General features: G+C 42.9%; 3 protein-coding genes across 4 annotated transcripts; 1 reads left to right on the forward strand and 2 right to left on the reverse strand.

The window, feature by feature from the left end:
* Positions 1–10,831: 10,831 nt before the first annotated feature.
* On the reverse strand, positions 10,832–14,326 carry LOC149274450 (dephospho-CoA kinase domain-containing protein-like). Its single transcript, XM_089505480.1, has 4 exons — positions 14,215–14,326; positions 13,893–14,096; positions 12,672–12,759; positions 10,832–11,117 (listed from the first exon to the last, which is right to left on the reverse strand). Exons 1-4 carry the CDS (start codon positions 14,324–14,326, stop codon positions 10,832–10,834), a joined length of 690 nt encoding a protein of 229 aa, XP_089361606.1.
* Positions 14,327–17,781: 3,455 nt separating this feature from the next.
* Positions 17,782–24,256, forward strand: LOC149274451 (glycylpeptide N-tetradecanoyltransferase 1-like). Of its 2 annotated transcripts, XM_089505469.1 has the most exons (13): positions 17,782–17,891; positions 18,009–18,020; positions 19,959–20,049; positions 20,860–21,004; positions 21,321–21,439; positions 21,588–21,679; positions 21,810–21,926; positions 22,064–22,234; positions 22,652–22,760; positions 23,392–23,562; positions 23,657–23,824; positions 23,976–24,113; positions 24,214–24,256. In XM_089505469.1, the coding sequence occupies exons 1-13, from the start codon at positions 17,782–17,784 to the stop codon at positions 24,232–24,234; spliced, it is 1,464 nt and encodes a 487-aa protein (XP_089361595.1). In that variant the 3' UTR covers positions 24,235–24,256. The 2 variants fall into 2 exon arrangements, with proteins under 2 accessions (XP_089361595.1, XP_089361594.1); XM_089505468.1 differs by lacking the exon at positions 18,009–18,020.
* Positions 24,257–25,900: 1,644 nt separating this feature from the next.
* Positions 25,901–45,827, reverse strand: LOC149274452 (1-phosphatidylinositol 4,5-bisphosphate phosphodiesterase delta-3-like). Its single transcript, XM_089505482.1, is given in 15 exon segments — positions 25,901–25,989; positions 26,270–26,419; positions 26,560–26,715; positions 27,002–27,142; positions 27,788–27,904; positions 28,186–28,315; positions 28,879–28,962; positions 29,343–29,495; positions 29,925–30,069; positions 31,592–31,793; positions 33,844–34,069; positions 34,253–34,382; positions 35,211–35,439; positions 35,731–35,889; positions 45,725–45,827. Coding segments are annotated over 15 exon segments (2,214 nt in total).
* Between the last annotated feature and the right edge of the window lie 11,255 nt (positions 45,828–57,082).

Genomic DNA, 57,082 nt, shown 5'->3' on the forward strand with positions numbered 1-57,082 from the left:
GCGCTCCCATACGGGTATTTCCTCGCTGGCCCACCGATTCAATAGAACAATTTGGCCGGTGGGAAGTTGTTGACTCTGGCAACTACCAAATAAGTTTCTTTTGAAAAATACTTTACCTTCAGAATGAAATGGGTTTTAGGGGACTATTCCAATGAATAATGGGAGCTGGGAGCCAAAATCTCGGTCAGAGGACCCTTTCTTGGAAACAGAGACAGCTGTGGTCAACCTACCTTGCAATACGTATTACCCACATCTGGGCTATTATAATCGAGGAGGTGACAGTAAGTAAGTACTGTCTGGAGATCTGGTCAGTTGGTAACATTTAATTAAATTGTTAAATAATTCTAATTAGGTAGAAAGGCAGAAGCGGCACATAGTTGGATGGATAGATGATAGCTAGATAGATAGATAGATAGCGTTGTCTGATTCATTGTATGTAAATTATTCTTCTTTACTTATTTTCCGTCCTCTGAGAATAATTTATTTGGCTCTTCGTAAAAATCTCCCTCTCCAGCTAACAAATCCTACTGATCGATCCATCTTGGGCTATGTGTACCTTCGCGTCAATCAGACAGGAAATTGGCCTTACTAATTTCACACCTCATCCCCTGGGGACAATCTGGGTGATCCGACTGCCCTCCTCTAACACACGGACAACACCATATAGCAAGGTTACTTGTAATCCTACCGCACACACTGCTCTCTCCTGCACATATATTAAACTCCCAGATTGATCTGTCTCTCCGCTCCTCCCCCCTCATCTATCTTTTTCCCAAAAGAAAATAAAATGATATGGGAATTTTTTTTTTATTAGGGATATTAATGCTTATAGGATTTGTCTCCCTTCCTCTTGTTTTTTTCATGCACAACCCTTATAGCCAGACAAAAAAATAATAATAATAATAAAATAAGAATAAAAAGAATTGAAAATATTTAATAACATTAATATAATTTAAAAAAATAATATTATTAATATATAATTATAATATTATAATTATTTTAATTCACAATAAAAAAACATTATATGAATTTTTTTTATTAGGGGTATTAATGCTTATAGGATTCATCTCCCCTCCCATTGTTTTTCATGCATACCCTGTAGCCAGGCAAATATATATATATATATATATATATATATATATATATATATATATATTTTATTTTTTTCCTTATTTTCAGCCATCTATGGAGAGGGTTAATGAAACTGCACTACATTTTAAAGAATATAAAAATTCCAGGGTGACGTGGACAAGGATGGAAATTTCGGGGGAAGAGTACATAGATTAGTAACATTAGCTGGTTATTGTTTTTAGCTATGCATATATTAACTGTGGTTTGGATAATAGATAAACATGTTCATTTTGAGCCCACTTTAGCAACCCAATGAAACATGTCCCTAATATAATGTAAAGCCATGTATATATAATAATAAAGTAAAGTCTTATTTATGCAGTAAATTGTTATATTGCGAAAAAGTCCTTTCCAGAGCATTATATGATTTTGTCATTTTTGTTGGTGTTACTATACAAATCAAATGATGGGGGTACAGAAGGTAAGACGGGAAAGGGGGGTGCGGTTCAACATGCCATTACAGAATTTCCTCTAGACTCTTCTCGATTTTCTCATTTTTTCTAATGGTTTTACAAGATCATAAACAGACACCAATTAGTTTTACGTGAGGCGTCACCACGGCAGTAGAGGACTTGTTTCCATGGGCTCCAGGGAATCGTAATGATGCACTATAGTGTCCTCTGGCTGCTTGATTTGAAGACCAATATGACCAACCAAAGGGCCCCAGATATACCAATGTATGGATATTCCTTCTGTATTCATTAAGCCCTCTGACGATCATGGAGGCTTCCCCCTCAGGACTTTTTACAGCCTTTTAATTTTAACGACTTGTAGCTATAATAAGAAAAATGCTTTATACCTAAAGAAACAGGCAATGCCTTTATGGACCAGAAATCGTAATGAAAGACGATAGTTCTAATTACAGCAGTGCTGACTTGTGTCCTGTAGGCCTCTACCTGTACAATAACATAGGTCCTGTAGGGTCACATTTCCATTTCAGGTGCCCCTGGGAACAGTTTCATGGCCATACCTCGTCAACTGAGCAGCATAAATCGGGTCTTACCTGCTGTATATTTCCCTATTTATGGTGGCAGCCATTTCTTCCAATGATGGGTCTAGACCAAGCAAAATAGCGATTGAGGAGTTAACTTTGGCCCGTCAGTCTGATTTTCCAGCTGATAAATTTTCTTTCTGCGTCTCTCAAAGAATTTCATTACACAGAGTACACAGACCGAGCGTAGAGGATTCTACAGGTGACAGTCAGGCTACACCTCTCCTCTCTCCATCCATTACCTAGTCACATGACTAAGGGCACCTGGGACTCTTCCGCTAGCGACCTATGACCATTAGATAATAAAGACTGGTGCTTGGTCCATCCTAGCCATTCATTATCCTGGCTGAGGGATATGTATTTGCACAATCGCTGCTCATAAAAATGGTTCCTACAAAATCAGCAAGGAAACATATTGGGTTTTCATGACTGGAATTCAATGAAATATTTCTGTGGATAAATATTTATTTCTAGATGATACCCAGATGCTTGGCTTGGTGAGAACGATTATCGCCAGAGCCGAGCTGGAAATGTCTCCCTCAGCACTCCCTCAGCTTCTGGCAGCGGATTTCATGAGTGTCGTTCTGGACACTTATGAAGGCCTGTGTCTAGACAAGTGAGTCACCTTATTCTACTGCAGATCCATAAGGTGGTTGAGAAGTTGAGTTGTGTCCTTCCCGGTTCTTTAGATTCTAAGGGACAGAACCGTGCTGTGTACGGTAGCTTGTGGGGCAGATACACTTAGACCAGGGGTTGCTCTAAATATTGTTTGACTCTCTTGGAATGTCACAGTGTGACAGTGTTCTACTGAAAGCATGGTAGATACCATCCAATACCAAGAAGATTTGGATATGTACATGTAAACTACTACCTTGCCTTGAGTGAGGTGTATCATTGGCTCCCTTCCATTTGTTCATACATCCCATGTACTTTAAGGCCCCATTTTACATGCAAAGGTCAGCCATACGTCAAAAATTATACGTGTCCTGGAAAAACATGGTTAATGTGGTCCCCCTACTCCCTCTCCAGAGTCAGGTGAACACGCACATCCTGCCAACTAACTATAGGGAAATGCCTACAAATCTCTGATTATCCTAGTTACTATTATTACACAATTACATTTTAGCACTAGCCTCCCAGGGGCCAGTATAGATAGGGGAGGAAGGTTCTGCAGCATGTAGGCGAAGGAGTTAAGAGGAGTGTATTTCTTTGCGTAAATGCTTCCTATTTATTTGACTGTACAGACCTCTCATAACCTTGTAATCCGTGAGCAGATAATTAAGGCGTTTGAGAGAAAAGTGCTTTATCAGCAGGAGCATGAAGAGAAAAGTGTCAGATCATACACAAGAATGATTAAGGAGAGGCTTTCTACTGGTGTTTAACCCACTTTGGATCCAAGTAGCCTCCTATGCTCAGTGCGCATCTCCCAGCCCCGAAGAGGGGCACTTTAATGTTTCAGGGCGAGGCTTAAAGCATGGATGGAGGTTAAGGCTTTACCAATACATTTTGTGTGACCTAACAATGACTATTTATGCAAAAGAGTGCAGTATTAAGAAGAAGAGTGCAATTCATACAAGTATTTTCTGCAGTTTCTATACATATAATTCTAATGGTTAGGGCTGTAGAGCTCTGTAATACACCCATACCCAAGAAGCATTCTTCTTGAAAAGAGGAGAAAAGAGGGACAAAGGAACTAAAAAGAGGGACTGTTCATCTTATACCTAGACACATAAGATGTATATTAGCGCGACATATCTCCAAACAGTATTATTTGTAGCCAGGAGAGTCCAGATTTTCGGGCACTGTCCCCCTGTCACAAGAAGCTGTCCTACTGTCTTTCTATTGAAGGTGGCAGGAAGCATTGGCTGGTTGGGTGGATATGATCTCCCGTGTCAGACCCAAGGAGGTGAAAACACAACAAAGAGACAACCTCCTTTGCAATTCCCACATGCCCCCTTGCATTGGTAGGTGGCTGTTTGCGTAAGGCGGGGGGGGGGGCATATGACCACTCCAGTCATGTGATGGCCCCCAGCCACCCAAGACAGGTTTCCCAGAAACGATGGGGGGTATGGTGTCATACCAGGGTTAGCAATCCATTTTTAAACATGATTTAATTTTAATATTAAAAATAATTTTTGCCGGTGCATCATGGTACCGCTCCCTATATCTCCTCTTATTACTGTTCTCCATACAACCTCTCCCCATTACTCCATATAACCCCTCTGTAATACTCTATATAACCTCTCTCCAAATACATGCATGCATTTATCTCAATCACATCCTATAACTCCATATACCGTTCTCTTATACCCTTTATTTTCAGCACTTGGGCAATTAGATTGCATGCTATGAGTTTGGATTATAATGCAAGATCCACTGAGTGCTTTTTTTTTTTTTTTTCCGAACCTGATGCATTTCGCTTGAGATCAATTCCTAATTTAATGTTTAAACTTTACCCACAATGTCCCAGCTCCCCTGAACACACGACTGTGTCTGAGCAGGAGGAGGGGGCGTCTGGTTTAGGTAAATGCCGCAGACTTCCTTTGGGGCGGCCAGCGGTGTCCTTTATGTGACAGATCTGGGGTCATATAGAAAAAGAGTGACTGCTCGCTCAAATTCCTAATTTGTCCGCTTTCACAGTCCGGAGCATTCTGTCGTACCGACGCTTCCCTCGCTCAAAAGATGATTAAGGAATGTAACCCTTGCCGTGCCCAACAGATGTGCCGATGTCGGCAGATGTTTGATGATAGGAAAGGTTTCCCACCTCCAAAACATGATGGCAAAGGAGATATCAGCGAGATTAATGTCATATTGATAAAACTGAAAACAGAGAAATGTCACCGTTTAGTCCTTAAAGAGGAGCCGTCGCTTTCCCCAAAGCGTGTGTTTTATAGTTATATACGCTAAATAAACCCACGGGATGGCGTCTACAGAATAAAATAGGATCTACATATGCATTAAACCCACAAACATTCCCAGGATTTGCATGGTTGTTCCCCCCTTAAGTTATCTCTCACCAGAAAGTTGCTGATAGCTGCTGATTGGTTGAGGGAGCTGAAGTGAGGAAAAGCAAGGAGTAAGGAATAGGAAGTTGATCAGATAATGCTGATTGTGCCACAGTCTACCACCTACCTCAATCTCCTTGAAGTTAACTTTTAAACTGCATATCGCCAAAGCTATACAGAATCTATAGGTAGTTCAAACAAAGGAATGTAGTTATACAGAAGGCTTTTTTTTATTAAATGGGTGTTTGTTGATTTCGATGAATTTGAAAATTGTCATGACATTTAAAATCATCACAAAATGAAAAGCAAGAATGCCCCACAAAAACATCTATCTAAGGCGTGAATGTTCCGTCACACTATACGGCCAAATAGTGCTTAGCCCCCCACTACATCACAGTACCCCATGTTTGGCGAGTCCTATCTAATTTAGGTAGGGTGGGTACTGTTTATGGATAGATAGATGGATAGATAGATAGATGGATAGAGATTTACAGAAGGAATGAAAGAAGGAAGGGAGAGAGAGGAGGGATGCGTGCAGATTATAGAGGAGAGATGAGGATGAATAGAGGGGAGTGTAAAAAGTTGAATGTGTTACACAGGGCCGGCCCGACATTGGAGCCAAGTGGGGCAACTGCTCCAGGCGGCACTTTTGAGCCCCAAGCCCTTTTTTTTTTTTAAAGCGAAAGAGAGAGAAAGGGGCGCCGAGTGGTTTTCGCTTACCAAGCTGTCAGTACCCGCTCGGCGCCCCTCTCTCTCTCCTCTGCGGCGAGTCTTCCTGTTCGGTCTCGGTGCCGGCTTGTAATGCTGAGTGCCGGAAGATTTCCGGCGCTCAGCATTACAAGCCGACACCGAGACCGAACAGGGAGACTCGCCGCAGGACTGCTAAAAGGTAAGTACAACGGGGGGGCGTCAGGGACGGAGGGAGAGGAAGGGTAGATAAGGGGGGGGGCATTTAAAAATTCGCCCTAGGTGGCATTTTGCCTTGGGCCAGCCCTGGTGTTACATAAAAAAAAGGAAATGGGAATTGGGGAGGGGAAGAGGTCAGTAAAATGGAAAGAGGGAAGATAAGATGGGTGTAGAGAATAAATCTGACACGTGGTCTCTGCACTTGTACAGAATACATGCGTGACAGATTGCAGGCACGCTAAGGGCCACCAAGCGTCTCTTTTAATGAGAGACGCATTTCTGTAGGAGCCAATTAGTCAAATTGAATGAATGACATGGAGTCTGTCCCTGAAAGGGTTCCTCACAGAGCCGAGACACTGGGACATGCCTACTCCTAATACACAGACACCGGGACATGCCTACTCCTAATACACAGACATCAGGACCCAGACCCCTCACTTCTCCTAATACACAGACATCTGGACACAGACCTCTCCTCTTAATACATGAGTATCGCCTGTTCACACACAAACATTTCACTCATTGTGCTAATGTTAAAATACTGGGCCACATATCGTACGCCCCTCTACACAGCTTGTTATTTCATATATATCTGATTTAGTGTTGTCTTGGAGAGAACAGCTCTAAGTTTGCCGATCGATGGTTGGAAAGTTTCGGCGTGAGAGCGAGGGCACTTCAGAGTCCCCCTCCTTTCAGCTCCCCCCACAGAGGTCCTGTAGTAATTACCCAGCCAGGGCGACTGAGCATGAATTCTCAATATCAGGAACAGAAAAGGCAGAGCCACTGGAAAAATATCACACAGACTGGCACACAAGTGACTGAGACAAATAGTGCACACACATACACACACTGATACACAGAGACACACTGATACACACGCTGAGACACACAGAAACACAGACACATGATACACACACAATCACACAGAAACGCACATGCACAGAGTCACACACACTTCGAGACACACAGAATCCAACACAAATACACACAGATACACACTGAATCACATACATGCACCTTGATACACACAGACACCACAATACACACAGCATCACACATAGACACATGCTGATACACAGAATCACACACACTGATACACACATAATCACACATAGGATCACATCCACACACTGACACACAATCACACAGATACACAAGGACTGGCACACAGTGGCTGAAAGTGATAGTACACACACACACACACACAGAATCACACACTGATATATAGATAAACAAATATACACATGTCGGAGCATACAGACAAGTGGCACAGAAGGACTGTATATACAAAGACTTACACAAACACACTGTGTAATCTGGCATGCGGTGGCTGAACGGTACACAGACACACACACAATCAAAGATGTACACAAAGAGCGACAAACACACAGAGAATGGGATATACAGATCCAATACACAGAAAATGGCCACCCATAGATAATGATGCAAAAAGAACACACCTCGACACACAAACACAAAGCAATACATTAGTGTAAGCACAGCACATACGTGCTAATACACAAAACATGGACAGACACATTAGATCAAAAACACAGACTGCCACTATATAAAGAGTATACACCGATCAGCCATAACATTATGACCACCTGCCTAATATTGTCTAAGCCCCCTTTTTGCCACCAAAACAGCCCTGACCCGTCAAGGCATGGACTCCACTAGACCTCTGAAGGTGTGCTGTTGTATTCGGCACCAAGATGTTAGCAGCTGATCCTTTAAGTCCTGTAAGTTGCGAGGTTCGGCCTCCATGAATCGAACTTGTTTGTCCAGCACATCCCACAGATGCTCGAGTGGATTAAGATCTGGGGAATTTGGAGGCCAAGTCAACACCTTATTGTGTTCCTCAAACCATTCCTGAACCATTTTTGCTCTGTGACAGGTCAGATTATCCTGCTGAAAGAGTCCAATGCCATCAGGGATACCGTGTCCATGAAAGGGTGTACATACTGTGCAACAATTCTTAGGTAGGTGGTACGTGTCAAAGTAACATCCACATGAATGGCAGGACCCAAGGTTTCCCAGCAGAACATTGCCCAAAGCATCACACTGCCTCCGCCGGCTTGCCTTCTTCCCATACTGCATCCTGGTGCCATGTGTTCTCTAGCTAAGTGACGCACCTGGCCTTCCACGTAATGTAAAAGAAAATGTGATTCATCAGCATACCTGGGAGCTCTCCGGTTCAACCGCCCACCAACGTCACGGGACTACCCACCAAGGTCAATGGGCAGTGCTGGCCACGTCCTGCAAGGGAAGGCTCCGGGTAGCCGGAGCTAAGACGTTCCCAGTCATGTTCATCAGACCAGGCCACCTTCAAACTTCACCAGGGGTAGAAGTTTGGAGGTATGCACTAGTGGTGGTAGAGGGTGGCACTGGAGTGGTGGGTGGGAATTCCAGGAACAAAATTATGGGGCCTATATTTTTAGAAGATTTAGTACGTCTTATTTCAAGTCCTCAGAGGTCAAATGACCAAAGAGTTTCACTTTTGTTTTAGAAGATATGTGAGGTGTGAAACTCAGAAGGACATTAGCACAGTTACTTTGATAATGGAGGCGTTGTTGATGCATTAAGCGTGGCAAAGCCCTGTATGTGTAACAGTGTCAGTCCTGGCACTACTGATGCCCAGTGTACAAGTGCAGTTAGCAGAGATTAATGTCCAGCAAGTGTAGGGTTACCCACTCTATAATCTCGTCACGTCCATGGACAAAGATGAGCGGTAACGGCCATAAGACTAGGTGGTCTCCCTCCTTTCTCCCGATCTGTGTTTGATCGGGAAAAGAACAATCTGATAAAATCCGCCCCCCTGCACCCTGTGCCTGGTCGATAAATGTCTCTCATCGCTAACAAGCACAAAATCAACACTATTAGACTGCCACCCACTGGCCAGAACTGGGACCTACATAGTCATTGAGTCATTCCATAATATGCATGACAGTTTAAATCCTTAAATATGTCTCTTATCAGTCACTCCCCTTTAATATTATTGGCTCAGATGTTTGGATTTAAATATATTTTCTTTTTTTTTTATGAACCATAACCACGGGCAGGGTACAAGCTACAGTAAAAGGCTTTAGAACCACACCCCCCAAGCCCAGGAGTCCTTGGAGTACAAATGGGCCCTTTAAAGCTGTTAGATTATAGATTATTTATTACCAGACATGGCTTAAAAAAACTGCACATGCAAAAAATAGAATCCAAGCCTTTTAAATCTAAAACAGGGTATTTGGCATACCCCGAACATTTCAGGAGTCCAAATCACACCTTCGTTGGGGCGGTTAAGAGGCCGGGTCAGGGTGTGGTTAGAGGCAGGTTGGGACTACCCTCCTACCTTAACCTTACCCCATCAGGGCATCCTTGTGGCATCTAGAGGAGGGCATGTGGGAGCCGAGATAGAGCTCTGTGCTGAAAGTCAGGGTAAAATGGTGTTATTCAGTTATTGAGTTAGAATTGTTTTTGTCCTCCTCAATATTTGGCTATGCTTTGGTATTGATCTGTGGTTTCTTTGGGTTTTGTTGACCAGCAGACTCCTTAAAAATGTGCAAAACCATTGCTTTTTGAAGCACTTGAACTGGTTATATGAGATGCAAAGTGCTGATTGTTCCGTGTGCAATATTCTATTATATGAACGATTTCCAGGAAATATTTTCGCGAGTTCTTGGGAAGTGGTCTTCACACTCGTCTGTTGTGTTCCACCACGGCCTTTGGTGATCAGAATGAAAGATTTCCAATGCTTCACACAGAATACTGTCTTAACCCAGACCGCTCAGAGAAAAACACTCGGTGTGCAAAGTATCCATAACAACTTCAATTATCCATCACAAAGCCATATCGGTGAAGAAAATCTGCCATCTGGATCTTCTGTACAAACCCAGCTTGACCAGCCGTCGAACTTCCCAGATGCAAACCTGCTAGTACTTACTAATTCAGAAGAGTAGATTTTACTCACGATCATGCCTGAACAACACCTCCAGTGCTAAGACCTCCTGTTTCTGTTCTTTTCTCCCCAAAACGGTTTCCAAGATGTGATAGGTATCTTACATAGGGTACTTACATAGGGTACTTTGTGGGTATGGTTGTCCATGAATGGGAATCAAATCTGGGTTTCAAATTCCCATCAGCCTCAGAAAAGTCATATAAATGCAGGTTAATAGAGATCTGAATCATCCACGTTGTCCCCACTTTCTAATTTCATTATTGAGTTATTTTTAAAGGACCATTTATAACGCCCAATTATTTTGCCTCATGGATTTTCTTTGGTCTGAATGTTCCTTTAAAAAACATTGATTTTATTCTGGCAAAGAACACTAAAATTCCTTTTAAAAATCCACCAAAGGCATTGTTAGCAATACATTTGGTTTGAAGACATAATGGTCTGTATTCTTTGCCGTCATTTTTCAGATGATCGATTTTTGACATGTTTTACATTAAAATTTCCCCTACTTTTACTGCCTGTACAAACCAGGCCATTCCCTATAATGCAGCATTGCTCCTCTAGCAGTCTATCACTTTAACTTTTAAGACTGGTCTACACCTGCTCAATTCGGTGGTCTGGATCTCCAACATGAGACAATAGAGCAATGCTTCTATTAAGTTATTGGGGGTTAAAATTGCATAGTTAATAAAATTACTATTTCTTTTTTTAAATTCTAAAACATGGCAAATGTAAAAAAATATTAATATATGTCATAGTCAGCCCGTCATTATGCTCCTATATGGACTGACCGTGACCCAATTAAAAAAAAGCAGGGTTATTATAAATTCCCTATATGATCCTCAGCTTCCTTCAGTGCCACAAACGCCGGAGCAGGATCCACACCAAGGCCACAAGCCCCGTGGCCATCGTCACAGCAGCCACCCGCATGGGAAGGTAACTCAGCGAGGCCTCCAGCCGGGCGTGGAGCTGCAGGACCTGCCGCCGCGTGCTGTCCCTGTCCCCTGAATTATTAATAACATGGTCGGCCAGCGGCAGCTTGCTGTCCAGAGGGAGCTGCGAGGCCAGACGCTTCATAACATCCTCTCGGGATAGACCGCTCCTCCGGATCAGGCGTTCCACCTGGGTCTGTGGGTCACTGCATAGGTGGACAAACAGAGTCATTTAGTGGTTTTGGGAAGTCCTGAGTACATAAAGAAACTATAAAATAATGCCAGGCTGCCGGTGCCGAGCAACTAGACATCAGTATTACAGATGGAAGCCTTTGTATTGCCCAAATCCTGACACATTCATGCGCAGGCCAATCTGAACCTGAAATACCCTCACTCTTTTCCATACTATATCAATGATTTAATAAGGTTTAGCCATGTCTTTGCCTCTAAATGAAATTATAAAGTTGATAACCCTACAAATATTGTATTTAGCAGCAGCAAGGAGCCATTTGACCCATCTAGTCATCCCACTTTTTGTACCTGCCGAGACCTCTTGATCCGCACCCAGCCTTGGTCTTGAATTAGGTTCAGAATAACCTAAAGCCTATACCGTTTTGTGCTTATATTCCTTTTATTGGATTAACCCTTACCACTACTGCTGGAAGGTTGTACCAATGACCACATTAAACCTAAATAGGGCAATAATGCAACCCCATCAAATGTTGCTATATCGTAATGCTTTGGTCCTGCTTCATGGTCTTCATGGTCTTCTACATTTCAGATAGTGCTGATCTTCAGGATTCCGAGGAACCAGCCAATGGGACTGAGAGGTTCCTCTCCCACGTTATTTTACTCGACTAAAATCAAAGTGATCAGAGCTGGCCATGTTTCGCATGGTAATTTCATTCACTGCCACCACTACGCCCACTGCTATGGCATGGCTGCCCAAAACATCACGATGATCTTTCCAAAATGTCAGGCTCAGCTAATATCGCAATCTGCCACCTTCCATTGTCTGGCATTATAACATGACAACACGCTCTGTGTAAAGGCTGCAGAATGAGCATGTTCACTTAGCAAAATTAGCACTGGATGGTATCATCAGCTATTTATTTATTGTGCCTTATTAGCCTAAAAAAACTCATTTTTATCTACAAGAAGGGCTGAGCTCACCCTGTACGATGCATAGTTTAATCATTATTAATACTAAATCAAATGCATAGCTAAATCACTATCAATATTAATATATTATAGTTAAATCTCCCCATATTAACTATGAATTATCCCTTCAGCCCTTCATGCACGAGAAGTACCATGACGTTGGCCTTTCTTAATGCATAGAAAAGTCCGCGAGCTGGAGGATCATCTCGCCGGAAGACTCTAGAATGAAGGTGAATAGGCAGGATTCTATCTGGAGATGACGTTCCTATCCATCTACACTGATTTCATGAGTTTGTATTTCCTGTTGACTAAAATATCTGCTTATTTTGGGGTATTTTTATTCAGGGTTCACTAGAACCAATATTACACAATGAGTAATACTGTGAAGGATCTCAGGGTCACCTCATTTAGGAATCCATATATAAGCAGAAACCAAGAAAAGGAAACATTCGAGTCGCGTCGTTGGAATATGTCCTACTAAAGCAATGGGATGGAGGTGGTGGACCCCCATGCTAACGTATAGAAGTGAACCGGAGGGGATAGGACATGATGCCTCCTTTGTAATCATCACAAAACTCCCCTTGGCTGAAGATTCTTACCAGTAGACAAGAACTGTGTGTTTCATGTAGCGTGTCAGGTGTCTTGACTCAAACAGCAATGGGATGTCAAGGATCACGTATCTATACCCTGTGGGATTATTGGAAATATCATTACTGCGTCTGTACCCTGGGATTATCACGTAATTATCATCCGGTGGCACCTATCATAAAATTGGGTCTAGAATCAACATAACAGATAGACCTTAAACTGTAATACTAACCCGGGCAATCAAGAAACTGGCTGGGATAAGGTGAAGAGCGGCAATGATCAGGGACCGCAAATCAAAGGGTGTGGGTTGAGGAACAAGCCTTAACGCATCTCAATACTTAAATACCTCCGGCCCCTATAGACTACTCCTTCACAACAGGCAGCGAGACTATCTGCCACCATTCAAGAATATCTGCATTTAAAGAAGATGTCTCCTTTTTTTCCACAGTCTCTCCTCTTTACACAAATCCCCTATTATTGTAAAGCCTGCCAACGCCTCCTGCTCTCCTACAGCCGGAGGATCTTATCGGCATAGGCTGACATATTATTTGTAACGGATGGCTTACGATCTCCAGGGGTGAGGGAAATATTCTGCCTGAGCTTCTTCAAACCCGCGATATCATCTGTCCAAAAACCCATAACGAGAGACTCGCTGTCCCAGATGACCGGGTGACATTTGTCACCTTATTGTTACTGTTACCAGTTTCTTGCAGAAAGCAAACCTCCAATGAACTGGCATTCTTGCTACTGTATCGGATGCCATTTAACGACTTGAAATATTCTAGCCTCAAACCCAGAGATAATGATTCTATAGAGCAAAGGCATCATTTACCAGATGTAATGGTTCTCCGCCTTACTCTTTGGTTCCAGCATCCTTTATTTGGTCTCAAAGTTACAATTCTTATATACATGTTCTCGTGAAGCATGATTGATTCGGGACTTTGGAATTACTGAAGTACGCTCCCATGGTGATAGCCATACAAGTTGTTATTCCTCATGTACTGGTTTGGGAACCAATATGTGGAACCCATGCAGCTCCACCAACAAAGAGTGCGTATTAAAGTTTGTTGTAAGGCAATCAGAACTGGTATTGACACATATTCACTTTGCTTTGGTACACGAAAGGTTAGGGGCTTTCTTATTTTGCCTTAATAAATAAATGAACGCAGAAATATTCAAAGCTTCCACTCGGCTGTTGCTATTACTTTCTAGTATTCCTACAGTCCACTTACCCATGACGAAATACCAGAGTGTCTGTTTCAGCATAGCTCTTCTGATCGGCGGGTGAGTGATGGAGTTCAGCAGGGCTCGCTTCTCGGGGTCAGAAAATATAATTGATCCCAACTTTTCCCGATCCAGCTCCCCATTTCTCAGTAGCACCTGCTCTCCAAAGTGATGTACAATCTGGTTGTATGCAGGGGTCCCCAGCTGAACCACTTAAACAGCAAAACATGGCTAATATTAGCTAATACCCCAAAAGACATTTTCTTCCAAGATAGGGGCATGGAGCGGAATGACAATACCCTGTAGCTTGCATCTTTTGAGGGTACTTACCCTGCCTTGCAAGGACATCGGCGTCGATGATAGCACAACCCAATTCACGAAGTATATTGACCACGGTGCTTTTACCAGAAGCAATGCCACCAGACAACCCCACCAGGAACATCGCTGGAGAAAAATGTGGGGCAAGTAGAAATATTGGCACCTACAAGAAGAACGAGGCTATGGTGAAGAGCCCACGCTTAACCCGTCTATCACTATTACCCTGAAATAAAGGTCACCCCGTTTTACGTTATACATTTTTTCCCCGTTAAACCAGAGGAAGGAAACCATGCAGGCGATATTCTATAAATTACCAGATAGTTTCATCTCCTATTTTGGGTTTCAAAAATGTTAGGTTCATCTCCAGTACTTCTTAGGTTGCAAATGTATCTTAGCATTAACGTGCGGTCATCTTTTGGTGTGACAGCACCTATTGCAATATATTTCTGTCGTGGCAACAAAAGTAGAGCCTTGACAGCTGATAAGGGCCATTTAAAAAAAAAAATAATAATAATTTCCTGGATCCTATATCACGTCATTATTCGATGAGTGTCCAACAGACAGGTAAAATGCACCAGAAGCATGCCCACCTATGAAATGTATTATTTTAAAATTGTTTTTCTAATAAGTTTTCCTGCAGTTTTTTTTTAATCTGCTATTAAATAGAAACATAGAATCTGACAGCAGATCCTTTGACATTCGATCCTCTGTCTCATCTTAGATCCATGAGCCATACGCCTATCCTATATCACTTCAAAGTTGTTTATTGCCCTGAAGATTCCCGAACCATAGAAACCGACATCTGCGTGGAGTAATATAGAGATAAACTAGAACCATTGCGGTGTATAAGAAATGGGCCAAATGATCAGTTTTTTTTCTTGGAAACAATATGATGAGTAAACAACCGAACACATTTAGTCACGTCAATGTTTAATAATACAATAAATGTTCGTCTTCTCCCAAAACCCAATCACTTTCACTGTTTGAGACGTTTTCCTGTAGCTTCATAACAAAATGTAACGTTATTGACTTCAAGGGGTTAATAACAGACTTTAGCAATGTGCTTGAGACCTGTTTGTTCAATAAAATACTTCGGAAGACCAGCAATGGTATTTTATTATTTTTTCATCATAAAACTTCATTGTTACTACCCTGCAGTTGCAGATATTGTTTACGCTTTATATATTGCTACTATTATTAAATATTGTTTACTCTTTATATATTGTTACTATTATTAAATATTGTTTACTCTTTACATATTATTAAATACTGATTAGTTTTTATATATTATTATTATTAAATATTACCTGTTTTATATATATATATATATGTGATTATAATAGTTTTATTAAATATTGAATGCTCTTTATATATTATTATTAAATATAATTACTCTTTATACATTGGTATTATTAAATCTTATCTACTCTTTATTTTAAGAAACAAATATTTATTTTAATTAGGGTTTTCTGCATAAATTCATGTAGTTTACCTCTCAATGTCGCACTTTTTCAATTATAACACACAGGATATATATATATATATATATATATATATATATATATATATATGTATAGTGTACACTATAAAGAAAAAAATCGAATTTTAGAAATAGATGGGTTAACATATTTTAATATTTTATTTGGTGTTCTGACTGTGGTTAGGTGTGTATTTTTTATATACATGATATGTAAATATTGATAGGTATTATTGTATTTGAGACATATATATGGTTACTTGTACATTATAGACAAACATGAGGTAACTTTAATAACATTATGACGTACCACACTATTTTACTGTGCTAAAAAGCTATAGAAAGCCCGTGCGATATGCATTATACACCCCAGAGGCTGGTAGAATAAAAGCCTGCAGTTTATTTCTGAGTAAAGCCAGAAATGGAATATACAGGTCCTTAAAGCACTAATCCGCTCACCCCCCAGCACCTACAAGGGTCTCCTATATGCCCTCCCTCTTATCACACTCACTTACCAGCCGTCCTATGCCAGAGCTTCACTTCCGCCACACATTACTATCCAGCTCTCCTATTGGTCAACATTTGCCATTACCGTTTAGCGAACGAATAGCGTCTCTCGTTACTGACCATTCCTGTTGGTATGTTGAAGCCGACTTCCGGGTTCTGTGGTTCCCATACATCTCCTAATCCCCGGAGGCTTTAGCTATAGGAGAAGGGGGGGGGGGGGCGTTTACACATTTCTAGGGGTGGTTACCGGCCAGTTTTTAGGATGGAATATTTTATCCTAGAGCGTATTGGCTATAGTGAAATAAGAGCAGCCAACCAGAGTTGAGGTCATGTTTTGTGGGTGGAGTCAATGTGTATAGCTTACTTATGGGCTGGAGGCTTAGCTTTGGCTGGGAGTGAATGAGGTCATGTGGGTTCACAGTGAGCAGATGGCAGGTGAACTGACGGACAGAAATAATTTAGGGTGTTAATGAGGAGGAATAAAGCCGAGTGAGGGAGTAATGAACAAGAACATATTCTGGACCCGGGGCTTGGAATCTGTTAACTGCGGCAAATGTTAGCACTTATTGAGTCCCGTAAATAAGGTGTCCAAAGGATTCGCTAATTGATGGAACGAAACCGTACAAAATACACAAAAGTAAAGAGGGATCTTCGGTCAGAAGTCGAATTTGGGATCTGAAGGCTGCGGCTCGAGAGAGATCAGGAGGAAATGATACGTTATGTGCGAGAAATCAAATAATGGCTTCTTTTAACCGAACGCCGGAAGTCTGAAACCATTTATTACCCCATCCGTCTCTTCTAGTCCAAACCTGTACTTTAGATGACCTCCTGAAAGTGGGGCGACACTTAAAGGGGGTCTCCCACCTAATGTTTTTATTACTAGTATCTGAGTAAAGGTATTGCGCTGCTTCTTGTGCGATGAATAAAAATATATTATATACATTGAGGCGAGGGCCCCTGCAGGAGTCAGGAGCTATCTAGATATGGAGACATAGAGCGTCTGTGGAATTGGAAATCTTCATAGAGAATGAGAACATTCAAATAATATAGGAAGATCGGCTGTGTAATAGCTGCCGACAGTCATGGATTACTTGACATGTACGTAGTTTTTTGGCACGTGTGGCAAATGAATCGCCAATTTCACTTCGGTACATTAATATCGGCTGGATTAAGACAAGGCAATCCAATTATCTAGCCTAGGTGCCCCAGCCCTACTATGAGGCAGACAAATAGTTAATGAATTACTAGGTTCTGGATGCATTAATGCTACTTTTAGGGATGTAGAACCTTGTGACTCACAAAAGAAGGATTTATGTAGGTCCAGAAGAGGGACACTTGGCAGGTATGTGTATGAGCCTTTAACAAATAACCCTAGAAAGTGACTCCCTGCCGCTAGGCTCTCAGAAACAAAAACCCTGTGCCGACTACAACTCCCAGAATGCACTGCCTTCCACGGCTTCCGTCTGCCAGGAGCATGATGGGAATCGTCGTTGCAAAGGCTCAGCCAGCCAGACTACAACTCCCGGCCTACATTTCGGTAGGCAGCCAATAGCGTCTCACCGTCCTCCTCCTCCTTACCCGGCTTTGGATTAAAGATGGCGGATCAGAGTGAGACAGCAGCGGGCGATCGCCTGGAGGAAGACGAGAATGGCCACGGACATTGCAGCGACTGTGAGAACGAAGAGAAGCATAGCTCTAACATGGGGTAATGACCGGTATCCCCTCGTTTTGCCCGCTGTGACTCCACCCGGCTGCCGTTCTTACACATTGTGCCTTGATTGCAATGTAAACCCACCCTATCTCAATCGTGATTGGCTGAGAGAGGGGTGAGCCTGTGCTCTCACTGCTCCAGGGACCTGTCACTCAGGGATCAGGGTTTAAATGGAGGAGTTGGGTTAGGTTTATCCCCTTTATGCACAGCTTTAGGATTAAAGGACATTATTTATACCGCTTTCATAAATGCTCGGTCTGTATTTTGACAATGTCAAGCTTTATTGATCAGTGCAGCAGCTGAAAAGGGTTTCCAGTATTTAATTTGTATGCAGCCCTCTATCTGATCTTGGAACTTAACGATTTCCTTGCCTTGAATTAAGATGTATAATAAAGCTGTATATCAATGATGTGCTTTTGCAATATACAGGCTTTGGTTTGCACTGATCTCTGTTGCCATGGTTTGCTGATCCCCCTCCCCCCCTAAAAAGAAATGGATGATCAGTATAAATGTCCCAGTTATTGAGCGTGCGCCATCAGAGCTATTTTTACCTTCCCTTTTTAATTCTTGCCCCTTAGATCACCTTTATTATATATGCTTAGTATTGTATACATTTTCTCTGTACCATCCTACAGGCTGATATGAGACCGTATGTTAAATTTCTCCAAGATATCCCTTGTTAGATTGAATGAATTAATTAAAAAACAAAACAAAAAAAAAACACGCTAATTCGAGATCTGCCCAAAAAGGCTCCTTTCACACCCTGGTTACACCGCAATAATTATGTAGGATTATACACAAGGGGTGTGTAGGTTATGCTGGGTTCCGTATAAATGCGGGTCACTGGTGTGATGTCATTCATTAACGTGGCGTCTGTGCGGCTCATCGCTGCCGTGGAAAGCTCTAGCCCTGGGTTTAGCCCTTGCTGTCACTGTTTGGGTGGATTGTCACACTTCCTGTTTCTTTGTCTCTTATGGCCGTTTCCAGCGACCGTCTCTTTTCCCGGCGTCGTGTTTTCACGTCGGTCCCATGCCAGCCACGTGTCACTTGGGGCCGGCGAGACAATTAAACCTTTTTTAAAGGCAGTGCTTGTAATTTGTAGCACTTTCTGTTTAAAAAGCCACGTTTTCAAATTGCTGGGCTACCCATACGCATAATGGATCACTATTATTATTATTATTATTATTATTATTGTACTTCTTTCCCGTCCTTCCGTAGCGATATTATTTATTATTATTATTGTATTCTTCATTCATTTTCTGCTGAAAGGATCCTACTATTGCCTTTGCCCTCTTTTCAATGCTTTATTCCTCCCCTTTCCCAAACATGTGCCTGTTATCCAAACAGCTGATCCTGCCCTACGTCTCTCTGGCACCATCTCTCTGTAACGCGCTCTCTCTCTCGGCATCTGTCACATGTAATAGGACTTAAATAGGTCCGTGTTTCACGCTGCTGTCTCAGTGGCTCTAATAGGATTAGCAGGTACGTTCCACTCCCCGCGTGGCTTGTCTCACCGCCGAGGTTCTATCGCGCTATTTACTAACCCCGACTCTCTTAGCAGTTGTATGAGTAGTCCTTGCAGAGCACCAACTTTCAGCAAAGGCAATGTCTTAGCTATAAGATAGAATGGTATAGAATATTTGCCATTGTGCCCCCTATGTATCTGATGCTCTGACAGAACCTGTTTGCATATTTGACGACCAAATTATCGTCGGCTTCGCCGTCAAATGGAGATGTATGAGCTTTACGGCTACCCAGCCCCCTCCTCGTGCTCCGTCTGGTAAAACTAGGTGTGATTACAGCTCCGGTTTTGTGAGAAGGTTCTAAAATGCACTGGAAAATTGGTTTTCCCCCTCCCCCTCTGCCTTTTTTGGGGGGTAACTACACGGGGTTGGTGTTAGAACGAATAAAGTCCTCCAGGCACCCAATGCCCTAGCAGTAATATGGATTTGGTTGGGTCCCCGAGTTGGTATGACCCATGGTCAACAGGAAATGTCACCTTTAATGGTCTGTGTTCTTCTTCTTAAAGTCTTATCATACTAACGCTGTCTTCTCTTCCAGCGCTGGGGATGAGAGCGGCGTTAAGAAAAAGAAGAAACAAAAACGCAAGAAAGACAAAGGAGGAGACAAGCTGGAGACGGCTGACGCACCGGTAAATAATTCAGCCGGACAGGCAGATAGGATTCTTCTGGCCTTGGGGTGGGGGGGTGGAGGCAGAAGACTTTCTCGGTTGGCTGGCCAGGTTTTAACGTTTCTTCCTAAGCCTAGACTGTTGGTATTGAAAAGTAGAGTGTTTAGTAGACCTGCTCCTGGGCAGCTGACGCTTTCATCGCCCCGCCGATTAACTGTTATGTCATCCATGGTATGCTTGGTTTCTACAGATCTTCTCTGAGAAGGTATTGCTACTGAACACCAAAAAGGGAGGTTTTTTGTTTTTTAACTATGGCTGGTGGTCTCTTTATGGAGAGACCACCAGAAGAAATGCTTCTTCTGTATATCATGATGAAAGCTGAACTCCTGTACATGTTTTATCAGCAGCGAAGTAAGCCACACAGGGCTTCGGAAGTGGTCACCGTGTGTGTGGTTTGAACTTTTCACGTTCTAGATAAGGTTTCTCACATCGCTTGTAAATATCCGCAGACAGGTTCCAGTTAATCAGCTGAGTAAACCCACTCATTGAGTGCAGTGGTCGCCTCAGCTGTCTTGGCTCCTGCCTTGTGATGCGAAATGGTTAAATGCACAGGAAATGTTTAGGTCAGATCATCTTTTACGTTGGTTTCATACTACGCCTCACGTGTGTGTTTGAGGAACGTAAGGAACCTGAGCGGTGAGTGAAGACAAGAAATGAAAGCTTCAGGTTTGTAAGAGGCTCCATATCTTCATGATCCGTTTCCCTGGGGACATCTTTTCACGTGTTTGCCTCGTTTTGTAACGTTCATGTCTCCCTCTGCCAAATCTCAAGGTGAACACGCTGCCTGCTGAGAGGATTCAGGAAATTCAGAAGGCCATTGAGTTGTTCTCTGTAGGACAAGGTCCAGCTAAGACGATGGAGGAGGCCAGCAAGAGAAGCTACCAGTTTTGGGACACTCAACCTGTTCCCAAACTAGGTAGGAGTCAGTTGTGTAACCTGATGAGGATTTCCACCTTTTTTTGGCCACAGAATGTGACTTTTTTTCCCGCTTTTTGGGGCTTAAAGGCTTTCTTTTGAGGGTATTTCATGAACATTTTCTTCTTAACTGGTCATCATGTTTAAAGACCTAAACGTGGAGGCATCCATAGGTGGTGAATTGGTTTACAATCTTATTTAAATGTGAGTAGTAGTATGAGGTCTCTGATACGTGTACTGATCATTTGATCGGAATAGGAATTTAATTAATCTCTCTATTTCTCATGACTGTTGTACCCTTTGCCTTCCCGTTCCAGGAGAAGTGGTGAATTCACATGGACCCATCGAGCCGGACAAGGACAATATCCGCCAGGAGCCGTACACCTTGCCACAGGGCTTCACCTGGGATGCTTTGGATCTGGGTGACAGGGCGGTGGTAAGTGGGAATGAACAAGGGACATCCAAGCCAAAAAAAAAATCTGTTTTTCTCCTACCCACTTATCTTAACTGTTCTTTTCCTTTCTCTATCAGCCTCGTTTTCTTCTCTCCTCTCTTACCCCCTCTCTCTCTCTCAATCCCTTCAGCTGAAAGAGCTCTACACCCTGCTCAATGAGAACTATGTGGAGGATGATGACAACATGTTCCGCTTTGACTACTCCCCTGAGTTCTTGCTTTGGTGAGTTGCCCCCCCCCATAGCCCTGCCTGCCTGCCTCTTTATGTGATCTTGTACCCCGGTTGTGTCCTTTGAGGCTTGGCCCCCTTAGATGTCCATTAGCAGTAAATGTTGTGCATTCTTTGTCTTCAGGGCCCTGAGGCCTCCAGGTTGGCTGCCCCAGTGGCACTGCGGCGTGAGAGTTATCACCAGCAAGAAACTAGTTGGGTTTATTAGTGCCATCCCAGCAACCATGAAGATCTATGACCTGTGAGTAGACTTGGACTGGTTTGTTCATAATAAAAGATAAACTGTGTGTTTGTGAAATAACCGTTTACTGTTCTCCGTGTGCTGCGAGTCATCATCATCACCAGTGACTGTTTTTATATTATTTTCCACCCGCTTAGAACCAAGAAAATGGTAGAAATCAACTTCCTATGTGTCCACAAGAAGCTACGCTCTAAGAGAGTGGCGCCTGTCCTGATCCGAGAGATAACCCGCCGCGTTCATATGGAGGGCATTTTTCAGGCAGTCTACACGGCTGGCGTGGTGTTGCCGAAACCTGTTGGCACCTGCAGGTACTGTCATTACCACCTCTACGTACCTCTGTCACCTGTTCACTAATGGTTAAACATTGCATCCTCAAGGGGGCAGCAGAGACACAAAGTAAATCGCCCCTTACCTTCAGAACCTTACACCATCCCTGGTGAGGTGACCGAGACCCGTAGAACCCTGCAGGATGATCTTAGGGGCCCTTTGTGACTTTCTGGATGATTTTACATCTTGTTCTTTGAGATTTGCGCAGGACAGACGCTCCTGGGTAGACTCACTAGTGTCCCAAACCTTTGTCATGTGGTTCTTTTTCTTCTGGACGTGTTCAGGAGAGTCTTTGGAATGTGCCAAGGGCCAGCTTTGGTCAGAATTATGTTGGAAAGGATTGGCCTGATGCCAAAACCTAATAGTTTCCTTGCTAAATGCTGGTGTCTTCTCCACAGGTACTGGCACAGATCGCTAAACCCACGCAAGCTGATTGAAGTGAAGTTTTCTCATTTGAGCCGCAACATGACCATGCAGAGGACCATGAAGCTCTACCGACTGCCTGAGGTGAGGGAGGTCTGTTTTTCTTGGTGTAGATCCAGGAACGTGCAGTGGAACACAGAAGGGGACTGTGGATGACCTCCACTTGTAAGAAACGAGGCCTGTTCCTCAAATTGTTACTTATGCCTTGTGGCTGTGTATCCTAATATGTCTCGCTCTCTGGAGTTCCACCATGAAACTTCACACGAACCTGACTGCGTCTTTTTTTTTTTTCTTTGATACGAAGAGTCTTGGTTTAGTCGTTAAGGACGTTGAAGTGACCTTTCTCATTGGTTTAGAGGTTCATAGTAAATTTATTTGAGTTTGGTCCCCTAGGTCACTTGTTGAGAATACTTTGGTACAGGAGATGAGTCTTTGCTTTGTGTTGGAATTCAACAGTGACTTATTGCACATGGACACTTTAGTGGTTGGATGTTCCCTGGTTTTTTTTAGGCATGTTCGAGTCCGTTTTCTTGGGCTGTAATGCATTTTCATGCTTACGTGTACTTCCCACACATGCTCTGTAGCGTTCCCATTGGAATTGGTAGCAGCGATAGCATGTATGGTAGCTGAGCACCAGGAGTGGAGTGGTCTTCTAGTAAGACCTCTGTTGCATATGATGGAAAAATGACCAGATTATACTTGATTCTCACTTCAGGCCCCCAAAACATCCGGTTTGCAGCCGATGGAGGTTCGCCATATCCCTGCTGTTCACAAGCTTCTGGCTCAGTACCTGTCCCAGTTTCACTTGGCTCCCGTAATGAACGAGGAGGAAGTTAAGCACTGGCTGCTTCCACAGGAAAACATCATAGACACATATGTCGTGGAGGTAATAGCGGAGGAGGCTCAAAACCATGTCCCGGAAGCTTCTAAATCTCTCCTTTCTTTGGTTATACTAATTCTGGGTTTCTCCTGACTCGCAGAGCCCGGAAGGCGAGGTGACCGACTTCCTGAGCTTCTACACGTTGCCCTCCACCATCATGAATCATCCTACTCACAAGAGCCTCAAGGCGGCCTACTCCTTCTACAATGTCCACACCAAGACGCCTCTGGTTGACCTCATGAATGATGGCCTTATCCTGGCCAAGTCTGTAAGTAGGGAGGAAAAAAAAAATCAATGAGTCCTGGCTCATCCTGGATAACTTCTTTCTTTCTTCTCCAATATTCAGGTTGACCTCACCAATCATGCCTGCAACTTCTTTACCCATCCGATTTTTTTTTTTTTTTTATTTTGTTTTGCAGAAAGGTTTTGATGTTTTTAACGCTCTAGACCTAATGGAGAACAAAACTTTCCTGGAGAAGTTGAAATTTGGGATCGGAGATGGAAATTTGCAGTATTACCTGTATAATTGGAAATGTCCCAGCATGGGGCCGGAAAAGGTATTCTAAACATTACTCACAGACGGCATCTACCGGCGAGCTTTACGTTTAATAGGTTAGATCACCTTTTATAATAACTCTTAATTCTGGTTTTCTACAGGTGGGCTTGGTTCTGCAGTAAAGCACCTGGAGGGGTCAGGGGGTGATACAGGACATTGTCTGCTCCCCGTGCCAGAGATCAGACACTGGAGAAAGCAGCCCTAAGGAGCAGAGAAGGCTTTTATGGGCTTAGCCCCGGAGTGCATTTGGGGTACGAAGGCACAAAGCGGGGACAATTTGTAGCCTGGCTTGAATTAAGGATTTTCAGGGGTGTTCTCTCTTTCTCTTACCCCCGCTGTGAATATACCAATGCGCCCGCTCTTCCTTCCCTGCTGCCATCTGAAACGAAAGAGTTGTGGCTGAATATTAAAGTATATATTATATATATGTACACCGGTGTCTGACGTTTTTGTTCATGCCACCTGCCATGGAGTGTGTGTTAGGAGCAGTCCTTGAATTCTGGACCTCACGAGAACCCTTTTTCATCATGGGGCGAAGAGGATGGTAGACATTGTTGAGAGAGAGTCCATAACCTCTTAACAGAACATCTTAAAGTGTCTCTCAAAATGTTAATGTTGTAAATTACTTATGTAGCTGATTTTTAATGCAGTATCTTCATGGGCGTATAGTGGCCCTTTATCACCCCCGTGTTCCAATGGCCCTTTATCCCTCCCATCACTCTTGTGTTCCAATGGCCCTTTATCACTCCCATCACTCTTGTGTTCCAATGGCCCTTTATCACTCCCATCACTCTTGTGTTCCAATGGCCCTTTATCCCTCCCATCACTCCTGTGTTCCAATGGCCCTTTATCCCTCCCATCACTCTTGTGTTCCAATGGCCCTTTATCCCTCCCATCACTCCTGTGTTCTAATAGCACATTGTGTTCGCTGATCCAAGTTTATACAAAGCTAGTTGATTGTTAGAAAACCCTTTTTGCAATTGTTACAGCTTAATATGTCCTTGTTTTCCCCGAAAACCGCCCAGTGACCCCAAGCTTTTGGAGGGTGGTGTGTAGATCACTCTGTACCACATATACGGCCTCATTGTAGGTATAGCGTTTCTGCACGTGTTTGCGGCCCCAAATATTCTATTGCTCTTACCTGTACATGTAGGATCATCAAAAACAATGATTATGGTGTTTAATGTACATTTTTACATGTAACTATTAACAAACTACTTTTTACATATTTTAAATAAGTATATGGTGAAAATTACATTGTTACAAAGAAAGAGCACTTGTTCTTGTGGTTTCAAGAAGGCAGAGCGAGTCCTCGTGTACCGCTTGTTATAAAACCAATGTTAATAAAATAAAATTGTCATTAGAATCCTGTAAAAATATTAGCTCTCCCAAGGGGTTCCATTCCTCTCCTTAACAGAGAGGAGTAAACGATGGGATGTCCTAAAACATTATTCAGTAGTGATTACTGAATTTATATATACAGGCGCATACAATGAGTTCCTCTAATGATCAACTCAAAGGACAGTTCATTGGGATAACACTGATCCGGCATTCAATGGACATTTTGACGATACCAGCACTGGTTTGGGTTTTTAAAGAAGTCTTTTTAAATATGTTGTGTCCTCTGCTGTTCGGCAGGCTTGGTAAGCTCTTCAGGGAAGAATATCTTGATTAGGAGGTCACGTTGTCCTCTTGGATTACGCAGAAAGGTCCCAACAGCCACACTAGCTCTACCTCCTCCATGTGGCCTGGGAGAGAGGCCAGGGATCTTACATGTTCACAACCTCCTCAGGGGTCCTCGATTTTTATATGAACGAACAGGGTAGCTGGGGTGAGAGAAGCTCCATCCTTGGACAGCAGGTGAACATGGCGATAACCTTGGTGAGTAAAGAGAGAGGGTAACCGTAACATCTTCAGTGGTCTAGTCCACAATATCAATCTATTAATTCTTTCTGCTCCATCCAACCTCTAATATTTCCAATAACTCTCTATCCTAGCCCATGTTTGCATTTACACCAAGCTCTCACCCCATTCTGCTTCGTGTTCCTTCAAGATCTCACACCAACCAGGTCACTTCACTCATACCTTCACATAATAAATGCATTCAAGCTACTTCTTCCCTACCTTGCACTGCTCACTTTTCTTTTTCCAACTCACCTTGCTTAATGCTTTGGAACGGGAGAGTATATTGTCCCACAAAGTCATTACTTGATGTTTTGTCATAATCTTCAACCACAAATCTGACGAGCGCGAGCTCTGGGACCAGCACCTCCAACCGAAGCCTCTCATCCCACAAGGGATTGAAACCTGTGGACAATAAAACAAAAGAATGTATGTAGGCTTTAATAATGGGGCAAGACCGATCCAAATCCAGAACAAAGTAAATGTAGACATGGAGATGATGGGCCAGATGCAGGAATCTATCTTCGCTGGATGGAAGTTCTCACCATTATTCAGGATGTAGTTTGTTTCTTGTTCTCTCCTTTTTCCTACTCCATGTATCTCCACTCGCACAAAGGGGTCAACAATGGAATTTGGCTTTTCCTTGTTGAGTTTGGGAAGTTGCTGAGCTGATATGATCTAAAGCGAAAGAATGAGAACATCTAATTTTAATTATGGCCTAGAGTTCAGTCTAATGTACCTGACCCCCACCTCTAAAAAAATAATAAAAAAAAAAATTGCATATTGTAGCACTCTGTATTAATATGCCCTCTTTCAAAATCAGGCCACATGAAAATTTAAAGGGACCATGCAGCTATAATTTGCATCAGGGTTCATATAATGGCTGGAACGTCCCTTTGATTTTATCCCTCAAAGTCTGTTTATTGTCATTAACACCCAGCACCCCCCGCATTCTCACCCTGACATGCAGAATCTTCATGTTGTTACTGACAGCGGTTTCAGGATTGAAGGACGTATCTGCCCTCCTCAGGAATTCTGGCTTCAGCACATATCCACAAAGACCATTATCTTGGAAACGTCCCCGATTCAAGTCCATCTTGTAACCGGGGGTCTGGAAATTCAGCGCCACTGGGGGAGACACAGTGGAAGATATTCGATATAAAACTGCCCTGTTCTTTGTTTTGATCCCTCTTTTGGATAGATCTGAGCTTCTAGATTTAGTTTTATAGATATGGGTATTTTTACTCGTTCCTCTCTTGTAATAATTATCCTCATTCAACTCTTTCCTACGGTAACCAAGATGCAACAAATCTCCAATGGATCAATAACAAATCCCATGGACGCCAAAGCAGTCCATGGGATTTGTGCTGTCCTTTGATATTGGTTGGCCTCTAGCTTTTTTGATTCTCCTGGTCATGTACTTCTTATCATGTGACTAATGATATTGGCCAATAAAAAACATGAAAGTTTTCCAGCGACAAGAAGGGATCTCCAGAAGGCACTATATGTAAGGGCTTCTTCATCTTGCGAGTGTAGAGTCCCTAGTACTAGTGGTTGACATGGCTTGATACGGTCTGGCTCTTGTAGACACCATCAGCCTTGGACGTCTCAAAAAATTGATTTTACCAGATTTTCTTAATGCGTCTTTGAGCTTCACACGCGGCTGTTATCATTACTGAACTCCCCTTCTACAAAGGCCACTGGGCATATTAAGCTGAAGGTCCTACAGGACCAGTAACTGTCCACACGGTCATTTACCAAGACCAAGCTCACCTAGCTGGCAGCCAGCATTCCACATCTCTTGGGGGCTGTAATTGGAGGAGTTGGTACGCAGTCCATCCGGGTAAATACGGCTGAGTTGCCGAGTGTTGTAGCGTACCAGAGTGTTTCCTGTAAAGGGTTAAAAGGTGAGAGTCAGTTGCAGAGTGATTCCAGATATGTTTACTTCTGGGAAGAGTTTGGATGTTAAATATTTATAAGAAAGGTGTTACTAATGCTGAATTTTGTTTCAAAAGTTACAGGTCAACAGAGTAGGTGAAACAGCACCTTTAATCAGGAGTATCTTTTTCTCTCTAGGGTGAGGAGGTTATCTTCCTTTCAAGTTTTAATCTCAGTCCAGTAGCGTTAAGTGTTCTTAATCTAGGCTTGAGTTAGGTTATGGGTTCCATTACCAGATTCCTTGATCAGTCTACGGATTTTGTCCTCGCTGAATGAGCTCATTTCACACACGCTTCCTGGCTGATCACGATATTCTACCGTTTGGCAGTAGACAACCAGATCCGAGAGTTCCTGGGCTGTTTCCTACATTTGGGAGGAATATAATTGGCCGGTGTGAAGCTGGGTCAATATCAAACGAACATAACGTAAAAGAATATCTTGTCTTAAACTCAAGCTGACACTAATATCCAAAACTTCTCTGACACACAAGGACACAAACATGATTTACATCAATTAAAGGGCAGCTTTTATATATATTTAATGGTAAATGATAAAAGCTGAATAGGAAGAGGTCCACAGTATCTTCTCCAAGAAATAAAGATCTTTCCCCTAAGTCTCCTCCATTCAGCCAAGCACAAAGCTCATACCATGGCACCTATATCCATATGTATCCCCACAGTCCATGGACAGTCCACACCACATGTAAATCAACCCAATTATTATCAAGGTTTCCCTTCTCTGTATGTCAGCTAATGATCTGCACTCAGATGAAATGGTAATACTGGGTTCTTGGTTCCTGAAGACTTTTTTTGAGTACCCACACTGCCATCATCATGTTCTCATAATCCCCAGAAATTCTCAATTCCTTTAATCTTTCAACATCGTTTTTCTCAGACGCCAACTCGGTTCCCCTTTCTATCACTTACCATCCTCATTCTTGTCTCTTCTTCCTCTGGCAGAAGGTGGCCGCTCAGCTTCTTCCCTTTTAACAGAATCTTCCCCTTCAGTGTCTGCCAACATAGAGATGCAGCATTGCGATACCGTGCTGGGTACGGCCAAAGCCTCAACATTTCAATGCCCTATGATTCTGCCCCGCATACAGGGTTTGCTACCATGATAACTGTGGACAAACATCTGTTTACCTAACATCTTTTCCAAGTTGTGACACGAGGCAAGTGACCACAAGTACATTACCACCACTTACATCCGACAATGACCTGCCCTTACGATCTTTCATTATTAAGAGTGTGTCTTCACCTTGGGCAAGGGGACAATCTCGTCGTATACATACTGGTTGACAATAAACAGACCCTTCTCCGGGTGTTGGGAGGGACTCATACATACGTGTTTCATTTGTTAGTAACTTTAAATTCTGCTGTGTTCTTCTCACCTCGGGTGATGGTAGCTGGTCTGGGTCCGCACTGTTAATGGCCTCCGACACCAGCACGTCCCCCAGGATGTCTCGCAAATGATAAGCCATTGTCGCCTGCTGCTCCAACCCGCAGTGGTTCTCCAGGGACAATATCACAGGATATGGGGAGTACTATCAACGAGAATACACAGTCATTAGAGCGTGCATTCAGTCCCAGCAGCCCTATACCACACACGCTTGAAGACACTGCTCTCCAACACTCTTTGTCGCTCTGAGACACACATTGCTGTCTCCAATACCACACGCCTTTCTGTTTCTATGAAACAACCATCACTCCCTCCAGGTCTAATCGCACTCTCCTTGTAAGAAACCCCTTGGCCGTCTAGCCCTGTCCTTTCTCTCCAACAATCTGATGAGTCTTTGTGGGACACACAGGTCCCTGAGAGATACATAACCTCATTTTTTTTTGCCTTCCATGACACTCCATGCATGGCGTGTGTGGGAAATCCATAGTGTTACACAAATCCCTCTTTCTCTGTGGCACATAATCGCCTGGCCCATAAACACGCAGCCATCCTTCAAAGATGCCCGGTCTCTTACTTTAAAAGCATAGTCTCTGATGGTGGCGATGACATCTTTGAACAGTATCTTAGAGGTCAAAGTGTGCCCGTGGTAAATCACTGGCTCTCCTGTTGGCCCTTCCCAGCAGTCCAGCTCCACGCAGCGGCATCCCTCCATAAAGACCCTAAATGAAACGGAGGACACAATCAATGACAGCACCCCAGGAAAGCATCACATGCTGCATGAACTCCAATGGAACTACCAGGATCTCCAATGCATGTCAACGTAAGACGCCTTATGTTTCTATGTTTTTTCCCCCAAGATGTCCATAACCAAAAAAGGACCATATAAAAGCCACCTTTTCTATTCCTTCCTCTTTTTACAGACATCGCTAAAGCTATTATTGTCCTAGTGTTAGTGAAACTATCAACGCTCCACTTAGAAGCATCACTCGCTCACCCTCCCTGACAGCTGCTTCTCTAATCTGGAGCAATGATTTTAGATTTAGACTGGGTAACATCAGGCATGGAGTACAGGGCTTGTGGGGCAGTCAGTAACATATTCTCGCCTGGGCTGATTGGGCCTAGGGTGGCGGTTTCAGGGGGTTAGCACCCCCTCTGCCACATAACCGGGGCAGATTGCCTTATTGGGCCATTAGGCTCCCCAGCGCACTACGTATCCTTGGGCTGGTTGGGGAAAATCAGCAGTGCAGTGCGCCAGGACATGCAGTGCGCCAGGACATGCAGTGCACCATGATATGATGTCATCGAAGTAAGCAGCAGGAGGAAGCTAATAACTGATTATACACTTTGCTGCCTGTATGTGGTGGCATTCTTAAAACCTACCACTAGAGGGCAAAGCAGCTTCTCATAGCAACAGCCCAGCAACGGGATGTTGGTTAAAGTTAAAGTCCCACTAAACTCCACGCAAAAAAAAAAATAAACTCATGCAGATATGGCATTTGATCTTTTACACGGGCTCCATCGTATGCTCCGCACGAGCTTTAAACTCTATGACAGACCGAATGGCTTCCTTGGAGAAAGGGCATGTAGGTACAAGTCTGCGTGTCCGCAGGGCTTGGAAACACGACCCATCCCTTCCTGCCTGGCCGGGGACGCTTCCTTCTACACAGGGCATGTATACCATTCTTGGGGGAAAACTGAGTTTCAGTGAATTAACATTGTTAACCCATAATGGTTTCCTCCCCTTCCTGGAACACAAAATAAAATATCTCTTCAGCCAAAAGCATGTCCACGTCAGATACGTCAGGACACCACAACGTACCGGGGGCTCTCAGCTTTTGTTCCTGAGCAGTTTTATACCAGTTTACCAATACCGATATTATCATATTAATTATATCTGAACATCTCAGCTGGGGCTTTTGTATTAGGTAAAATCCCTGCTTTAACACAGGTGACTTTACCTTCTGGCAAGAGATGGTTGACGCTACGACCGTTATTAGAATTGTGTCAATGCACGGTAATGCCGCCAGGTTGAGTGGCGCTCTACCTAATTTACGTTACTAATTTGCACTAGAATATGGCCCAGTGCACTGAATTTGCTAAAGCTGAATTTGTGAGTCACTTGAACATTTTCCCGGCTTCATTCCGCATTACGTCCCGGTGAAATGTCTAACTCTCCTGCAAACCCCTTATTTAGTGAATGCACCCCAAAGGGTTAGACCTCCGCAGCTGCCGCTTACTTACCTAATATAGGACTCTGTGCTGCTGCTTCCCACAAGCTGGTGGTTGGTCAGGTAGGTGTTGTGAGAGCTGGAGATGAAGTAGTGGCTCAGGGGCTGCGTCATGTCTTGGTAGACTTTCCTGTGCTCTGCGTTAAAGATGTCCCCTTCCGCTGACAGCAGGTACATCATGAAGCCCTCTAACATCATCAGGTCGTGCTGCCTGGCTGGGGGTAACAATAAGGACATGATGGGTAAACGGTAAGAGCTCTTATGAGTGATCTGGTGTGATATATATATGTCTATGTCCCATCTATAAAGTCTCTTTCGTTTGATTTTGTAGGATGTGAAGGCATCTGGTATCTAAAAGCCCTGAGCCTTTTTTGGCTTCATATGGAGATCCAAGTTCTTCATTGTATATACTTGGTAACCAAGCATCATAACGCAACATAAACTCTTGGATGGGGCACCAAAGTGGGTTGGACGATATGTTCTGAGAGGTGCCCAATATCCACACTTCTAGCCTTTTTTAGGGCACCTCTGAGGGCCAAACCTGTTCAGATTTCTTGTATTAGCAGACAGCTGCCCCAGCTACTGAGGTCCTATGTTCTGCTGGCTCATTCCAGGTTGAGGCATTGCCACCCCGCCTCTGGAGTCACAACATGGGCTTATCCTAGCATGATGTCACACGCTATTACATGAAAAGAACCCCAAACAATGCAGTTGGCCAATCTATAGTTTCTATAATTTGTGAATGATTAGGACTTCCTCAAACCATGATGAAAGCAGCTACATTTTTCATTGTCTAAATAGAATTTCCCGAATGGGCATTTGGATCTCTTAACAGGAGGTGAGGAAGGTTGGGATTAGCTCACATGGATCGTAACCTCAAACCCTGGTCCGTACTTTCTGTTTTAGACGGAGTTAGTGACACCTGGTAATGAATGAACGTGTCTAATCATACACCAGCTCGAGTTCATGAAAGGTCACGTGTGTAGGTGTGTGCATGGGCGTGTGGCATTGTTAACATATCAAGGCAAGGAGGGCAAACAGGTTTATCATGTTGTGATATAAGCCATCCCTCATTTGGCCCTATCAGAGGGCAATACATTCTGAGCGGTAACATTTGATGTGTGCAGTTGGCAAGTACACGGAGAAATAAATACTCATTCTGCACCTCCACAAAATTATTCATCACCAAAAGTAAATGACTATTTTGTCGGAATGTATTTACCTCCTGGGCTTCCTGTGGCTTTGCAAACAATTAAAAAAATTCTCATTTGTTTTGGTATTGCTAAAAAAAACCCTGTCTACATTCAGTTGGTCAACGTACATTAGGTGGTTGAGGCCTCTCCTTTTGGGTGATTGGGCCCCGCTGTCCTATCAAGACTCTACTGTCTGACCTTTGCTATACTGGGAGGATCCGAATGCTGCTTTACATGGCGTGTTAAGTTATGATGTCATAACACTGTGTCAGCAAGAAGCACTGACTGGCTCCAGCCATTGAACTACCAATAAAACATTTCCTTCCCGTGTCACAAAGATTACCAGGTGTGGGACCTAAAAAAAACCCCCAGAGAGTCAGGTGAGGAGGTTGATGGCTGAGAAGAGGGGGAAATATTGGGGTACATAGTGGCATAAGTTAAAAAGGCCCAGGACTAAATGCTGGGGGACAAAAGAGGTAGATCATGGAATAGGCTGGTCTTAATTTGGACCACTGGACCTGGTATGAAAATCAGTCATATGTAGTTGAGATACCAGTTGGCCCAAGATCCAGCCCCTGCTAAGTAGATGGACTCCAGTTTATCCAATCTCCCTGGGCTGTTATAAACCTCAGCCACCAGCAGCTGCATACTAGAAGTGTTTAGCCACAAATACCTCTGTAAACACAGGCAGCGCTTCACCCAATGTTATTGCTATTGCAGCCAAAAAAGTGCTTTGCCGGAACAGCTAGTGCCGCGGGTCATTAAACTGCAACAAATTGTTTGTGTGTCCGCTTGCCAAAGCCAGGATCTGCATGTGTGTCAATGGAGAGCTGACCAAACATCTTTTAGCGTGTGATGATATCCTTCCAAGTGAGCGCGCAGGGGAAGTTCTAACTCACACGGATCAATAGGTATTAAACACAGTTGATTTAAAGGGATAGTTAAGTGTCCTTGACTAACCTGAGCTAGAAGCTGCAGCACTGCGGCTGCACTCCTCCTACGTAGTCCTAGTAGTCGTGGTCAACTATCATATGCATTAAAGTGCACCCAGCTTATGCACCCCAGTACGTACCTTTCTCATTGAGTTCATATTTCTGGATTATTTCTTTAGCTCTCTCCAGAGTAGCCTCTTCTCCTTGGTTTAGAAGGAACTCCTGCAGTTCCTCGGCGGATAACACCCGGTCCTCTCCCGAGTAACAGTGAAATATGTCCTCCAGCTCCGGCCGGTGCATAAGCTGAGTGCAGAACTCTTCGATTTCACAGTCCTCCAGAGTGTCCGTATTAGATCGGTCACATTTCTAGACACAGAAATGGTAACATTATTTAAAAAAATTTAAGAATTTGAATAAAAAAGATTCTCCGTTATTTTAAAGATTCTCATGCTGCGATACTGAAAAAGGATCCATGGAGCCCAGAGCTCCACTAGATCCAAAATGGCAGAAGTTCTCGTAAAATGGCTCTTGATTGAGCCACATGCTCACCTTAAACAGTTGGTACGCGTAGAGGTCATTCATGTCAATATTAATCATCTTTAGCATATCCTTCACCTCTTGGAAAGACATCTTCTCGTCCCCGTTCCTGTCTGCTTGGTGGAGATAATCCCGGATCCAGATTCAGTGAAGTCAAGGAAAAGCCAATAACAAACTGCCGAAGCCTGGCTGTCCAATGCTATCCAACCGTCCTCTCATGTAAATTAGATATTCTATGCAGTATTTTATATTCTCCAAACACAAAACACCACTTAAAATTAAATTTTTTTGCCAATGCTCAAATTTTGTCAGAACCTCCAACCAAGTGTAAATATAACCCATATACCTGTAATTACCGAATGCCTTGATAACTAGCACACCCATCGTGCGTGTGCGCCATACAGATCACGTATGTCTCCTGTTTGTAAGGTTTCTACCCATCTACACTTTTAGACCCTGGCAATGTCATCTCCGTAACTAACATATAAAGTACATAGTGTTCATATCATTCAGACATCTACAGAATGCCAGTAAAAATGTTGGTTTGGGGACGCTGTATAGGGCAATGAGACATTTATAAAAAACTAGGCATGATCCTCGTATGTGCGTCTCAACAACTGCACTTTATTCATAAATATCGCTCTGCTAACATGTTCTGCCCCAAGACCTTGGATGTCATTCAAGATCATTCAAAGTTTGTCTTAGCCTACAAGTTGCACCCTGGAGGTCTCAGGTGCACGGTTTGAGAACCCAACCTGCTACACATGCCATGCTTCTAAGACCTACCCGTGTAGCTCATATGCTGCCATCTTATTGTACTTACCCACAATAAAGCTCAGGCATATCTACAAACTATAGAACTTTAACATTTTCTCTTTTAAACTCATTATAGTTATGCATCTCCTCCCATCAACATCATCAGGGTCAAACCATTATATGTACATGCTGGTCACCAGTCGTCTCAGGATATTGTACCAACTTCTCCCGTTGACTCATTGCCTCGGCTCTCAGCATGAGTTTACGAAGCCCCTGCACCCAGCTTTGCGCCTCCTGGTCACTTGCTGCAGCCAGGTCCAGGTTCCTTCTCCTTCCCATGAAGGAAATGCTGAAACAGCAACTATCCGGAAAGCGGCGTCCATTCTTCCGGAGACCCTCGGACTGACGGCCCTCGCGAATAGACTCGATGTGCAGGATGGAAACTACAAGAAGGAGATGATAAGCGGAAAATCAGAATAGAAGGAGGGGAGTGAATGTAACCAAAGAAAATAGGGTAAGGAAAAATAGAAGATGAGGGATTAACAAGCAGCACCCACAGAGCTAGACTTGTGGCACTCCTTGTTGGAATAACCATTTAACATTTTGCACCCAATCTGTTAACTATCATCACTCATGCATTCATAATGTAATATTAAATATTTTTCTTCCTGTCATCAAGTAGCTTTGGTCATCTCAATTCAACCAGATACGTTCCTCATCCAAAAGGTACTTACAGATCTGCTTGGATCGTGCCCGTTTTGCACGACTCTGGTACCAGATAGTCATACCATCCGATTCTAGACGGTACAGCCTCTGCTGGCGCCACCCAGCCTTAATCTTCCAGAGTAAAGAACCATTAAGCATGGTTTTCACATCTTCATCATCGGAGAGAGCTATAAGAGACACAACAATTAAAGTTTAAACATCCGATAACAAGGTAACACAAGCTGTTAAAACAAGCACATGTTTATCAGGAAAAAGAGATGAGTTTATACATGTTAGTTTAATGGATTTGGAATTCTCTGATAACAAGAAAAAAAATGATTAAATTTGTTTGTAATGAATCCTTGCTCATCACATGGAATGTAGGTTGTGGCCTCCAAAAGGTTGTTGAAAAAATTTGTGTTGTGGAATGCAGTATATTTACATAAAAACAAAACGACCAAAAGGTCTATCCGGATGAAGACCGAACGACCAAACAGTCCAATCCATCCTACTTAAAAACAGACATCAGTGTATCCCGAGGAGTGACTCAGTTGTGTCCATTTGGCAACTAACACACAGACCGCAAAGTGCTTGCTTCGTCACGAACTATTTAGAAAAGGATAACGCAAAGTCCCGTGGGAGACACCTGGATAACCACAGATAGACCTCAAGGAGAGAGTCAAGAGATGAGATTCAAACCAAAGAAGGACTGGAAAAGGGAACCCGAGGAAAGAATTAAAAAAAGGGAATGCGACAGTTCACATATTTCAGAATGGGAACCATTCCTGTATTATAAGCAAATATACATTACATAAACTTTTGCAATGGTTTTTACCAATTAAAATAGGAGATATATATGTTGTGACAAGGTCTAGCCCTAAGGCTTTCTTGGTCACCTTTTAACAAGTGGCCAAGCCTAGAAACACAAGCACAAGCTTGGTCAGGCATGGCTTTGCTCAGCTGATTCTTGGACCTCGATGCTTTGATGGGCCTCCTATAAAACTTGGCCCACATCATGGACACGCACACAGCAGTCCGGCACTCACAGTTGGGTACTTTGCATTTAACAGCAATACAGACAGTCCTCAGAAAAAACACAGTACTCCTTGTTACAATACATATAAAAAGCTGACCTTATGGGAGCAGCCATCCTAGTTTCCTGTTCTCACGAGCTGCATTATCGTTCCTCCTTATTAAGTTATCTCTACCTTAGTGTTTAGTTGTCACCGACAGAGGCGGGCAGGCGTGGGGTTGGAGGCCACCTTGTAACACTCATCTCAAGAGCATCACAAGGTGGCCTCATGGGATGAATCTCTGGGCCACCATTGATATTACAGCTCCCCTAGGGGGTCGAAGTGATTAGAGAATCAACTCAACTGGCCCATTATAACCAGAACAGTGGGTTATCTTGATGGGGTAGTGCCCAAAAATCTGCACTATCCTACAGAAAACAGGACAGTTGGGAGCTATGTCATGGTCACCTTACACTAGGGATGGGTGTCTGTATAACCTTGCTATGTATTAACACATCCACAGGGATGTATGGAAAAACTCCATGCAGAAGCTCTAGGCGCTGATAGAGTACTCCAGACATCAGAATATGATAAATATCCGGTAAGGCCAAGTAATGTGTTACACGGTAAAAACAAGATATATAATGGGTTCCTATGAATAACGTGTTTCTAATTAGGGCTGCAGCTGCTCCATTCTATTTATTTACCCTTAGACATGAATGACTCCAGAATTATTTATTACAGAGGTTACTGACTCTGGATTTCTATAGGCAGGGCTGGTTTTAATTAGAACAGGACCTGGGCAAGTCTTCCCATGTGGGTCCCCCAGCCCACTATTGTGAGAAAGACCATATAGTGATATCTGCAGAGAGTGCCCTCTGTCCTATGCGTTGATGGCCCAAGGTACAGGTTCTGGGGGGCCCTAATCTAAGCATGGGCCCCTGGCCAATTCCAAACATTTCAAGTTCCAAAGGAGGGATGATTTGTTTCAAGGGGTATAGATAAGGGTGTGGGTAAGTGGAAGGGGTTTCATCTATCTGTGGGGTCACCACACTGGCTTTGTTTGGAAAATCCGGCTGCTGTGGTCACGCTGTCTATCTGGACATGTTTATCTCAGTGAAGCATTTTCACTAATGTGTTTTATTTACACAATTCCATTTCTAAACACATTTTCTCCTGTGAACATTGTGATTCATTCATATACAGGAAATGTTTGGATCGGGGACAACATGGGAGGAAAGAGAGCTTAGGGTCCCGGGAGGACTGTCCTTTTCTACACCCAGACACTCTGGAGGTATGCTTTTGCCCTGCGCTACAGATGGCCCTGTCTAGAGGATCTCTGTTGCAACCCTCCAAGATGAAGTTACACAGATGGCCCGGTATTCAATTGTTAAGATTAATAGATGAAAGGCTCTTTAATCCATTTAATCTCTTGCTCACATGGCCTTGAAGCCACAATATTTTTTCAGTTCAGCCTCTGTATAGATTTGTCACCGTGAGCTCTGAATGTGGCTATCTCTTCGGGTTAATGTGACCTACATCTTCCCGGGGTAGGCTACCAGGATCTCTTCCTCTCTTGATGGATTGGCTTTGGGGTGGGGGTGGGTTAGGCAGGCATTAGCGTTGGGCTAGCCCCAGATAGCCAAATGGGTTGGCAGTTGGATGGGAATTGGATGGGCAGTGGGCGAGGCTCGGAGAATGGGGAGAGTAACCCGAAGACCCGGGGAACCAGTGCTTCTCCAGGAGACTCTGGGTCAAACCCAGAGACTTCCCAGGTAGACAAATCTACCAGGGCACTCTTTGGAACCCAAACCCTCTTCCTCTCTTGATGTCCGTCGTTTCTAGCTCAGTATGTTTGCTGGGTAAGAACGTATCATCCCTAAAAGCCACAATAATGTAAAAACAACATGTTGGTCAGTAAATGAAATGATATAACTAACGTACATATTTATTCTTCAGGTAATATCACTGATATATAATGTGAAAGGAAGATATTTCCCTTTAAGATGTTTATACTGACCAGATTGCTGGGAAGAATTTACAGGCCGGGGGCTTTATTAGGTTTTTTTTTGTTAATTAAACATCGGCCGACTAATGGGAAAGTTTAATTAAACAATTTTAAGAGTTTTGTTTTTGTTTATAAAGTCAGTTAATGAAGCACCAAGATTAACCACTGAAACGTACATTCCTTACGTTTATGATAAACATTAACTATTGGAAGTAGTTGGGTTTGCCTGGAAAATTGGTATCAGGGTTTAGTGTTCAACTGAGCATGCCTCCCAGCTGTCCCGTATTGCGTGGGACAGTCCCGATCGTGCCGCTCTATGCCCCTGTTCTGCCGAGATCTACCCTTGTCCGGCTTTTCGAGACAGAGGTAGAGCTCGGCAGGACAGTGGGACTCGAGACCGCAGACCCACAGTCCCGATTGTCCGCATGTCTCCTAAGGTTTCCTTATGGTGCTATTTAAATTCAAGCTGAATTTGTACCCTGACTGGATCCTTTTTTTCCCCTGGGTCCCTGACATGAGAAGGGGGAACAGTAGTCATTTGTGACAGCCTTTCGATACGTACGTTGTGAATGTGTAAATATTTATTTAACTGCTTGTCACATGTAATCCACGTGTGATCGCTGAATAAATTGGTGCAATCAATTATTTATTCTTCCACTTGATTGTTATTTAACAATAGGAAGGTTAGTCAGCTTCCAGAATCATTTTTACGATTACTCAATAATTAAAACGTTTTTATGGCCATCCGGTATCCAGTTCCTGTCTATAGGAGAGCTCAGATTGCCATCAGAATACCAAGGTACAGTCACTGTCATTGGCATGAGGAAAAGATGGCTCTTGAATCGGCGTTCAGGAAAAGAGGTAAAAGAGTCAACACCATCAACTGCAAAAAGGACAGCTTCAACTGGCAGAAAACATCAGTCATGAACTGATGGAATGATGTCACCCACTAGCACATGGGAGCATTAGAGAAAGCAGTCACTGAACGCTAAATAAAAAGTAATTATATCAACTGCCACGGTGAGTAAAATATCCATCCACCATCAACGGCCAAAATAGAAGGAAATAGTCACCCGTCACCTATCATCAACTGCCAGAATAGATGGAAATAGTCACTCGTCATCTACCATCTACTGCCAGAATAGAAGGAAATAGTCACTGGTCATCTACCATCAACTGCCAGAACAGATGGAAATAGTCACCAGTCACCTACCCTCAACTGCCGGAATAGAAGGAAATAGTCACCCGTCACCTACCATCAACTGCCAGAATAGGAGAAAGTGGTTGCCATCAAATGCCAAAATAGGAGAACATGGCTACCCATGACCAGCCGCCAAGCTACAGAAAAGTAATCAGCCACTATCAACTGCTCTAAGAAAGGGCACTCTGGAACATATGCTCTATGTCCAAACACTCGCTCTCCATTAACGCTGCGTGAGCTAAACTCTCCCAAACATACGTCCCGTGACACTAAATCGTTTTGTACCAATTCCTGTCTCAAGTTCTCCAAAGTGAACACTCCACCAGGAACATCACATCCACCACATGAGTTACACCTGGACTGAATTCCACGCGGTTAGCAGCTTGTTGTGCTTTTAATCCAAATGGGAGTCATTATAACTCTTATTAGGTGTGAACCTTAAACCAAACCCGTCATTAATGCTCTGCCAATGACAAAGATCATCGGAGACAAATCGAAACGGATACAACCATAACATTTTAAATCATTTACCTAAAGTATAATTAAAATCAAAACAAAAGACAATGTGATTTGTGCCCTTTGGGATATTGTGTAAAATTCAGACTTTTAGCTCCTCCTACTACTACTACTAATTATAATAATAATAATTTAAAAACAGCTACTACTACTGCTACTAATAATATTAATGATAAAAATATGATTACTAATACTACTATTTTTTATTTTTTTTAAACTACTACTACTACTACAACAAATAATAATAAAATCCTTTATTAAAAAAATAATTGCTACTAATATTACTACTAATACTAATAATATTGTAATACTTACTACTGTTACTACTACTACTAATAATAAAATAATTATAATAATAATTTAAAAAAACTACTAATACTTCTACTACTACTACTAATAAAATAATTACCGGTATAATAATAATTAAAAAATGACTACTACTACTACTAATAATGATAAAAATATATATAATTACTACTACTAATAATAATAATTAAAAACTACTATTACTACTAATAATAAAATCCTAATAATAATAAAATCCTAATAATAATAACAATTAAAATACTACTAATAATAATAATAATAAAAGTAGCACAATAAGGACACACTATAACACAGATAATAATAAAACTTGAAGTAATAGTAATAATAAAAAAAGAGTCACTCCTTAAGAGAATCCCATCTTTCCCCATCGAGGTGATAAAAATAAAAACAATAAAAGGGGTTAACTGCCTTTAACTAGTCCTGTGGTCAGTTAGCCACTATAACTACCCCCACATAGCCAAGATAACTCCAGTGCTGGCTGCATCAAATTCCCTGAGTGCTTACTCAGTGATTTACAGATATAAATATCTGAAGTGCTTTACGGAGATCAGCAGATCTTTCCACGGCCTGAAAAAAAAACGTGATGAAAAAAAAAAAAGATTTTAGTTAATTACCTGAATCAAACCACGAATGGTATATTTACAAGTGCAAAAATGTTATATTTTGAAGCTCTGTGGTTCTTTTTCTTTTATTTAGTATTTGGTAAAAAGCGGCCAATCCATCCTGACCCTATTATTTGATGTAATTAAACGATCTGAGTAACACAATTGGGTTGATGACCAGGAGTGGCAGAATGAAAGGACATTCGTTAGGGACAACAAGGCAGTCCCGGCACTTTAAGGCCGGTGGCCGCCTAATGACATAAGTACGACTGACGGCTAGATGTGACAGGGGGCACTTTATGGTTTTACGCTCATGTAGTGTACGGCTGGGCATTTACAGCACCCATAGGAGAGGAAGATCAGGTAAATATGGGGCGTTGTCAGCCAGCAGCCCCCACCGGGCATTCGCTTGTATGCCGGAATGGCCAGTCTGGGCCTGAACGAGGGTATTTAATGCTTTGGGCAGAACTTCTCCCCCCACGTCCCTAAAAGGCATGTAAAATACATTGAACAACACGCCTCAGGTACAGAGCCATAAGCACAGCGTTCATATAAATGTTGACAAGTGCGTCGTCAGCACCGCGAGCTCTAATTATCCAGAAGGATGCGCTGAATGATCTGAGTTGGCATCTTTGCTCGATTTTATAAAACAGCTAAAGGGGATGATTGCATTTTTTTCCTGATTTTTAACTGTCGCATGTTCTGCCAAGTGACCTGCAATTCTACTCAAAATATTTTAGTCTTTTTTGTTTTTCGTTCCCCCGTTCTCTTTATTATACGTTTTTCTGATTTTTATTTTTTTTTCTCATTCATGCGCATACGCCGGGACTTTGGATTTGTAAATAATTCTCTGTCCTGGGCACATTACCAGGTTCTCCAGTCCCAGCAAACACAAAGCCCCTCTCAGAAATAAAAATCACGTTTAACGCGCATGACTGGTTGAGCTGACTGCCGACTTAAAGGTTCTGTTCCACTTGTTAAAATGTTAATTGCCCTCTCTAGCATATTAAGCAAATAAATCTAACAGTTTAGCAAATAAACAAATATCTTATCTATTTCTAATAACTAAATAATAATTTTAGGTTCTTTGCAAAAAGATGGAATTATGGGAAAACAGAATGGAAAAGGATTCTGATCCAAAGTGGTCTTATCGCCATAGCAACCTACTGATTTCACACTGGGAACTAGAATTACTTTCAGGGGCAGGCAGCCTAATTCTTTGTGAGGGGCATTTGACTAAAAGCCCCAAAAGCAACAATGACTCCCACAAGCCACGGACCCTAGCGTCTGGGCACGGACCCTTCGCCTACCCCTGATGTCACTCTATGCATGACCCCCCGTATATGTTTGTAGTGAAAGTTTTACTGATGGTAGCAATGACAGAGGGTTTACTAATTTACTAATGATCCCCGGGATCCAATCAGGGCGTAAATGTTGCCTAAAGATCTTTTAACCCCAGACGCCCCTAGTGGCTACACACGGAACTGCAAGCAAAGCATCCAAAAAGAAAAACATTTTCCTCATCGTCCCAAAATCTTATCAAATAATTACAGTTTGCGGAACACCCGATACATGGAAAACTGTAAGAGAACAATTATATTGACTTCCATGGCAACGCGTTGGTGATGTCATCAGTAAAGGCCAGCCAGCTGTTTGACGTTCCGTTCACCTGCGCCCGTCCCTATTGAAAATGACTTTTGGAAACCGTACAACACAAATACATTAGCGAATTTTCTGTGAATGACCAAGCTGTAGGAGGATTTCTTTTCTTTCATGCTCTAGGTGTGCCATTTATCCGTATTTACTATTAGATAAACACCTAGGAACACGGACAGCAGTTGCTTGTTTTATAAAAGCTGCTCTTTTCATATTTGCTCTACAACCCGCGGCTATAACAGCAGCTAAAAATAAACTTTGTCCTTGAGGTTTTTATGTCAAAATGGGCTGAAAGCAAGTTTTGCCAAATATATCCTCTACAGGCATTTCTCCTCACACAGAAGGGGTACTTTGAACCAAATATACATTTCTCTAGAACAGTTACACCAATAAAAACTATATATGGTGGGTTTTGATACACGTACATTATGCAGGTGAAAGATCAACTTTTACATTTTACATAAACAACCCCAGTATTTGGGGTTAAAGCCGCCAAGCCGGATAGATTCTTGGCACTTTCTGGTGTTTTGCATCTTTGGTCAAATAATGCCTCAACTATGCGACCGGAAATCTTTAAGTGCCCTCAAACTCAAATTTTATCTAAAAAAATGCCAGTGGCGGTCATATAAAATCTCTGAAAATGGCCGTCTGGACATTATGCAAAGAGTACGTTTTTTTAAATTGTAGTATATTTTTTAACATCAAATATGGAAAGGTTCTTGGTAGGAGCGATGACACCCTAAGCCTATTGTGTCACCGCCGTTGACAGGTCTCGTCATAGTTCAGGATTGAGGAGAATGCATTAGGTGCAGGTGATAACCCGTCCCTGTCACACGCATGTACAGTAGACAGCTAGTATGTATCGACAAAGCACACAAGCAACAACAGGGACATGATTTTGCATCATGGTCATCCCAAGTCAACCATCCTTGGGTCATCCAACAATGGCGTCAATTGGAAACATGGAACATTGCTGGCTTTCTATATGTAAGATCTCTATGCCCCAACATAGGGCTCTACACATATCTATAGAACGTAGGAGCCAGTGACAACACTTAAGGAGTCAGAAGGATACATCAGATAATTCAGGAAGGTATACAACCATTGAGATCAATATATAGTATCACAAAAAGTTAGGGATCAGCTATAAATGTAAAAGCTATGGCTACCTAGTGTCTGGGTCTGTACATCCCGTGCTCTCTTGCTGAGCTCTTAAACACAAAAATCAAAGAGCAATCTGAGAAATTCCTCTCAAAGGAGAGAACTTTTTCTCCTCATTTACCATACTGCCCCTTCAATAAGGCGGAAGTGCCATTCTCTAGGCCAGCGATTGATTAAATGCAACCCTGTAGTATAGATATCCCAATAAGTATCTTTAGAACAGGTGAGATATGGTCACCATTATAGGTGGGCAAGCCAGCGAGGACTCAAGCCCAACCTAAGAAGACAAGTCCTTGGAGCATCCAAGGTCTTCTTAAGCATAAGGTAAGCCAAACGTAGTCCACACACCACTGGCAGGCTTACCCACGTCTAGTCATCATAACTTGTATTTAGTCCAGTGACCAAGGTTGTTGACCTTTTAGAGTTTGGAAACAATAATATTAATTATGTGCCACAATACAGTCTGCAACCAGGATGTGGTCTGCGGGCCAACAGTTGGACATCAACATTCTGAGAAGTGGATTGTTTCCTACAATGGGTCAAATTGGCCCCCGAAGAACAAAAGAAACGTACAGATAAGTGAAAAGGGTCCATATACAATACACCATTGGTCAAAAGTATACATGATATGACAACACAATATCCATTTGCTTAACGTTCTTATCTCATGACGGATTGATCTATTCCGTAGTCAATTGCCGCAAAGTGTGAAGTATAAGCTCAAGTCTCTGTTTCCATTACACTGTTACTACTTTTATCAACTTTCACGCGATACTATTCCGAATACAACAAAGTTTGTCCTTTGACAACCAAATCCAAACTGTATGTTTGTGTGTATTTGTATCTGATGTATTACTGCACACAAAATGTGTGTTTATTTATGCGTATGACTCCCAAGGGTGAGAGTGCACTTAAATACATAAAGAGATTTAACACAGGAGGGAATTTTACTTCAAAGGAGGAAAAATGTTAGAACCAGAGGTCATCATCTACAACTAGAGGGCCAGAGGTTTAAGTGCAAGGTAAGGTAGTAGATAAATGGAACAGCCTTCCATCAGAAGCAGTAGAGGCTAATACAGTTTCCTTGAATCTAAGACAAGACCAAGGACTGATTAGGGTCTGTCTCTTCATCAGAAGAAAGTTCATACTAAATTGCCTCTATGTTTCTATGTCTGGATTTGTTGTGTATGTGTTGGATTGTATGAAGTGTGAAAGCCTTGTGTTCACCTGCTTGTAAGTCATTCTGGGTGTGATTGTGGTACTCTGTGTGTAATCTAATGACATGGCACTTTCAGAAAGCACTGAACCCCTGGATGCAGAGTGGCTTTGCCCTGGCACTGACACTAATTTAGCCAGATATTATATCTATCCAGGTTATGATGGTCCCCTTCTTGTCTGTGTCATTGTGTCACTGTTGGTACAGCACATGTGTTGGCTCTTGTACCCCTGCCACATAGTTCCCCACCCACAGCATGCCACCTCACAGTAACAGGATCCCCCAACCCTTACAGTGCCCACCCAGTGCCCACCCAGTCCTACCCATCTTCCTAAATGCTTTGAGTCCATGTTCCTTGGTGGACTGGACCTTCTGCTCCACCACTTTGGGTTCAGCCTGGTACTGCTTCCTTCTGCCTCCACACATTGTGTTCCAGAAGTTAGGCATTGCATGCCCTCTGCTTGCCCCTTGTTCTTCTTCTGCCAGTCCTTCCAGGGTCTCTTAGTCTCCCTGTCTGTCTGTCTGCCTGTCTCTGCTGCTTTGTGTGTAAGCTGCCTTGAGCTCTGCCTCCCTCTCTTGCTCCTCCTTAGCAGTGATTTTTCTGTCTTGGCTCCACTCCCTGAGCTGGAGTCACATTTCAGGAATACAGTCCCCCCCCTCTCACTGTCTTAAAGTTGCAGCCCCCTAGTAAAGGCAATACTTGTATCTGGGGGGGCTTGCATTTTGGGGTTCTGTTTAATAATCATAACTCATAAATGCAGATTACAGAGTCATAAATCCCCGAATACAAGGAATGAAAGATAAGGAAGGAGCATTAATTCTCTTCCTGATCCCAAAATAAAAATTCATTCTGACAATAGGGAGATTCTGTAATTGTAATTTATTTTTCGTATGCTGAGTCTGTATTGTAGATTGTAGGTTATATGCATACCTGGGAACTCAGGCTTTTGCCCCAATTTCAGGGTCTCGGGATGAAGGGGCAGATTCTGAGGGTCACACAGTCTGGAGCTGATATCATATATAAAACTGTCAATTGGTGCCTTTGATACTAGTATGTTATGGTTGATATCCTTGCTTAAATGCAGGTGACTTATTAAAGCCTATCTTTAAATAATGACAAGTCAAGGTTCCATGAAACATTGTATTTTGAACAAAGACGGATACATAGTGTTTATGTTTATCAATATTTTATTTATAAATAAATACATACATTTAGAAACAATCTGGAATGGCTGTCCTGTTAGCTCTCGTACTGCTATTTCCTATATAATTATAGCCAAGTGGATCAACAGAGGGGCAACACAATTCAAGATCCATGTCGAGACTGATCAACAAGCCACAGGGCAGTTAGCAGGTATGCAAATATGGCAGAGCCACTACTAACACATTTAATAGCAAGTTTCTGACTAAGAACACAAAAAAGTTGATATTCTTGTTATTTTCTACAATGTGTTGATACCAATTGTTTGTGAAGCCTATTATCATACAAACATTAGATTAGGGACCCTTCTTCTGTCCCCCGCCAGACAGGTATTGAAATGGGGGGAGGGGCCGGATTGAGGATTTACCTTGGTGTCCCAGCCTGAAAACATTAAGGTATGGGAACCCCCTCTGGCTATGTTTGGCCACTGGTGTTGACCATATGTTCCGAGTTTCTACATCCCGTACCCCAGTCCTGGCGTCTGTGGCATCGCAATGTGTGCTCATGAGTGCGTGGAAGAGCGTGTGTATATGTAAGACAATGGATAAAGCCATATTGGTCTAGGAAGATCCATCTCTATTGATGGAATTATCTATAAGAAGAAGATCTTCATCATATGATCTCAAAAGCCTATGTAATTGTACCATGTTGGCCCAACACAGTTGGTGTCCATGCGGGTCTGGGGGATAGTGTGTACATCTACAGGGGTATGGTGGCTGAGGGGCGGGGGGGGGCATCTGCACACAGAACACAGAAAGCACAATAAAGGTAAAATGACGTGTGGGCGTGCGCACACACGCAACTGACACAACCCCTCTGGGGTATAGAATATTCAGGAGGAAGCTTTTAAATTTAACTTTCACTCTGAGATTGGAGGAAAACCACCAAGCCCCTGCGTAAACTCCTCAGGCTTCATGGGGTATGCCTGAATGGCAAAGGCAACCAATTAGACAACAACGACATCAGAGTTTCATCCTCCAGTTTATAAAGGGTTAATGTCACAAGGTGTATGACACGTTCTCGGAATGAATACACGGAGGAAGGAATCCTGCATATCAGGTCTCATGTTTTGCAAATAGATCAGTCACAGGCGTGTTTATATGACACACGGGAAGCGTGTATATTGGACATAATCCATCTATTACGCAATTTCTAATTTAGGGTTTTCAGGGGATTACTGCCCCCAGTTTCTAATTCTACCCTATTTAGCCCAAAGATATATTATATTTATTTAAAAAAAATCAAATAACCATTTTATTTTATTAAATATTATCCTAACAAGCATCAGTGACACTGAGTTTACAAATTATTCGTTAACACTACGGTAATAATTTAAGCTTATCTCTGATTACCCCTCCTTTATTATGATATATTTTATAATTGGTTGTAATTCTCACATCTTTGCCTATAAATATACAAGGAAAGCATAAAGAAACATTCTCTGATTTTACTTTAAAAATCGGGCCATATTATCCTAACTGCCCCTATATAAACCCCTCTCTTACTCCTCCTACTATGCCATATTACCCTTCATATAACTCCTCCTATTACTCATACAACCCCTCCCTATAACTCCTCCTATTGCTCCATATAGCCCCTTCTTATAACTCCTATTACCCCATATAACCCCTCTATAACTCCTTATTACTCCATATAACCCCTCCCTATAACTCCTCCTATTACTCCAATATAACCCCTCCCTATAACTCCTCCTATTACTCCATATAACCCCTCCCTATTACTCCTCCTATTACTCCATATAACCCCTCCCCATAACTCCTCCTATTACTCCATATTACCCTCCCTATAACTCCTCCTATTACTCATACAACCCCTCCCTATAACTCATCCTATTGCTCCATATAGCCCCTCCTTATAACTCCTATTACCCCATATAACCCCTCTATAACTCCTCATTACTCCATATAACCCCTCCCTATAACTCCTCCTATTACTCCCATATAACCCCTCCCTATAACTCCTCCTATTACTCCATATAACCCCTCCCTATTACTCCTCCTATTACTCCATATAACCCCTCCCCATAACTCCTCCTATTACTCCATATAACCTCTCCCTATAGCTCCTCCCATCACTCCATATAACCCCTCCCCATAACTCCTCCTATTACTCCAATAAATATTTAGTAGAAGCTGATACCTTTCAATGGGCCAACATAGAAAACAATGGTGTCACATAATAATTGGGGACCTCAGAGATTTATTTTTCAGATGGAAACTTCAAATTCCAGCTGACAAAGAGACCTCTAAGGTCCCAAGAACTTGGGCCTCTATGACTCTATCCACTTTCTCTATTACCCCATAAGAGCTGCCCTAAAGTGCGCACTTTATCCCGTGCAATCTCTGGATCAGAAATCGTTGCTGTAAGAGGTAGCTTAAAGAGTTAATCGGCTTGATATCTCCACGTTTTCCTTGGATAAGGTTTGATGGAAACAAAACGATTTTTTGTTAATTTGTTTTGCAGACGTTAAACTCCGGTTTCTCCGTCTGTTAAATAAATACAGATGTTCCTTTTAAAAGATCATTTAGCACAACAAGCGATCAGATCACATCCTACATACCACACACAATGGGGATCGCTGCACAAGGATGGGCTACTTAAATGATACAAAGACAACAAACACGGCGTTCCGACGATGATGGAAAACAAGGGTGCAGCTGTGACCATTCCTGGACTTCTACTGGGCCTGGTCACCCCTAACACCCTGAGGTCCCGGTACCTGTGGTCTCTCTAGTCCTGCTGCCTGCTGGTCCAAAATGTTAAGAACACCACTCTGTGATATCATAGCCCCAAGCCAAAGCAATGAGCAGAACCAGAAGGAGTAGGAGAAGCTTCTATGGTCTCCACCGACTGTGGCTCCAATGAGCCCAAGGGCTCTAAATGGAAGCGATTTTGGATCTACCCATCTAGCACGTGCAATGTATGTTGAGATACATATAGATTACCATGCCTCCCAGCATTCGAAACGGTCAATGAGGGATACTTTTGTTTCAGGGGATGTTGTTGGTGGCATGGCTGGGCGGCAGGTCTTTACTGAGGCCTCCTATGATCTTCTATGTGTTAACGTGTGTTAATGTTATTGTCCAATTGTAATTCTATAAGAAATGTAAGAAATTTATATTTACAAAACCCTTCTCCAACTTTTCTATGCTATCTAGGGAAGTAGAACATTGTGATTTCCAGCAAACATTCTGAACACCTAGAAAAGAGAGGCATCGTCGGAGAAAAGAGGGACCCAAAGATTGGGGGTGGAGAAGACAATGGAGGACTATTTGAAGGCTGTAGAAACTAATGAAACTATTTTATATACAATTTATGTTTAGATGTAGGATTCAACTTAGGAATGCTGTGTATGCGCATGCTGGACGAGGGTGGTGGAGGATGGCAGATGTCCTTGCACCCGGGCAGCAGCAAGCACGGACTGGCCCCTCGTTACATACCACAAACATTTCTGGCTTAACTGTAGCTCAGAGATCGGTCATGATATTCCATGTGAGGTTAATATAAATACTGATCTATAATGGCTCCAACTCACGGTTGGTGAGCCAAGCTCCGGCAAATAACAATCTGATAATCTGACAAGCAATTTCAGCAGGGGCTGATTTTCAAGCATTGCCTCCACCACCAGCACCTATACCAAACTATAATCCAAGCCGCCCCTTCCTCCCACCTATAGTTAGTCTCCTACATAGAGGTTAGTGGCCAAGTGGCCAGGAGGGGACTCTGTTGAAAATTAATCTCCGCACAGATGTTTCTGATTACTCCTTCAGACTCTCGTTTATGGCGTTTTAGAAAGATAAGATCGGAATGTATTTTCTTGACTGCGTTATTACCTTTTTGGTAAAAACAAAATCACACACTCACTAATCGTGAACAGACTTTATCAACCAACAAAATATTCGTAGGTGCAGGAGGCAGCGTCATGAGAAGGACTACAGACGCTGTATGTAGATAAAGAACTCACCGTCTTCTGCCAACGGAATCCAGAGAGGAAAAGATGAAATCAAAGAGCCCCCGTCTTGCAAACTTCACACAGAGAGGTTACCGGTTGGGTGAGAAGCGCAAAGAATAAGAAACAATTAAATGGAAATCTAAATAATCTATGGATTACCCATCACTAGAAGTCATTCTTAAGGTGTAAACGCAAAGAAATGACTAAACAATAATAATGGTTTATGCATTTAACTCCAAAAATATTGTCAGCTGATCCCATTACACAATTCAATTAAACTACCAATTAAGGTAAGGCTTACTCTCTGGAAACCGTGGAAGCTCTGGAACTCAAGCTGTTCTACACTACATTTCTCATGACCACCTCGCTCCATCAACTGTGTCTTATGAAGGTCCAACACTGTCCTTCTTGGAGGAGAAGCTCTCCAGGGTGAGACCTACATAGTTATTAATGCATTTCACCGTAACTCACCGAGAATAACTCCTACACCACTAAGTGGATCTCCCTGTCCAGAATGAGATACATTTCAGTTGGTGAAGCTCTTAGGAGGCTTTGTGTAAGTTCATTTCTTGGCACCCACCATCAACTGTCAGGCACATAAATCTCAGGTCTATATCTACTTCTCTCTTCCACCAACCTGGTATGCTTTTCCCCTCTCCTCCACAAGGAGCCACTTCTTAAAACCCCGTTCATCCTTGTCTGGGACTGGAGCTTTCTGACTTCTGGCAGGGGGTTTTGGTTTTGAAGTCTAAGGGGGTTTAACAGACAGACTGTTGGGAATGTGCTGACCAGGCCGTTCGGATGGGGATGCTATTATTTGTAAGCAGTGGCATTAATACCGGGGGAGGGAATCTGTATCAACACATAGATGAAAGAACAAACAGTAATGAGGGAGCATATACCCTTCACATATCACAGGAACATTCCATTCGTTGGTCTCTGGACTCTTGAATAATTAAAGACCTATGTTTGTGTTACAAAACCATAGCACATTAAGTCATCTGATATGTATTTTCACATGTTGGTGTGTCTTAATGAATAGCGATTTAACACTATGATAAGCATGTTATTACACTCATTTGGGGTCTATAGACCAATGGTCCACAACAGTTCCGTTTTATATGCCCAAAATCAGGACAATCCAAGCCAAGTTGTCCCATTTTTGTAGGGAGTGGTGATCTTTGGGCTGGTTGTGTACATCTCAGAGCCTCACTACCTGGTCCACTGAGCTGTAGAAACAATTGAGGTCTGTGGTTTTGCGGAGCAGACCTCAAGTATAGATCCCACGTGACCACTTTGCAACCCATTGACAAGGAGTCATCAGTTTTCACCATTCAAGATGGTGATTTAATTGGATACATGTAATTTTCACGTTACTGCACAGTAAAGTGCTTCCCAGCAGTGGTGCCTATGTGTGCCGCTGACCAACATCACCGTATACTCACCTGATCTGTGGCTCCAACAACAGATCGGGTGCTAGAGCGTCCACCTTAAAATGCCTGGGCCACCTGGCCATTGCTGGTCTGGCCTTGGACATTAGTGTGTCATTTAGGCACTTAACACACTAATTTCCAGCAGATCAGGTAAGTAAAGAAGGATTGTTCTTCCTAAATGTGGGACACTTGGGAGGTATGGTATGGTATACTCACAATGCTTGATTGATTCCATTGCTTGAGTATATTGATGATAGATTTCGGCAGGCGGCCCTTTACCTGGTGATCAGCTCGCTCCTTTTTACCACTGTTGTCACAAAGTCCCAATATATTGTCGCTTCGATGCCGTTGCATGGTACAAAGCGTCCAGTCTTCTGACTATTTGCAGAGTAAATAAAACATGAACGGGGTCGTTCATTTGTAGGTTCTGGCACAAGAACATCAAGCTTTGGCCTGGGAGGTCCTGGGACTCATTCAGTAACAACGCGGTCTCTTGATGGCAGGTTTGGTTACTCCGCTTAACCCAGAAAGTCATAACCTGAAAATACAATTCCTGCTGCACCCAGAGGTCAGATAAAATGCAGCCAGAATGCCGCGAATACCTATAAAAGGACAGCGTATTTTCCCTCTCTACGTTAACTTTCTAAAACTTGACTAATTCAACAGCTGGGATCTGTAGAAGAATAAAAAAAACTTTTTTTTTTACGCACTCCCTCCAACAGCATCTCAGATCTAAAGATCACAAGTGTTTCAGTAGATGTCCTGTAGGCACCTGTGATTCCCCCAAGCCTTGTCACAGACCTAGATGGATCAAGTCACTAGATAGGTAGGGTATATACCATTTCCAAAATCCCTATGGGCTTCCAAAAATCTTCTGCCTTTCACAAGGCTCCTAAGACCATCGGAAAACACATATTTCACAAAATATCATTACACAATTTTATGGTTGGGGGTCACCACAACATGAGGAACTGTATTAAAGGGTCGCGGCATTAGGAAGGTTGAGAACCACTGCTCTAGAGGGTATACAAAGTTGTAACCCATAAATGTTGTGTTTTGATGCAGAATCCCTTCTATTCACTTGCAAGGGGGGACACCAGGGCCGGCCCGACAATGGAGCCGAGTGGGGCAACCGCTCCAGGCGGCACTTTTGAAGGGGCGGCACTTTGCCGCCCCAAGCCCTTTTTTTATTTTATTTTTTTTTTACCCGCTCGCCCCTCTCTCTCTCTCTCTCCTCTGCGGCGAGTCTCCCTGTTCGGTCTCGGTGCCGGGTTGTAATGCTGAGTGCTGGAAGATTACCTCATTTCCAAACAGGGAGACTCGCCGCAGGACTGCTGAAAGGTAAGTACAAGGGGGGGTAAGGGAAGATAATAGGGAGGGAGGGAGAGGAAGGGTAGATGGGGGGGGGATTGTAAGCTTGCAAGCAGAGCTCTCTCCATCTAATGTATCGGTTTGTCTTAGTCTGTCAATTCTTGTCTTGTCAGACCCCTTATAGAAATAAAAGATAATAATAATAATAATAATAATAATAATAATAATTGTTGGATTTGATCAGTTTGCCTAAAAGACAGGAGAGTGGCGCCACCTAGTGTTCACACTAAAAATAACCCCCAAACTAAATGGATGGGGAGGGGTGAGATAATAAAATGATACTGTTGCTGAAAATTATATCAATATTTTTGCAAGTCAGTTATTTCTCCTGTTCTGTAATTGTTATTGTTCTTAATGGGTGTAATTAATTAACGATGCAATGTATATGCGAGCCCTCTTAATAGATGTGCCTAGGATCGAGGGCATGAAATGCATAAGGATCGGTTTTGGTTTATGTTAAAATAAAAAAAAACATAGTAACATTTTACATTTAATTTAGGTTGAAAAATGACAATTCACCTACAAAGGATATCTGAAGCAATCAATGACAATCAGCAGTTCAGTAGCTGCCGCTATGGCATGCATGGCTTCCAATGCATGTATATTTTATTGATCTGATCTGCTAGATCTGCTGAGAGGCAGAGTTTGATGACACCAGGGTTACTGCATGCTGGTAAGCTGATCCAACAAAGCAAAGGACCTCAAAGCTCCACCACAAAGGGGTGGTGGGTGGCCTTTTGAGTACTCTTTGCAAGCCATTTATCTCATATATGGTTGGCAGTAAAAGGTTGAAAATGTTTTAAAACTGGTTGGGGAAAAAAACACCCATGGCCAGACTCAGGTGGTCACTAAACTTCATAGGCGATGTCCAGTTTTCATATGAAGAAAGAGGGAATAATGGAAGAAAAAGGCGAGAAACTCTCTTCTCTTGAAGAATGCATACAACGTACAAAACCTGAAGGAAATACTTATAGACTTATAAATGCAGAAAGGGCAGAAGACCTCAGCATGGAAAGGTCTCGTGCCAGAAGAAGCATCAGGCCTGGCAGTACACTTTCAATAATGATGGAAGAACTATCCTAGAAATACTGGTCGGCTGAAGGTGCTGCCCTGGGTCACGCCTAAGGCAGCACCCAAGGTAAATACGTTTCTGGGAGTACCCACCATAGGTGCTGCTGTCTTCAACTCCCCGGGTGTTCATGTTCCGCAGAACAATCCGACACTGATGTCCATGGTGATAGCCTATCTGACTTCGGAGATCTGGGCCATCTCTTTCCATCTCCTTCCATCAGAGAATCTATGGTTGATCTCCAAATAAAAGCCCACCTGCTCATGAACGTGTCAGCCTTCAGTTAAATAAAATATTATGGTTCCTATTTCAAGAGTCATTTCCTACAAACACTGGGCACCCGTCTGTAAATATGGAAGTTTAATGGCTACATGTCAGCAACACAAAATGGCAAATTAATTAACTGAAGGCTGTAAATACATTGTTAAGGGAAGTCGTTGGCAGGCAGGTTATCTACAATGTCATATGGATCCCGAGTGTCCTACACCAACCTCAAGCTCTTTCATGAATGGGCAGCTTCTCGTGGTGAAGGAGCTCGTTATCAAGGTGATTAAAGCTGAAGCGTTATCAAGGAGAAGATACAGGACCCAGTGTCGGTGTTATAAAATATACATTTAATGAACGAGTGTTTCTAGTTCATGCACGTTGGTGTCAGATCTGGAGAACTTGTCTTGGCAAGTTTACCTACTTGCCACCCTCGCTACCGGCCACCACCGGTTTTAGGTAGTATAATATTTTATACATATTCATATTTAATGCACGAATATTGTGTGTTTACACTCATTTATAAACATTTTTTTTCTGCTTTGTCCTGTTTTATCTTCAATTTATCTACCCTCTGACGTCAGTGGACGGTCCCGCTGACACCATGGGACATGTCCCCATTTAAGGGGGAAATGAACGTGTCAGGACCCCGTTCCCGCGACAAGGAGAACCAGCGTTTCTCCCGTAGTCTCCAGGTGAAACCAATAGGTTTGCCAATAGGGCGATCTGTCGTTACTAAAGCAGCCTAGGGGCTGGCACCACTCCAAATGTGTTCCCTCGCAGGAATACGCCATCGCCTGGCACCCCCCCCCCCCATTTAAACACTCCAGGCAGCTAGCTGGCCATAATACATCTGATCCATACAAAAAAATAAGGTAGAGTTTGGGGGCGTTCCAACATTAGGTACCTGAGGGTTAACCTGCATCTCTTTAAACAAAACAAATGATTGAAATAAATTATTTCGTTTATTTTACTTGATGTGCCTGGAAACCAACAAGATGGCCGCGTCCATGCAGGTTATCACATGCTCACTATCTTGTTTAGAACTCACTGGGGGTCAGGTGATAAACCATTTCGTCATTACAGTACCAGCCAATAGTAATTTGACCCCGCCCACAGTGCGGCCCTCTGCGTTTCTTCTATCCCCGGCCTTGCCTTTTATAGGGATAGCGTTTCGGAAAGAGCTAAGGCGGACCCGATCTGTCACTTGTGCCGGAAGGCAAGTAGCGAAGAACGGTTTCTGGGTCTCAGGGTTCCGGTTCCGGAGCGGTCTCTATGTCATCGCTTTCATAAAAATAAGGTATCCTAATCCGCCTTCTGAGGAAACCGAGAGTTAACCCTATGTATGACTGGGAATAAACAAAAAAACACCAAAAGCACTTAAAAATGCGCACAAAATACCAAGTTCTTCTTATTCATAGAATGTATATGAGCGTGTAATACCGTATATATGCACATACACACGCATGCATATACATATGATTCCTAATGCATACCTGGGACTTTCTTAATCAGCTGACTCGGTCTCTTTAAATATTAACCCTTTAATTGCTCACTGTGAAGATTCTATGTAGTGACTCGCCAAAAGTATTAACGAAATGGCTCTAATCCCGGTCCTTGTGCAAACCTTGACTTGTCATTATTTAAAAGACGCACTTAAATGAGTCACCTGCATTCAAGCAGGGATATCAACCATAATAACCTGGTAGCGAAAGCACCCATTGGGAGTCATATATATTTATATATATATATATGGTCGCAGCGGGATACAATAGGAAGGGCTCCAGACTATATGACCCTGAGAATCTGCCCCTTCGCCTTGAGATTGAGACATAAACCCTGAGATTTTGGGGCAAACCCTCAGAGTTCCCGGTTATGCCAAGAGACGTCTGCGTGAAGCATTGGGGTCTCCTTCCCACATGTTTGCAAGGTAGCGCCAGGACGGGACATCATATCTCGGTGCTGCACCCCCAGAAAGACGCGGCACAGGAGAGGATGTACTGTAGGGGTCGTAACCCAGTAGCCCAGCCAGGTGATCTGCTCCTAACATTGGGGCAAAGGGGCTGCCACTGGATTTGGTGCCCTAGGTAAGAGTATACCCCTGGTCATATTATGGCACTCAACATGAAGAGGCGGTGCACAGCAAGAAGAGGAGCGCACCCCCCCCCCAACCTGCCGGACCACCGGAGAATGTGATCTGCCAATTAACCCATAGATTAGGACTTTGGAGACAGTCGGGAGACAGTAGGGAAGGCTTGGGGGGGGGAGGCATTATCAATAAAGACCCTAATTACATTTGCCCTTAGTTAAGTTTGTCCCAGTGTGAAAACACAAGAAAAAGCCAGACCTTCCCAGAATGCTACAGTCACG

This window comes from Sceloporus occidentalis, unplaced genomic scaffold (genome assembly GCF_023333645.1).
Source record: "Sceloporus occidentalis isolate IW3139 unplaced genomic scaffold, rSceOcc1.0.p SCAF_330, whole genome shotgun sequence".
NCBI lineage: Eukaryota > Metazoa > Chordata > Lepidosauria > Squamata > Phrynosomatidae > Sceloporus > Sceloporus occidentalis.

Excerpts from the sequence above, each read along its gene's own strand:
- LOC149274450 (XM_089505480.1), bottom strand. The coding sequence starts at position 14,326 with ATGTTCCTGGTGGGGTTGTCTGGTGGCATTGCTTCTGGTAAAAGCACC. Across the intron at positions 14,097-14,214 it reads CGATGTCCTTGCAAGGCAGG|TGGTTCAGCTGGGGACCCCT; the intron begins GTAAGTACCCTC and ends TTGCTGTTTAAG. Across the intron at positions 12,760-13,892 it reads ACTCTGGTATTTCGTCATGG|GGTATAGATACGTGATCCTT; the intron begins GTAAGTGGACTG and ends ATAATCCCACAG.
- LOC149274451 (XM_089505469.1), top strand. The coding sequence starts at position 17,782 with ATGGCGGATCAGAGTGAGACAGCAGCGGGCGATCGCCTGGAGGAAGAC. Across the intron at positions 21,005-21,320 it reads TCAACCTGTTCCCAAACTAG|GAGAAGTGGTGAATTCACAT; the intron begins GTAGGAGTCAGT and ends TTCCCGTTCCAG. Across the intron at positions 21,440-21,587 it reads ATCTGGGTGACAGGGCGGTG|CTGAAAGAGCTCTACACCCT; the intron begins GTAAGTGGGAAT and ends CAATCCCTTCAG.